Here is a 72,089-nt window from a genome sequence, read left to right as displayed (position 1 = left end):
GCTTTGATCGGAGTTATCAATGGATTGGAATCGGTATTATTGGCTTTCGCTTATGAACATTCATTTGAAATCTTCGTTTTTAATCATATTCATTTAATCGGACGCTAAATTGGAAGAAGATATTAAAGTTTCATTTTTGGTCCTACAACTTCAGCGATTTGATAGTTCTGGTCTCCTCTATTTTTCGTGACTTGGAACTTTTGGTCTATTTCAAGAAATTGTTACAAATGAAGGGGAGTATGATGCATAATTATTAATTTAGTCCCCTGACTTTTAGAAATGTGACAATTTCAACCCATTTTTTGAAAATGTTTACAATTTTAAGGGTTGGTGAACAGTTTTGAATTCTCTAATGCGCATATTTTTTCGTGAACAGAAAAATAAAGATTCCATCAAGTCTTGGCGGTTCGGAAAGTCGTCTTTCGTGATAACGACAAATTTTCACGACTTTTTCGGATTTTATACTTCATTGTATATATCATTTTGTCGCGGGGGAGGACAGTAATTTTTATCCATTCAAGATCATTCTCATGACCATAAGAAGGATTTCTAATCACGTTTTCAATTATAAATCGGGGGAGAATTTTGTATGGCCATTTGAAATTGGATTTGTGACTTTTCAAAGTTGAAGTTTTTTTTGATAAAGCTTGTGGTAGAATTATGAAGGTAGCTTTTATAGTGGAAGTTCTTCATCGAGCTCTGCTAAAGCTTTTACAAAGAAGTATCCTTTACAGCGGAAGTTCTTTATCGAGCTCTGCTAAGGACTTGTTATATCTCCGACTTCTAGTATTTTCTCGATCAAGTGGCATTACGATTCTTAAAGTTTGGGTTGTTACATGATATTTTTTGATGGCTTATATCATTAGCTTATTTGAAGATCATTGTGACTTGGAGGGGGAGCTCTTCAAAGACAAGAAGTGATTCGGTAACTTCGTTATGAAGTGGGGTTTTATGGCGGGTTTGGTTTTCATGAAGATTTTTTTGGGATTACATTCGAAAATGAAGTTTAAAGACATTACTTCGGTGCTTGATTTATATATCCTAGAGCCCGTGTTTGAAGACTATTGGAGAATCAAGATTCGTGGATTGCTTCATATATTCCTCGTTGCAGATCTTTTTATCTGCTAGATGCTTGTTTTGGAAGTTAAAGCATTGTCATCCATTCCATACTTTGAGGGGGAGATTTTAGGGTTTCAAAGCACTCCATGGATGATGACAATGGGCCCCTTTAATGAAATGTAGGTTAAAAGCCCAAGACTTGTCTTTTCCCTATAAATAGTCATGTATTATTCATTATTAGGGTTAAAAGAGAGGCAAAATGTAGCCGCCACGTGAGGTTTCTTATGTACTGTTAGATTCTTTAGTCTATGCTGAAAGTGTAATTTATTCCTCCTGTTTTCAATAAATTGAGTGATCATTTGACCTAATCTTCATATTTGTGATTGTTCTTATTTTCCGCATCTTGTTCATCAAATCTCAATTAGGGTTTTAATCCCAACAAGTGGTATGAGAGCCGGTCTTGGAAGATCTATTGATTTTTGAAGAATCGGTTCTTGATTTGGTGATTTTCTGCACATATATTGAAGAATCGGTTCTTGGTATGCAATCGATTTTTCTGTTCAAGCAACTGTTCGTGAAAACTTATGTTTTTTTTTGTTACTGTTCATCTGGTCTATGTTATTCTCGACCTTCATATTGTTCCGATTTTCTTTCCTGAAGACTTATCTAATTCACGAAGATTGTTTATTCTCAAACTTAAGTCAAAGTGGTTCACACATTTTTGTCGCCTCAGATTTAAACATCGTTTGTTGATTCCGTTCGAGATTTATTCTTCACATGATTTTTTTTGGATCCTGTTCATAATCTTCTCGATCTAAAAAAAAATCTTTTGAAGATTGTTTTTTAATTGGACTATTATGTTTAATTGATGATCAATCACGGATGAAGATGGAGATGATTTAGGATGATATAGGTTTCTGATTTCCGAGATACATTGATATGGTGTTTATGGAAGGTGATCGAAACTGTGAGAAGTTGTTTGGAATTCATTCAGAAAAAAATGGCAATTATGACTCGTATGAATCGGAACTAGAACAGGATTCACAGTGGGTAGATTGTTGATCGGAATGAGCAGATTGCGAGTCAATTCAAAAGTCAAAATTGGCTGTGATACGGTATGAACTATGAACGAACGTCTTACCTGCGAACGTTCATTGACTGTGATTCGCTGCAGACCTATGCTTGGATTCAGTGTTACTGGTGATTCGCATCGGGTCTATGGTCGATTGATTCGGAGCGAAAGGTGAAGGAATCGAGGATTGTGATTCTGGGTTCACACTCACTTCCCATACAAATGTCAAAATCGATTGTGCTCGCAGTTGGTACTGGACTCGGAAATGCTTTGATCGGAGTTATCAATGGATTGGAATCGGTATTATTGGCTTTCGCTTATGAACATTCATTTGAAATCTTCGTTTTTAATCATATTCATTTAATCGGACGCTAAATTGGAAGAAGATATTAAAGTTTCATTTTTGGTCCTACAACTTCAGCGATTTGATAGTTCTGGTCTCCTCTATTTTTCGTGACTTGGAACTTTTGGTCTATTTCAAGAAATTGTTACAAATGAAGGGGAGTATGATGCATAATTATTAATTTAGTCCCCTGACTTTTAGAAATGTGACAATTTCAACCCATTTTTTGAAAATGTTTACAATTTTAAGGGTTGGTGAACAGTTTTGAATTCTCTAATGCGCATATTTTTTCGTGAACAGAAAAATAAAGATTCCATCAAGTCTTGGCGGTTCGGAAAGTCGTCTTTCGTGATAACGACAAATTTTCACGACTTTTTCGGATTTTATACTTCATTGTATATATCATTTTGTCGCGGGGGAGGACAGTAATTTTTATCCATTCAAGATCATTCTCATGACCATAAGAAGGATTTCTAATCACGTTTTCAATTATAAATCGGGGGAGAATTTTGTATGGCCATTTGAAATTGGATTTGTGACTTTTCAAAGTTGAAGTTTTTTTTGATAAAGCTTGTGGTAGAATTATGAAGGTAGCTTTTATAGTGGAAGTTCTTCATCGAGCTCTGCTAAAGCTTTTACAAAGAAGTATCCTTTACAGTGGAAGTTCTTTATCGAGCTCTGCTAAGGACTTGTTATATCTCCGACTTCTAGTATTTTCTCGATCAAGTGGCATTACGATTCTTAAAGTTTGGGTTGTTACATGATATTTTTTGATGGCTTATATCATTAGCTTATTTGAAGATCATTGTGACTTGGAGGGGGAGCTCTTCAAAGACAAGAAGTGATTCGGTAACTTCGTTATGAAGTGGGGTTTTATGGCGGGTTTGGTTTTCATGAAGATTTTTTTGGGATTACATTCGAAAATGAAGTTTAAAGACATTACTTCGGTGCTTGATTTATATATCCTAGAGCCCGTGTTTGAAGACTATTGGAGAATCAAGATTCGTGGATTGCTTCATATATTCCTCGTTGCAGATCTTTTTATCTGCTAGATGCTTGTTTTGGAAGTTAAAGCATTGTCATCCATTCCATACTTTGAGGGGGAGATTTTAGGGTTTCAAAGCACTCCATGGATGATGACAATGGGCCCCTTTAATGAAATGTAGGTTAAAAGCCCAAGACTTGTCTTTTCCCTATAAATAGTCATGTATTATTCATTATTAGGGTTAAAAGAGAGGCAAAATGTAGCCGCCACGTGAGGTTTCTTATGTACTGTTTTTTTCGTTAGTCTATGCTGAAAGTGTAATTTATTCCTCCTGTTTTCTATAAATCGAGTTATCATTTGACCTAATCTTCATATTTGTGATTGTTCTTATTTTCTGCATCTTGTTCATCAAATCTCAATTAGGGTTTTAATCCCAACACACCTATACAAAAGTTAGAAAACAAAGACAATTTAGGACCCACGAGAGATACGTATGACATATGGTTGCGGTACATAGACTGTGGTACCAAAACCATCTATCATATGTAATTCTCAGCTAGAACCGCAACGGAGACCAATGATGGTCTGCGGTAGCTAACTCTTCAGAAAGAATTGCGGTTCTGGATTCATCATTCCCAACATTTGTAAGAATGCATTGAGTTTTGTAGAGTCAAGTGCTTTTGTAAAAACATCAGCAATCTCTTCATGAGTAGGAACAAAGATAAGTTCAATATTACCTTTCAGAATATGATCTTTGATGAAGTGATACCGTAACTCAATATGTTTTGTCTTGGAGTGCTGAATAGGATTATGAGAGATCGCTATAGCACTTTCAGAGTTACAGTAAATTGGTATCCGAAACATTCTGTACGCGTAGTCTAGCAATTGTGTCTTCATCCAAAGAACTTGGGAACAGCAGCGGGTTGCAGCCACATACTCTGCTTCAGCAGTAGATAGAGATAGACACGTTTGTTTTCTTGAAGACCAGCTGACAAGTCTTCCTCCTAGGAATTGGCATCCACCAGATATACTTTTTCGATCGAGCTTGCATCCTGCAAGATCAACATCTGTGAAGGCTTGAAGACTGAAGTCGTTGCCTGCGGGATACCATAAACCCATTGATTTGCTTCCTTTAAAATACCAAAGAAATTGTTTGGCTATGGTCATGTGTGACACTTTTGTATTAGCCTGGTATCTTGCACACACACCCGTTGCGAAGACAATGTCAGGTCTACTTGCGGTGAGGTACATTAGTGAACCAATGATACCTTTATAAGTCTTGTGATCCACAGATTCACCGGAGGGATCAGCAGAGATCTTATAACTGAAGGCCATAGGGACCTTAGCAGAAGAGCAGTTGTCCATTGAATATTTCTTTAGAAGTTCAGTGGTGTATTTTTCTTAATGAATGATAATTCCTTGCTGAATTTGTTTGACTTGAAGACCTAGAAAGAAATTAATCTCTCTATTCATGCTCATTTTGAACTTGTTGGTCATGAGCTTAGCAAATTCATCTACCATCCCTTGATCAGATGACCCAAAGATGATATCATCCACATATATTTGTACCATCATGAGGTGATCACCATTTGCTTTTATGAATAGTCTGGGATCAATCACTCCTCTCTTGTACCCGGATGAAACAAGGAATTCAGAAAGTGTTTCATACCAAGCTCTTGGGGCTTGTTTCAAACCATAAACTGCTTTTTCAAGCTTGTAGCAGTGGTCTGGAAATTCAACATTTTCAAAACCTGGAGGTTGCTGAAGATAAACCTCTTCCTTTAGTTCCCCATTGAGAAAAGCACTCTTAACGTCCATCTGGTGTACCTTGACGTTTTTGTGAGCTGCGTATGCTAGAAAGATCCAGATGGCTTCCATACGGGCTACTGGAGCATACGTTTCATCGTAGTCAATCCCTTCCAGTTGACTATAGCCCTTTGCAACTAGCCTTGCCTTATTCCTGATGACAGCACCATATTCATCTAGCTTGTTCTTGAAAACCCATCTTGTATCAACAATAGTATGACCTTGTGGGAGAGGAACAAGTTGCCATACTTTGTCTCTTTCAAATTCTTCCAGTTCTTCTTGCATTGCAACTATCCAATCCGGTTCAAGCAGTGCTTTTTGTTGGAATAGTGTCTAAGGCTGCAACTATATTAGGGAAGTATTTGACCCAGTTGTGCATGGTCCTTTTGGGTTGCCTTCACCATAGCAACTTGATAGGATGATTTATTAAGAGAGAATAAATATTATTAATATATTATGAGAATAATATAAAGAATAATAATATTGCTATTTGATTAATATAAGTCATAGAATTAATTAGAATTAATTTGGTGACTTAAAGAGATTAATTAAATAAGAGGGTATAAACTGTCAATTGTTTGATAGTTAAACTTTAGACTGTAAATCCATATTGAATAGATGGTGGACGGATTCTAGAAGCTATGGATAGCTTCAAATCGTCAAAGTCTATCTAAGGAATGAATTTGGATTGCTTTAAGAGAAGATTATCCAATTAGGGTTTAAGCTGTAACCCTTAAGGAGTCTACAAGTATAAATAGACCCTATGGCAAAAGGAAATCGGCACTTCATCTAAAGTAGAGAACCCCTGGCTAAATTCCCTCCCCTCTGAGATTCAAAGGTATGATTCTAGATCTGATTCAAAGGTATGATTCTAGATCTGATCCAAGACAACAAGATCAAACAAGAGATTCAAAGGTATGATTCTAGATCTGATTTAGTATTGTTCTTATTCCTAATTAGTCATTAGAAGTCTTGGATTCATAGCATGTTTAATTAGAAAGCTTAGATCCAAGCATTAGGGTTTTTCATGCGCACATAGGAAAGTTCTTATGGCTAAAACCCAACAGTGGTATCAGAGCCTAGCTTGGTTTTCATTAAATTGTTGCTTGTTTGTTTGAAACTTAACTGCAAAATTCGATTTTTGTGTTTCTGAGTCATGGACTCGGCGAGTTGGCCTGACTCGGCGAGTCCCTTGGTGCACTCAGCGAGTCCAAGCGTCAGGAATGGCCAAATTCGGGATTTCTTCATGATTATCTTATGGAAACTTACCTTAATCATATTAGATAAACCCTAATCCGATTTTTTGATATATATGACTATAATCTTGATCTAATTAAAGATATTTATCAACTAATAAAATATTTAATTTCCTTATATGATAATTAATTAATTGTTTTGATTAATTTGGTAATTATCTTGCAAGAAATCTTGAATAAATCAAATATAGATAATTAGGAAATTAATTGTTAATTAAAATTATTTGTTATTTGATCCTCCATGTTTTAAATGTTTAAAACTTGTCCTCAAGTTTTGAAATTTATATTTTGTGATTAAAAGTTTCTAATTTAGACAATTTAAATTTCAAACGCTAGATTTGAAAAGGTTTAAAATACAACCCTATACTAATATAATATTACAAGAATTATATATATATATATATATATATATATATATATATATATATATATATATATATATATATATATATAACTAAAATGCTAGTCTTATCGTTAGTAGGCCTCATTCACGAAGCCGATCTATAAGGTGGGTATAAGGTTGCGGCCTATAAAATGGCGCTTAATGGGTGTACACTCACACCCACCGCTTGGTTGATCGGTGGAGGGTCGTTAGCCGAACGGGTAGGATAGGGAAACCTCATCCTCTCATTAAAAGTATAATAAGTAATATAAAGTAACTACACATTTTTTAAGATTTCCCAATCTTAGTTACTTTAGGAAAAGTGAATTGATGCAATCCCATGAAATTACACTTTGCACCCTTGCTAAGAAGTTAGTGGAGCGTGTGTGGTTTACTGGCACACTAATTGGTTCTAAGAAAAGGTGGCAAAGGGTGATTCATTGTTTATCATAGTTCGATGGAGTGTGTGTGGTTTATCGGCACATCAAATAGGTGATCGTTACGATGAAGGCACCATGTGAATTTGCATGGTAATTCACACCCGCTTTGTGATCCTCGGTATCCCAGTCACAAACCAAAGGGGCATATCAAGATTTAAACATGCCATTGAATAGTTTCAATGAATCTCATCCGAACCTAGGAATTCTCAATACATTTAGGACTTATTGTTAGGTTTTATGGTGGAGAATTAGTGAATCGTCATTCACTTACCTTCAATTTATTTGCATGTTAGATTACGGCATCCCTTTTCTAATATGTAAATGTTGTTGGATCCTAGCCCTAATTTTTCTTATTGGGTGATAATTAGGGATTCATATTCTAATCTATCTTTGTCCTTTCTATTTGTAGATGTCGAACGCAAACAACGCTGTTGCTAGTTCTTTCACATTGATGAGCCTTTGCCAAAAGGTCACTTTCGATGGAACTAACTTTAGCGAATGGATAAGATACATTCGCACCATTGCTCGCTATGAGGATAAGGAGTATGTCCTCGATGAGAAACTCTAGAAAATCAACCCTGAAATCGCTACTCTGGCTGAAATTACTACTTTTGAAACTCATGAGCGCGATGCAACGAAAGTACATTGCATCATGATAGCCACCATGAACTCCGAATTCCAAAAGTCCTACGAGGACATGTACCCGTACGAGATGCATCAAGAATTATTGAAGATATACCACCAAAATGCGAGACAAGAGCGTTATGAGATTTTCACTAACATGATTTCCGCTAAGATGGGTCATGGAGAATCTCTTACCGTGCACCTGCAAAAGATGCAAAGGTATGTCGACCGCCTTCGCAAGTTAAATGTTGACTTTAGGGAAGTCTTGGCGATCGACATGGTGCTTCACTCTTTGGCTCCGATGTACAATCAATTTAGGATGACCTACCACATGAACAAAGAGGAGGTCACCCTAAGCAAACTCCAAGGTCTCTTGAGGGTCGCTGAGAGCAACTTCAAAGACAAGTCTGTTGCACCAACTCCAAATCCAGCCGCTGCTCCTGTCTTGGCTATTGGTCAAGGAAAGGGAAAGAAGAGGAAGGCTTCGTCTAAGACCTATCGCAAGGTTAAAGCCCGAGATGGTGCCTCTTCTAGTGGGACCAAAGTTAATCCCGCTAAGCCCTGCCCTAACCCTAAGGATGCAGAGTGCCACCACTGCCACAAGATAGGACATTGGAAGAGAAGCTGCCCAGAGTACCTGCAAGCCATTAAGGAAGGAAAGATCAAGCCATATTTCGTAGGTATATACACAATTAAATCTAACGATTCTAATCATGCTATTTCTTGGGTTCTTGATACCGGTTGTGGTTACCACATTTGTTCTAATGTGCAGGGACTAAGAAGAAGTAGGGATGTGGAGCAAGGAAGAATCAATCTAATCATGGGGAACAGAAGATCGTCGCCTGTGACCAAGATTGGAGTGTATTCTTTAGTGCTTAGGAATAATTTATGTTTAGATTTGAACAATTGTTGCTATTCGCCAGAAATGGCTAGAAACATCATTTCATTTCATGGTTTGTTTAGACAAGGTTTTAGATTTTCTTTTAATAATGAGAATGGTTCTATTTTGGCTTATCTAAATGGTGTCTTTTACTTTGAAGCTATACCATGTAATGGAATTTATGAAACTGTTATGATTGTTGATAACTTAGGAAATGATGTTTTAAACATAGATTCTTCCACTAGTATGGATAAAGCATCCTGGTGGCATTGTCGTCTTGGACATGTCAACAAGAAACGCATAGCCCAAATCCAAAAGGATGGAGTGTTGGAGTCATTGGATCTTAGGGAAGATGACACGTGCGAGTCTTGTTTGCTTGGAAAGATGACTAAATCACCCTTCACGAGTACGTGTGAAAGGGGTGAGGGTCTATTGGACCTAATACATACCGATGTATGTGGACCGTTTAGATCAACCACGAAGGATGGGAACCGCTTATACGTGACTTTTACCGATGATTATCGTAGATATGGGTATATCTATTTAATCAAGCAAAAGTCAGAAACCTTTGAAAAGTTCAGAGAGTTCAAGAATGAAGTGGAGAATCAATTAGGCAGGAAAATCAAGATGCTTCGATCCGATCGAGGAGGAGAGTACCTAAGTCTTGAATTCCACGATTATCTCAAGGAGTGTGGAATAGTTTCATAATTGACGCCTCCTAGGACACCGCAGTTGAATGGTGTGGCAGAAAGGCATAATAGAACCTTATTGGATATGGTTCGCTCTATGATGAGTCGTGCTTCACTATCTATCTCTTTTTGGGGGTATGCCTTAGAGACTGCCGCCCATATCCTTAACCGAGTCCCTACTAAGAAGGTTGCCAAAACACCTCACGAGATGTGGGCAGGGAAAGCTCCCTCGTTAGCACATATCAATGTTTGGGGTTGCGAGGCTTTCGTAAGACGAGATACTCACGACAAGCTCGAACCTCAAAGTGAGCAATGTATTTTCATCGGCTACCTGCAGAAATCCTTTGGATATCTCTTCTATAGACCGAAGGACAATGTTGTCTTTGTTGTGAGGAGAGGAGTTTTCCGAGAGCGAGAACTCACAGGCCAAGGAGACAGTGGGAGGCAAATCGAGCTTGAAGAGACTCAAGAGTCGATAGATGAAGGAACCTCTACCGCTGGCACTCAATCCGAGGAGGAAACTCCGGTTGAACCGATTGACGAGTCCTTACCTCTTAGACGTTCCGATAGAGTTAGAGTTCATCCCCAGTTTTATGGTTTTCATATTACTACCGAAGGGGACACGTATATTAGTGATGGTACACTAATAAATCTTGACGAACCTAATAGCTATAAGGAAGCTATGGCAGGCCCGGAGTTTGCGAAATGGAAAGAGGCAATGGATAGCGAGATCCAATCCATGTATGATAACCACGTTTGGAATTTGGTTGATAATGTACCCGGACGTAAGACCGTTGGGTGCAAATGGATCTTCAAGAAGAAGATCGATGTGGATGGAAACGTACACACGTATAAAGCGCGATTGGTTGTGAAGGGCTTTACTTAAACTCCCGGAGTTGACTATGATGAGATCTTCTCACCAGTTGCGAAGATAAAATCTATTAGAGTGATGCTAGCAATTGCCGCATTTCATGATTATGAGATTTGGAAAATGGATGTCAAGACCGCTTTCCTTAATGGGAAGCTGGCTGAGGATGTTTACATGGCTCAGCCAGAGGGGTTTGTGGATCCAAAGCATCCGAATAGAGTGTGTAAGCTTGAGAAGTCCATTTATGGACTTAAGCAAGCGTCTCGCAGGTGGAATCTTTGCTACGATGAGAAAGTAAAAGAGTTTGGATTTGTACGAAGCGAAGATGAATCATGTGTATATGTCAAAGCCAGTGGGAGTATAGTTAGCTTCCTCGTTCTATATGTCGATGACATATTACTCATAGGAAACGACATCCCGACTCTGCAGGAAGTTAAGTCCTGGCTCGGGACGTGCTTCGCTATGAAGGACCTCGGAGAGGCTTCTTACATTTTGGGAATAAGGATAGTAAGAGAAAGAAGTAAGAGACGAATAGGACTTAGTCAGAACACTTACTTAGAGAAGGTACTAAAACGTTTTAGTATGGAAAACTCGAAGAAGGGAGAATTACCGATACAAAGTAATTCCAAGTTGAGTAAGACTTAAAGTCCAGGTACCAAAGCTGAAATAGCAGAAATGAGCCGAGTACCATACGCTTCCGCAGTTGGCTCAATCATGTATGCTATGACTTGTACTCGCCCTGATGTAGCCTTCGCTTTGAGCATGGTTAGTAGATATCAAAGGAATCCTGGCAGAGCCCGTTGGATTGCGGTGAAGAATATCCTTAAGTACCTTCGGAGGACAAAGGAATGGTTCTTGGTCCTTGGAGGGAGTGATGACTTGAAGGTGCGAGGGTATAGTGACGCCATTTTTCAGACCGACAGGGACAACTACCGTTCACAGTCGGGCTGGGTCTTTACCCTGAATGGAGGAGCAGTGACATGGAAGAGTTCCAAGCAGGAAACCGTAGCTGATTCAACGTGTGAATCAGAGTACATTGCAGCGAGCGAAGCGTCGAAGGAGGCAATATGGATGAAGAACTTCATCGGTGATCTTGGAGTTGTACCTGCCATAAAGGAGCCCATGGAGATTTTATGTGATAATGAAGGAGTGGTTGCCTTGACCAAGGAACCGAGGGATCATGCTGGATCTAGACATATCGATATAAATTATCACTTTATTAGACATCGTGTAGAAGAAGGACAACTCGTAGTGAAGAGGATATCATCAGAAGATAACCCAGCAGATCCGCTTACGAAGGGATTGAGTAGGGTTAAGCACTTGCAGCATGCTAGGAGTATTGGGCTGAAGGATGATATTAGCATAGATTAGATAGTATTAGAAACGTGTAATAGATAAATGTAATTAACATTTGATGATTAAATAAAGGAATTTTATTTATGAGTAATGTTACTGTCTTATGTTAATTGTTTAACTATTGTTTCACTTTGCATGTTTTGACTTCCAAAATAATTGAGTTTATTAGGAATAATCGAATTATTCAAATTGTCCACAATCTTTCATATGTTGGAAGTAGATATGAATGAAGATTGTCATGAATTGGTGTGTAGATTGTCTAAATGGTGTTAGACATAGCAAAGGGTTGCTGCAACATTCATGAGTGCTTATGAACCAGTTTTGAGCATTGGAACAAACCCGCGCTTGCTGGAATCACCTTATGGAATATGATATAAAAAGGGTGATCGCAAGACGATAATATCATATAGTCTTAAAACCTAGATATATGGTTTGTTATTTGTTAATTGATTTTACATTGATAATGCGAAAACGCATCAGTAACTCAGTGTTATAAAACGCATTGTTATGTATAGTTGGTTAATGAATAAGTAAATGCATATAAGTCGAAGTTTATCTGTAACTTTTATCCCAAGAGGGTAAAAGCGATATCTCGGCTGCTCGATGATTTGATTTGACTTATGTGTCGGGCCTGGTCAGAACTGAATTGATGTGTTCGATTAAGTTCTATGTCAAATAAATCAGAGATCGAGAAACCCAAATGCTTGACTAATCATTCCATAGAATTGTCAGCATGATATCTAACAGAGGACTGTACGATCCCTTATCTAAAGGAAAAGATTGATTAGATCAGAGTTTGACAGCGACTTTGAGAGCTACGATTGCAAATCGAATTGTACTTGTGCATATAGTTACTAGACTTATCCAAGTGGGAGACTGTTGGAATAGTGTCTAAGGCTGCAACTATATTAGGCAAGTATTTGACCCGGTTGTGCATGGTCCTTTTGGGTTGCCTTCACTTTAGCAACTTGATAGGATGATTTATTAAGAGAGAATAAATATTATTAATATATTATGAGAATAATATAAAGAATAATAATATTGTTATTTGATTAATATAAGTCATAGAATTAATTAGAATTAATTTGGTGACTTAAAGAGATTAATTAAATAAGAGGGTATAAACTGTCAATTGTTTGATAGTTAAACTTTAGACTGTAAATCCATATTGAATAGATGGTGGACGGATTCTAGAAGCTATGGATAGCTTCAAATCGTCAAAGTATATCTAAGGAATGGATTTGGATTGCTTTAAGAGAAGATTATCCAATTAAGGTTTAAGCTGTAACCCTTAAGGAGTCTACAAGTATACATAGACCCTATGGCAAAGGGAAATCGCCACTTCATCTAAAGTAGAGAACCCCTGGACGAATTCCCTCCCTTCTCCTCTCTCCCAAATCATCCTCCTTGCTATTTGGTGTTTGTAAGCCATTAGAGGAGTGACAATTGTGACTCTAGAGCTCCAAGACAACAAGATCAAACAAGAGATTCAAAGGTATGATTCTAGATCTAATTTAGTATTGTTCTTATTCCTAATTAGTCATTAGAAGTCTTGGATTCATAGCATGTTTAATTAGAAAGCCTAGATCCAAGCATTAGGGTTTTGCATGCGCACATAGGAAAGTTCTTATGGCTAAAACCCAACACTTTTTTGATCGTTCTGGGTTCTATGGAGGACTTGAAAGCTGCGTAGTGGCAATGACTAGATAAGTCCTTGGAAGATCGGGTCTGGATACCTGCGGATGGGTTACCACTAATTTGACCTGGTGGATGGTCTTTCGTCCATACATGAAGGCCTGGTAGAAGATGATCAGCAGCTGCGGTGGAAGGAATATCTTGGATGTCAGAAGAAGCTTCGGTTGGAGAAGGCAGTTCCCCTTGGATTTGAGAGCATCCTGCTGAATCATCTTGATCTATTGGAACAGAATTTTCTTGAGTAGCCAGGAGAGGTTCCCCCTGGATTGCTGACGGGAGTTCCTTTGGAACCTGAGAAGGTTCCCCCTGGACTGCAGATGGGAAAGAGATAACCCTTGGATCGGTTCTAGTGTCGATATCCTCTACGAGTTCATCATCCGAATCCGAAGATGCGTTTGATGGTAATGCTTCTCTGCAGGCAGGAATTTGAACAACTTCAAGTACTGGAACTTCAATGGTTGCGACTGGATCGGGAGTAGAACTTTCCTCCTCAACCGGAGAAGTGGAAGTATTGAGAGATACGATTTCAGATAGAGATGACCAGATACATCAGCATGTTGTTGTTGAGCTGCAGGTGATTCCAGAACTTCGGATAGTTTCTCCGTTTCAATAGGATCAAAAAGATCATCATAATTGACTTCAACTAGATTTAAAGGTCCTAAAGAAGCTGGAATGTCACATTCCATGATTGTAGTGGTTTCGGTGGACGGAGGTGCGTTGCGGATGTGAGAATCATCAAATTTCACATCAAAGCTTTCAATGATCAACCTTGTTCGTCTGATGAGCACTCGATATGAAACCTTGTTTGTGGAATAACCAAGGAAGATACCTTCGTCAGATTTTGGTGCAAACTTGTTGAGTTGGTCTCTATTGTTGATCATGAAGCATCTATATCCAAAGATATGAAGGATACGAACATTGGGTTTGCGGTTGTTGAGACCCTCATATGGAGTTTTATTGAGGCGTTTACACACGATACTTCGATTTTGAACAAAGCATGCTGTTGCTACTGCTTCAGCCCAGAAGTAAAGAGGAAGTTGGGCGAAGTTAAGCATGGATTTGGCTGCTTCTACTAGTGTGCGGTTCCTTCTTTCTATTACACCATTTTGTTGCGGTGTATATGGTGCGGAGAAGTTGTGAGATATAACTTTGGAAACCTAGAAGCTGTTGAGAAGATGATTAGTGAATTCGGTTCCATTATCACTGCGGATGCGTCTAACTAGAAGCTTGATTTGAAGTTCGATTTCTTTGATGAAGTTGATGAAGATCTGCAGTGTCTCTGATTTGAGTCTAAGAAAGAAGACCCATGTGAAGCGTGTATAGTCATCCACAATAACCAGTATATACTTTTTGTGGTGGAGACTTGCTACGGTTGAGGGACCGCAGAGGTGAATGTGTAATAGCTCCAGTGGTTCAGAAATAGAAAAGTCCATTATCAGAGGGTGACTTGCTTTTGATTGTTTACCACATTCACAAGCTGGACAAAGAGTATCGTTGCTGAATTTGAGAATGGGGAGACCGCGGACTAGTTCTCCAGTGACCAGGTTGTTGATGTACCGAAAGTTGAGATGAACTAGCTTGCGATGCCATTGCCAGCTGACTTTGGATACGGCTTTGAACAGAAAACACAATTGTGGTCTGCCAATGATTAGAGAAACATCCAAAGGATACATGGTACCATCGGATCTAGATTTGATCAGACATGAGCTTCTATCACTTGTCATTATGTAACAAAACTGATCATCGAATTCAACACGGTGTTCTGCTTTACAAAGTTGGCCAACACTGATGAGATTCTGTTTAAGGATTTCTACATAAGCAACCTTCTGAATGGAAAAGATCCCCGTAGTGAGAACACCATAACCTCGGATGACACCGTTTGCATTGTTGCCAAACATAACATTTCCACCATTGCATATAGGCCTGAAATCTCGAAGGTACTCTAACCTTCCGGTCATGTGCAAGGAGCAGACACTGTCAATTAACCATTCTTCTTCTTGTTCCTCCTTGCACAAAGCCTGAGAATTACACAGTTAGTTTAGGCATCCAAACAAGTTTGGAGCCAGGGACAATTTGTGTATTTTGGAATGATGCATAGTCTGAGGTTGCATGTACAGGTCTCTTGTCATCTTTCCGACCCAGTCTTGGGTGTTTGTGTTGATTTGGATTTTTGTGAGTTTTTGAAAAAATACGAGGTTTCTGAATTTGATTTGATTTGACATGAGATAAAACCTTTTGACAACTACATTGACATTTACAAAGAGAAATTTTGTCATTGAATCAGACATTTTGCTTAGTCAATGGTGTATAGGATGAATTGGACTTGGTACTGGTCCGAGATGGGTAACTTCTAAAAAATATGACACGCATGTCGTTTGGTTTCTGAAAAGTTTGTTTTTAATGAGGTTTAGCACGTGTAAAAAATTTGAGTCCCTTTAGGTGGATTTGGTAAGATACCCTTCCATTTGTTAATAGTTTGATGTGATTTTAAGAGTGTTGGAGTGGGTAAAATTCCTTTCCAATTAGGGTGATTTGAGGAATAGACCTGAAAAATGTAGTTTCTTACAGACTTGACACCTTTTTGGGTTGTGTCAGAAGTGGTAGGAATGACTTTTGAAACTGGACTTTCCTTTTTGCTTTTTTCCATGAAAGAAGAGTTTTTTGAAATATAGTTTGAAGGAACAACTTTTTCTGGACTCTTAGATTTTGGAGTTCTGACATGTCTCTTATTTTTCAAAATACCTTGTTTGTTTGTGCCTCGGGATCTATTTCTTCTTTGAAAGCCCTTTTTGCCAAAGATTTTGGTGAACCGCAGTCATTGTTATTCAACTGCGGTTTCCTGAATATTTTTGAATGATTTTGAAAATGTGGACTTGAATCATCAGAACTTGAAAATGCTGGAACTTGAGAGCATTGACCTACTTCAAAATTTTCTATTGGTAACTCATGAAATATGGGCTGAAGAGTTGTGGTTCCTTGAACTGAAGACTTTGGTAGGGATGACTTAACTACCGAAGAGTAGGTCTTAAATGGAACTTCGGTGGGACACTTCTGGGACATTTGACTACAATGAGAGACATTGTGGTCTGAGGACAAGGATGGAAAGTCCTTTGAGACATTGGTGCCTTCAACAACAATCTCTTCATCAAGTATGGATGAAGTTTGAGAACTTGAATGAATGGTGCCATCGATTGGATTTTGATCACATGTGTGACCAGAAGCCTCGGGCACAATTTCCTCAATGACACAATTATTGCTTAAATTGTCCTGTCTACCGAAGTGAGTTTGGATATCTTCGAGAAAATTCTTTTCATTGACAGGGAAATGAAATTCTCTATCAGGAGGGACATACAATCTGTCTTTGTTGAACCGAGGTAAGGAATCCATTGCAGTAGGATATCCATTTAACCAACCCCAATTATATGTATTGTCCACGGTTCCATTATTTACCAAATTTTCAGTAGCCTCACTTTCATTAAACAATTTTTCAATTAAGAGATCTAATCGTACAATTTCTCTCTGAGCTAAATCTCTCTGATTCAAAGCTATCTCTAATTGGATTTCACTTAACATTCTAGCATCTTTTTCTAACTCTAGATCATTCTCTAACATAGCCATCTTAAGTCTCTTGTTATCCAGTCGTCCTCTCACATGGAACATTTCTTGGGACGCAATGTTCTTCTCATCTAAGGCTTTGTTATAGTCTGTAAGGACAGCAGCACAAGTGTCATTAAGATCATCAATGTAGGGTTGACAGTCATGCATATTATAATTTAAAGTTTGGATCATGAGTTTTACCTATTCGACGATGCTTAGAGTCCCTTCCTTTGCCATGTAGCAGTAGTTTTTGTTCGACAATGTTGACCCATTATCATCCGTAGTGGCCAGCATGCAGATTTTCCCTTTTTCTTTAACACTGCTGATGGTCTCTTCTTCATCTCCTGATGACCAAAATTGATTGTCTCTTTTAACATGGGCCGCATATGCCCTTTCCTTTTCTTTTTCTTCCAACTCTTGAGCCATTCTAAGATAGAATGCTCTGTCCTTGACTACATTGGCCTTACAATCTTTTGCGAAGTGATTTTCTTTATTGCATTTGTGACAAATCACAACATCGGTCTTATCTTATGATTGAGTACCAGAGTCAATGGTCTGAGGAGACTGAAGTACCTCCTTTGGTTGGTTGTTCTGAGGTCCTTTAGAAAAACGAGAGTGGTTGTTCTGAGAACCGAAGTTACGGTTGAATGGAGGTTTGTTGAACTGTTGATTCTTGCGTAAAGAAGAAGGTGGTATGCGGTTGAACTGTTGGCTAACCAGAGCAATAGCCTTCTGAAATTCTTCTTCATCATCATACTCAGAATCTGCTTCGTATGACTGCGGTGGGGTGTCATACGATGAAGAGTAGGGTGACTGCGGTGGAGCTTGTGCTATGAGAGCAAGCGGTCCTCCGAAGTCAGCACAGTCTTTGAGTACAATGGATTCTTGTGCTTGGAGCTCTCGATAGAGCTTGTAGAGTGATAAAGAGTGAATCTTCCTGTCGCGTTGGACTATCATCTTAGCCGTAGTCCAATGTCTTCCTAAACCATTAAGGAACTGGAGATTGGTTTCATGGTTGCTGCGGATGGTACCAACATTTGATAACTTTGTGACTATCAGGTTGAACCTCTTGAAGGAGTCTTCCAAACTTTCACCAGTATAAGCTTTGAAGTTGTTGAAGTTGTTGAGTGTGGTAGTGAGCTTCTTGTCTTGTGCTTGTTCTGAGCCTTAGTATAGGTTCTTGAGTACATCACATATCTCTTTTGCTGACTTGCAGTTTATGATAATATCAAAGTAGTCTGGAGCAACACCACAAGAAATTTCATAAAAAGCAACAACATCATTTTCCATTTTATCGAGATCATCCTTGGTGGGATGGCTCTTGGTTGGTTGACCTCCTCCTAGCCTGGTTGCAACGCCGTTAGTTTGGACTGGTGTAAGGACTGGAACGTGTGGTCCTTCTTCCACGGATCGCCACACATCTCTTCCCAGTCTTCTTAAGTACCTCTCCATTCTTTGTGACTAGTGATGATATTCATTTGCTACCAGTATTGGAGCTCGGTTAGAACCACCAACACTATTGGAGACATTCAGAGATAATGATTGTGCCATTTTTTTTTGAGAAATGAGCTTTAGTGGTATAGAAGGCCTTATGAAAAATCGGAGTTCCGACATTCAAAAAGCAACCACTTTGGCTCTGATACCAATTGTTGAGAGAAAAACTTGGATACACACTTGAATAAACGTTAGAACAAGTATACTGCAGAATAGTTAATCTCAAAGGATCTAAAAGCTCAACAATAATATAGTTAGAGAGTTAGATAGTTAGTTGCGGAAAGTAAAGAAATATAAATGACAACAATTGTTATATCAATAATACACTTAAGCTGATTCGTAATAAGGAATGCATTCACTATGAGTCAATAAGGAAGATCAAACTTAGTGATTAAGTCTTAGAGACTTGCTCCGAAGAGAGGTTATAGCTAGATATGTTTCAGTAATAATTTAGAGTAAGAAGAGTAGAAAGATAAAGAAATGAAGAAGATACCTTAGAAATATATTCAAAATAATTCATAAGTCATCAGAGATGAGTAAGTAGTATAGAGGTAGTAGAGAGAATTGCAAGAGTAAAAGAAGTGTTTAATACAAAGGAATGAGTCTCTATTTATAGAGTCTCAGAACTAAACTACAACTCTATAAGCAGCCGTGCAAGGCATGATGGATAATAGAGTATATTACATAAATATAAGAAAAGTAATCTAGTTAAGTAGACTGTAGTGAACAAAGATGGACTGCGGATGCTGAAAAAGAACTAACTCCGGGTGCTGAGATGATAGCGGATGCTGAACTGTTGTGGTAGGTAAATGGTTGCAGTATCTGAGTTCAACAGGGTTACTTTTATGTTTCAACACAACGTCGGATAATCGCCCTTTTTATAGCCAGTCTGATTGCAATGAAAGCAAATCAGATCCCTTTAAGGACAATCCTTGATCATGTGGCCCGACTCGTCACAAATAAAACATCCTGAACTTGGTGATCGGCAAGCCCCACTGTGCGGATTGTTGCACTTGGCATAATGGCCTCGACCTTGCTGGCCTCTGGTGAGGGTATCGGAGGTCTTGGGCCTCTTAGCCTGACCCACAAATGTCTGAACCTGCTCCGACTTCCGCTTCGTCCGAAGCTCCAACTCGATCTCCCGCTCGAGGGCCTGCTCAATCATATCATTCATGGTCTTGCACCGCTAAAAGCTCACGAACTCCCTCATATCATCCTTCAACATACTATAATATCTCGTCTTACTCATATCCTTATCCGTAGCGTACTTCGGGACCAACTATGCTCTTTCTCCCTAAATTCGATGGTAATCTCTGCCACAGTCTCTATAGTCTAGCGAAGGTCCTGGAAATCCCTTGCCAGCTGTTGCACCTCGATAGTTGGTGAAAACTACCTCTAAAACCTCTGAAAAAAGTCCACCCATGTCATTACAGCCACTATTGTCGTTACAATGCTATGTCCCTCTGTTGGCAGGATACGAATCCCACCTTTTCCTCCGAGGGTAAAAAACTCGTTCGCTGAGCATTCTCCATGTTAATGATCCAGCAACGGCTAACAATGGGGTCCTTAAACCCAAAGAACTCAGGAGCTCCACAAGCCTTGAACTCCCGAAATGAAGGAGTTCAAGCTCCCATCTAATCCACATCAATCTCGACTCAAAAAGACTTGAGCCTCTCACCCATCAACTCCATGATCCCCTCTTTGATAGTGCCGAATAGAACAGGGGTAACATCACAACTTCGTAAGTGATCTAAACCGAAATGAGCTCGCACAACCTCTCATCGATTGGCTCAATAACTAACCTGAGCCAGAACCAAAACCCAAACCTCCTCGAGTAGTCATCACCATCCTCAAACTGAAACATACATAAAAATAATTTGTAAACGACTTAAGGGGGCTCCTCTACATAGGTCTCCTTAGAGTTTCCAGATCTGCACTCATTGTAACAACGCAAATTTTCAAACAAATTTTTCATTTTAAAAATAAAGTATTTCCATTCAAAACAAGGCATAAATAATTTAAGTGTCATGTCAAATACAAACTGTCTAAATCCCAAGATCATAAAAACATTCTTCAGTGTGTACCGATCACGCCGACGCCTTCCCACGATTCTCGCTAGTACCTGAAACACATACATAACAACTGTAAGCATAAATGCTTAGTGAGTTCCCCAATATACAACTTACGCACATACGCCTTTCCAGGCCCTGACCTTCCGGTCCTCAACACAATGCCTTCCGGCCCATAACATAATCGCCTTCCGGCCCACAACATATTGCCTTCCGGCCCACATAACATACATAGCACATATAACAAATAACTTACCACATATAGCATACATATCACATATCATATCTGACCTTCCGGTCACACAGTCAAACCCTTCCGGGTACAGTATAGTGAGAAGACTCACCTCGTGAATGCTGAAAGTTAGCAAATCCTGAAATCACTCGTGCACAATCCGTCGAGCTACAACCTCCCTATAACATCACATATTTCTCATTAACACTTATATCTTCTAAGTGTGACTATCCCTAAGAAGTCAAACTTAGATCAACTCTGGTCAACGGTCAACGGTCAACGGTCAACTCGATCGGACTCGGCGAGTGCCATGGCGACTCGGCGAGTCTAGACGTCCTCCAATTCTCTGAGATTCCCTTTCTACTCGTCGAGTATCCTCCTTGACCCGACGAGTTACTCCTGGAAGAATCGCGGGGCCACCCCGACTCAACTCGCCGAGTCTGAAGAACAACTCGACGAGTCCCAGTAAATCTTCAAGCTACTCGCCGAGTCTGTTCGTCGAACTCGGCGAGTCCATGCCATGCAACTGCTCAAACTGCATCCTAAGGTCAGAACCGCTCCGACCATTCCTAGGTCTGGCCTTCCTAGGCTGATCCACCACGTAAGGTCCTCATTTCAGTGCTCATGATACACCCTATGATTCATAATTCACATTTGAACTAAGGCATAAGGATTCCAATCCAAAACCTTCATCAATTCCCGAAATGCACAGACATGGGACATTCTGGACCTCCAAAGGTCCCAATACAGGGTTACAATCAATTAGGGGACTAGGGTAACATTCAATCTATTCACAAAAAGGGTTCCATAAACCCTAATTCCATAATCACATCAACATAGCAGAGTATACTCGAATTCTTACCTGGATGATGTATTCTCTGTGTCCCCAATCCTCAGAATGTGACTCCCTTGCTGTTCCTCTAGCCAATCTCTTCTCTTCCTTGCACAACAACTCTTCTATGATCAACAATGGCCTATAATCCTTGCTCCAGATGCACACAATCGATTTAGGGTTCTTCTCAGAAGGCTAAAATGAACAATGACGGCCAATGAGTCCTTTTTATACGTCCCAAACCTGAACGGTTAGGGTTTTCGCTAAACAGCGTAGACTCGTCGAGTCCATATCTGGACTCGTCGAGTCCAGTCGCGAACTCGCGACCAAGTCTGCGATCCTACTCGGCGAGTCTAGGCTCCAACTCGCCGAGTCCCCTCTTAAATCACCCCAAAAACATAATTTAACAATACCTGAGATCCCGGGCTGTTACAACTCACCCCCACTAGGATTAGACTTCGCCCTCGAAGTCTCACTCTGAAAATAGCTCCGGATGCTGCTCCCGCATCTCACGTTCCGGCTCCCATGTCATTTCCGATCCTTTCCGGTGTTGCCACTGGACCAACACCAGAGGTACCTCCTTGTTCCTCAGAACCTTGATCTTCCGATCCCTGATGGCCACTGGTCTCTCAGCATAATTTAGGCTCGCATCCACCTGAATATCCTCCAATGGAACCACTGCCGACTCATCGGCTATGCACTTCCTCAATTGCGACACATGAAAAGTGTCGTGGATCTGTCCCAACTCTGTTGGCAAATCCAATCGATAGGCTACCCGGCCTATCCTAGCAATCACACGAAATGGCCCAATATACCGGGGCCCCAAATTGCCCCTCTTCCTGAATCAAATCACTCCTTTCCAAGGAGAGACCTTCAGGAGAACGAAGTCGCCGACTTGAAACTCAAGCTCGGATCGGCGCCTGTCTGCATAACTCTTCTGTCGGCTCTGGGCGGTCAATAACCTCTGTCTAACTTGCTGAATATGCTCTGTCGTCTGAAGCACGATCTCCGTGCTGCCCATCACTCTCTGTCCCACCTCTCCCCAGCAAATGGGGGTCCGACATCTCCTACCATACAACAGCTCAAAAGGTGGCATACCAATGCTCGAATGATGGCTGTTGTTGTAGGAAAACTCTTCCAATGGTAAATATGCATCCCAGCTACCCCCGAAGTCTAACACACACGCTCGAAGCATGTCCTCCAGCGTCTGAATCGTCCGCTCGCTCTGACCGTCTGTCTGGGGATGATATGCGGTACTAAAATGCAATTCAGTACCCAGCTCCTCATGAAATTTCTTCTAGAACCTGGAAGTGAAACGCACATCACGGTCTGAAACAATTGAGATCGGTACCCCATGCCGAGATACCACCTCTCTCACATATATCTCCGCCAACTTCTCCGCTGAAGAACTCTCACTGATGGCAAGGAAGTATGCACTCTTCGTCAACCTATCCACAATCACCCAAATTGCATCAACTCCCCTGGCAGTCCTCGGCAATTTGGTGATGAAATCCATAGTGATCTGTTCCCACTTCCACTCGGGAATCTCCAATGGCTGCAACTTGCCATGCGGCCTCTGGTGCTCGGCCTTAACCTTACGGCAGATCAAGCACCTCTCAACGAACCATGCGACGTCCCTCTTCATACAGGGCCACCAATACTCTTTCCTCAAATCCAAATACATCTTCGTAGCTCCGGGATGGATCGAGAATTTCGATCTATGAGCCTCTTCCATCAAAGTAATACGCGTGCCGCCCATGAACGGTACCCAAATCCGACCCTGAAACGTCATAAGCCCTCGTCCATCCTTAACGAACTCTGAAATTAACCCAACAACCCGCTCTTTCTTATGCATCTCTGGTCGTACAGCCTCGGCCTGTGCCCCACGAATAGCATCCAATACTGGAGTCATCACAGTCAATCTCAAACATACATCTCGCAATGGAGTACTCTCCGCCCTGCGGCTCAATGCATCGGCTACCACATTAGCCTTGCCTGGGTGGTATAGGATCTCACAATCATAATCCTTGACCACATCCAACCACCTCCTCTGACGCATATTTAGGTTGGGCTGATCCATTAAATACTTCAAGCTCTTATGGTCCGTGTATATCGTACATCGAACCCCATACAGGTAGTGACGCCAAATCTTGAGAGCGAAAACTACTGCCCCCAACTCTAAATCATGCGTGGGATATCTCGCCTCATGAGGCTTCAGCTGCCTCGACGCATAAGCTATCACATGACCCCTCTGCATCAACACTGCACCCAGTCCTGAAATCGATGCGTCGCAGTATACTACAAAATCTTCCATCCCGTCCGGGAGAGCTAATACCGGGGCTTCGCACAACCTCTGGCAAAGTGTCTCAAAGGAGGTCTGCTGCTCGGGTCCCCATGAGAATGCAACACCCTTCCGGGTCAATCTGGTGAGCGGCACTGCTATCTTGGAGAAATCCTTAATGAATCTCCGATAATACCCTGCCAGCCCAAGGAAACTCCTGATCTCGGAGGGTGACTTCGGCACCTCCTAACTCATCACCGCCTCAACCTTGGCCGGATCGACCAATATTCCTTCCTGATTAACAACGTGTCCTAGAAATTGGACCTCCCGCAACCAGAAGTCACATTTGGAGAACTTTGCATAAAGCTTCTCCGACCTCAATATCTCAAGGACCTACCTCAAATGCTCCTCATGTTGCTCTCTAGATCTCGAATACACCAGAATGTCGTCGATAAATACAATCACTGACCGATCCAACATCGGCCTACATACCCTGTTCATGAGATCCATGAACACCGCTGGGGCATTGGTGAGCCCAAATGGCATCACTATAAACTCATAATGCCCATATCGCGTCCTAAACGCTGTCTTCTGGACGTCCTCATCCCGTACTCTCACCTGATGGTACCCTGACCTCAGATCGATCTTGGAAAACCAAGATGCTCCCTGCAACTGATCGAATAAGTCATCGATCCTCGGTAACGGGTAACGGTTCTTGACCGTCAACTTGTTCAACTCCCGGTAGTCAATGCACATCCGGTGTGAACCATCCTTCTTCTTGACGAACAGAATAGGTGCTCCCCACGGCGAGCTGCTCGGCCGAATGAATCCCTTCCCCATCAACTCCTGGAGCTGCGAGGAAAACTCTTGCATCTCTGGAGGTGCGGCCCCCAGAACCAGGTCGATACCAAACTCTACTTGCCTCACAGGAGGCACTCCCGGCAGCTCATCGGTGAAAACATCTGGGAACTCATGCACCACTGGGACCTCCTCAACTGACCTCGGTCTCTCGGAAACCTTCCGCGTATCCATCACATACGCCACAAAACCCTTACAGCCCTGCTGTAGACACTGCCTCGCCCTAGCGGCCGAACAAAAAGCTGATCCTGAACGAGTACCCTCGCCGTACACCGAAAGGACTCCCCCACTATGGTCTCGTATAGTCACCAGCTGACGCTCACAGTCGATGACAGCGCCGAATCGGCTCAACCAGTCCATGCCCACGATGACACAGACATCACCCATCGCAATAGGAATCAGATCAATAGGGAACTCAACCCCGAAAATCTCTAGCACGCACCCCCGAAGAACCTCCGTGGCACAAATCACTCTCTCGTCAGCTATAGAAACTCTCAAAGGTCGGCTCAACGACTCGCGACTAACGCTGATATGCTGACTAAAGGCTAAAGATACAAAGGACCTACTCGCACCCGAGTCAAATAACACTAGAGCAGGCACAGAGTTCACAAGGAAAGTACCTACGCATATAATAACATAAGCATAACATCTCGACATTAAAATAAATACATGAATTATAGCATACCTGCCACAACATCGGGCGCAGCGCGGACCTCCTCCGCAGTCAGCTGAAAGGCTCTCCCACGAGCCCTCGGGGCCTCGACCTTCACCGGTCGAGTCTCAGTATTCCTGGCAGTAGGTGCAGATCCCTGACGAAGCTGAGGGCACTCGGCCTTCCGGTGGCCGGTCTGGTTGCAATGAAAGCAAACCATAAACCCCTTGGGACACTCCCTAGCAATGTGCCCCTCCTTGCCGCACTTGTAGCAAGCACCAGCTCGACACACCCCATCGTGACCCTTGCCGCACTTTCCGTAAGTGCGGACCTTCAGACCTCCCGTCCTCGAATCGGCGGACTTGGTCCGCTTGGCTGCCGGCTGAGACTGAGCCGGCCGCCGGTCCTCCTGCTGAGACTCGGCCTCCTCCCTGGCCTGGGTCTCCAACTCGATCTCACGCTTCCTGGCATTCGCCTGAAGCTCAGTAAAAGTATGATAGGTGGAGTTCGACACAAACTCCCGGATATCCCTCCTCAAAACTCCCAAGTACCGGCTCATCCGAGCCTGCTCTGTGGACACCAGCTCGGGGCAGAACATCGCCCTCTCATGAAACTTCCGCGTGATTGCCGCAACCGAATCAGTACCCTGCTTGAGGGTTAAGAACTCCTGAACTAATCGTTCCCTCTCCACCGGGGGAACGTACTCATCCCTGAACATGGCAGTAAACCCCTCCCATGTCACTGCTGTAATCTCTGCCAAAGTGAAGTTCGCCGTCACGAACTTCCACCAGACCTTCGCTCCCAGACGGAGCTGGTTCAAAGCGAACCGTACCCTCAGGTGCTCCGGGCATGAACAAGTGTAGAAGCACCCCTCTATATCCGCGATCCACCTCATCGCAACAATCGGATCCTGCGTCCCATCGAACTCAGGTGGCTTCGTGTTGCTGAACTCCCGGAACACCAACGAGTCACCCCCCTATGGCCTGGCAGCGGCCACAGCTGCGGTAGCTGCAGCGGCTGCAGCTTCAGTCAATGCGGCGTACCGCTCCTCAAACGTCTCCATCAGGGTGGTCTTAATAGACCCAAACATCTCTGGGATCTCAGCCCGGATCGCCGCAGCTACCTCCTCGTGAATCATCTGACGAATCTCCTCGTCACTCACACCGCTCGAACTCGCTCCGTGGCATGCTCTAACCATGATGTCTCTGAAATACAACATAAAACTATCAGAGACTCCATCGAGTATAATCGTACTCGATAACACAACCCTACTCAGTCTCCGATATCCAGGGATTCTTACTTGGGTCTCCCACTGACCCGGTGTCTTCGGTAGTACGGGCCCAATACTACCGACCACACCGCATCAGCATTCATCCCAAATCTTCCTCCCCAAACCCCGGATAGTGAGTACTCTACTTCTGTTATGCACTATCTACTCGCACACTAGCAAAGCATCTCATATCGGCAAACTTTCCTAGACTAAGGCATCACAAATCAGGCCACTCTAGTCCTATCATGAATACCTAGTCTTCTAGCATGCATAACAATTCATATCATATAATATTGTAAGGTATTTTGGGGATCTTTACCGTTCGGGCGCTGACTGATCGTACACACTGCTTCTTTCTTGCTTACCACAAAACCATTTACAAAAGTTTATGCCTTTATTTAAAAAGTTTTCCTCAAATCCTCGGTTTGAGTTCAGTTACTCCCGAAGGTGCACCCGAATCCCTCAAACCAAGGCTCTGATACCAATTGTAACAACGTAAATTTTCAAACAAATTTTTCATTTTAAAAATAAAGTATTTCCATTCAAAACAAGGCATAAATAATTTAAGTGTCATGTCAAATACAAAATGTCTAAATCCAAAGATCATAAAAACATTCTTCAGTGTGTACCGATCACGCCGGCGCCTTCCCACGGTTCTCACTAGTACCTGAAACACATACATAACAATTGTAAGCATAAATGCTTAGTGAGTTCCCCAATATACAACTTACGCACATACGCCTTTCCAGGCCCTGACCTTTCGGTCCTCAACACAACGCCTTCCGGCCCATAACATAATCGCCTTCCGGCCCACAACATATTGCCTTCCGGCCCACATAACATACATAGCACATATAACAAATAACTTACCACATATAGCATACATATCACATATCATATCTGACCTTCCGGTCACACAGTCAAACCCTTCCGGGTACAGTATAGTGAGAAGACTCACCTCGTGAATGCTGAAAGTTAGCAAATCCTGAAATCACTCGTGCATAATCCGTCGAGCTACAACCTCCCTATAACATCACATATTTCTCATTAACACTTATATCTTCTAAGTGTGACTATCCCTAAGAATTCAGACTTAGATCAACTCTGGTCAACGGTCAACGGTCAACGGTCAACTCGACCGGACTCGGCGAGTGCCATGGCGACTCGGCGAGTCTAGACGTCCTCCAATTCTCTGAGATTCCCTTTCTACTCGTCGAGTATCCTCCTTGACCCGACGAGTTACTCCTGGAAGAATCGCGGGGCCACCCCGACTCAACTCGCCGAGTCTGAAGAACAACTCGACGAGTCCCAGTAAATCTTCAAGCTACTCGCCGAGTCTGTTCGTCGAACTCGGCGAGTCCATGCCATGCAACTGCTCAAACTGCATCCTAAGGTCAGAACCGCTCCGACCATTCCTAGGTCTGGCCTTCCTAGGCTGATCCACCATGTAAGGTCCTCATTTCAGTGCTCATGATACACCCTATGATTCATAATTCACATTTTGAACTAAGGCATAAGGATTCCAATCCAAAACCTTCATCAATTCCCGAAATGCACAGACATGGGACATTCTGGACCTCCAAAGGTCCTAATACAAGGTTACAATCAATTAGGGGACTAGGGTAACATTCAATCTATTCACAAAAAGGGTTCCATAAACCCTAATTCCATAATCACATCAACATAGCAGAGTATACTCGAATTCTTACCTGGATGATGTATTCTCTGTGTCCCCAATCCTCAGAATGTGACTCCCTTGCTGTTCCTCTAGCCAATCTCTTCTCTTCCTTGCACAACAACTCTTCTATGATCAACAATGGCCTATAATCCTTGCTCCAGATGCACACAATCGATTTAGGGTTCTTCTCAGAAGGCTAAAATGAACAATGACGGCCAATGAGTACTTTTTATACATCCCAAACCTGAACGGTTAGGGTTTTCGCTAAACAGCGTAGACTCGCCGAGTCCATATCTGGACTCGTCGAGTCCAATCGCGAACTCGCGACCAAGTCTGCGATCCTACTCGGCGAGTCTAGGCTCCAACTCGCCGAGTCCCCTCTTAAATCACCCCAAAAACATAATTTAACAATACCTGAGATCCCGGGCTGTTACACGTCTAAGGTACAGGTCTTGTGCTTCCAGTAGTACAACCCCAATACTACCTTCCAAACCTACTTGTACCTTCCGCAAGGTCAATCCTGATTCCTCTAAGTTACCATAATACATCCATAAATAATTCTTATGCTACACCGCTTACATATCCTAGACTCTCCTAGGAACCCTCAACTCTCACCACTCATCATACCAAGAACCTCAATCAACACTGTTGGTTCCATTATGCATGCAAGTTGTACACAAAATAGGATCACATAGAATGTCAAATGAGGCTAAATCGAAAATTCTTGGGCTATACAATCCTAATCATATACAACGTTGAAAGCATACACTTAACAAATAACTAAGCCAATATCAATTCCAAGTAATACATGTATCAAGTTCTATTGAGCTATATGGCATCACACAAATCAAGCAATTCTATCATATGATTCTTGAAGGTATCCTTAGCCCTAATATAGCATGCAATTCACATATCAAGCACTGTTTAACAAGCCTTAGGTTAGTCATGGATAACGTTCATTGTGTTTCTTCCCCCCTCTTTTAGGTTTTGCTCTAAGCCTTGGGTCAAGGGGAGTTGTACTCCGACCCTAGTCATCTAAGCAAGATCGAGGTTGTCACCTCTAGGTCTAAAAGCTTAGGAATTATGTATTTCGAGGGAAAGGCTATGATCCTTTAAGGCCTCTTACTTGTCGTGATCAGGAACTACAACTCTCCTGACCCTGTCGACATGTTTATTAGGGAGAATCGATAAGCCTTTGAGGACTATGATTGTGTTTTGTCTTATTAGTTTTTTGTTGGGTGGCAGGGGTGATCAGTCTGTTATTATTTTCCATTCATACGAAATTATGTCGATACTCGTTCGCTACAAATTTTATTTTCGTTGCATGTTTTTTGGGCCTTGGAGGCATTTACATTGTTAGATAAATGTCGGAAGTCCGATAGTTTTTTCTATTCTAGGTTTAGCTCTTGGGCTAACTAGTTGGGGCGCGATTATCCGTTAGGAGTTTGATCACTTGGCCCCTTCCCTTGATTCCTCTCGAGCCAAGGCTATTGGCTTGGGCTCTGGGGCTCCAAGGTCATTGGGAAAAATTCTTCTTCATGGTCTTCCTTGGATTGTGTCCCTCGGTGGCTTAAATCACCGAGCTTTCCAGTGTTTGTGCTCATGTGCGAGTCATTATTGGCTGTTTCTGGGTAGGTCGTCTTTCAGAACTTGATTTTAATTTTCCTTCATTCTCCAGTTTTGGTCACTTAGTCATCATCTTTGGGCGGTTTTACCTCCTTCTGCGTGAATTTTTCGTTGCCAACTCTGTTTTCTGTGAGGTTGCTGAATTGGTTTCGTCCTGGGGGAAGCCTCTGCCAGCTGTAAACTCTTATGGTTGTAGTGAGTCTCCTGTCTACGTTCTCTTTTTTGAGGTGATTTCATATCCTCTTTGCTCCGGTACTGGCAGCTCCTTGTTTGTGCCTTCCATCGAGCTTCGTGACTTCGCACGTTTGTTCCTTCGTTCCCTTCTTTTCCATGACATGTGCCCTTGCTGCCCTAAGGCGTGTAGGTAAGCTTAATAACGCCTAATCTTGTTTGGTATTAATGAGTAAGATCCTTGATGCTTCTGGAGTGATAATACTGTTGCTATCACGGCCTCCCCCCTCGGGCTGTTTGTTAGGGGTTGGCATCCTTTCCTATTGTCTTGAGTTTGGATATTTAATTTTTTGTGCTTGGCCGTGTGGGTGTTAGTTGTCTTAGTGTGCCACTTTATCGGGATGTGTGCAATAGCCCAAGCGGCGATCGCCCGAAGTGGTTTTTGCCCGTGTGTTTAGAGTTGTCACCATCGCTGAGCCGTTTATCATTTTGAACTTGACTGTACCATGTATTTTTGACGGGATGGCTTGTAGCCAGATGAGAGCAGGTTGCCCTAGGATCATATCGTCTTCTTACTTGTGTTTAATTATCTAGAACTCGATTATCCTTGTTACCCTTTCCTTTCCATCGCGGCTGAGTAGTGTCAACTGGAGGTTTATGGTTCTGAGTGGCCGTAATTTGTGTCCCGTGAAACCAATGAGTGGGGCTTGGGTTTGGTGGTCTTAGGCTTCTCTTCTAGGATGGTGGGTGTTACTCAAGGTAGCGCTCGTAGAGGACGTTGGTGCTGCTACCTCCGTCGACCAGGACTCGCCAGATCTGATGTTGTTGTACGAGGGTAGGGATTATGATTGGATCTGTGGGTTCCCAGTTGGGTGCTCGTGGGTCTTCCGATGAGAAAATTATGTTGATAGTCTCGTTGGGTAAGCTGTCAACGCCATTGGCTGGCAGTTGATGCATGGCTTTGTTCTCAAGGCTTGCAATCGTGAAGATTTCTTCCTTTTTGATTGGTTGTTTGTTCGTCTCCTTCCAATTTCTCTCGTCTTTCCATTTAGTTTCGAAATTTGATCGTAGAGTCTTCGCGATTTCTGTTAAGTCTCCACTCAGTCGCTTGTCTTATACTTCTTTTTTGAGGATCGCACACTCTCCACTGTCGTGGACTTTGCTCTTGTGATATTCATAATATTTGCTTTTCTCTTTTTCTGTCCGTTGAGGGGTTTTTTCCACCACCTTCACTTACATCTTATGGCTCATTGGCTCATCCTCGATGAACGGGTGGAATCTACGAGATGATTGTCTCGAATGACTGTTGATACATGTGAAGTGTACTAGTTATAATCCTAAAAAACTCAAATAAAAACAAACACACGTATGCAATGTACCTATCGATAGCAGTTTAGTTTAAGCAAGTAGCGTATTGAACACTGGGAATGGTAACAATTAAAATAGATACTAGTATTACCTAAATAAAAACTTGTAATAAAAGGGGTTTTTCTTTAGTTTTGCAAGACTAGAAACTTAAGCAAACAACAATCACTTTAAACAAAAGATAATTAACAACTAAAGGAAAACAAAAGACAACTAGATTCAAAGATATAAAAGAGACTTCCGTTTAGATTTCAATTCACTTATTCCTATGGTTGATTTTGTGGCAAGTGCAATGGATTAATATGTCATTGGTTACCAATTTCTAATGTGATTAGGTTCATGTTCACTATTACTAATCCTTTAGCAAATAAGTTAATTCAAATAATGGTTAGTTGATTAAACTAACAAATTTCCTAGTGTTTAGTTCGAATCAAGTAGGACTTGTAATATTGGTTAACTAAATTTGTTAATTCAATTAAATCATATGTGGTTGGTCATCATACATGCTCACATATTAACTTACTTATTTTCTAGTTAACCCTAGGTTCATGATCACTAATACTAGGCATACAATCTTGTTTTCACAAAACTATATGATTCAAGCAATTAAGTAGATATTCATACAACTCACTATACTTGGCTATTAACATAAAATAATTATCATTAACACATAAGGATCTTTTAAAAAGTTGAACAAGATAAATAACCAAATCAAATTAATCCAAGCCACTCAATCAAACCATATTAATAAGATCATCTAGTCTACAAAGAAGTATGAAGCCTTTAGCTCATAAGTACAACAAATAGCATCCTAAAATCAATATCGAATGATTCAAACATGATTCAAAACAACGATTAAGAAAAAAGTGATACTTTTATGCCTTTGATCTCTTCAAACTTGAACTTCTAGTTGAAAATCAAAAACCAGAGCTTCTCAGAACCTCTCAAGCCTCTAAAAGTTTTCAAAAGCCTCCAGCGTAAGTTAGGGTTTGGAATGAAAATGTTATATATATATATATATATATATATATATATATATATATATATATATATATATATATATATATATATATATATTCTGAAAAAAAGAGCAACTCGTCGAGTTTTTGACTTAAATCGCGTGTACGACAAGTCACTAATAAATTGGGAATTTTTGCATCAACCCGTCGAGTTTTTAGACCCAACTTGTCGAGTTCGTTTGGAATCAACATTTCTCAAAACATGAAAGTCGTCCGAAATTATGTCTAGTTTTCAGAACATTTTGAATCTTGTCAATCGGAATTATGAGTAATGAGATATGGCCAAAACACTGACGAGGGGTCATGCTGTCCAAAAACATCCTTCTTTCTTCAAAATCCAAGATCCAAGCTTCCAATCGCTAATTCTGCTTCCTTTTCCTTCCAAGCATCTCTTTGTTGCTTAAATGTGATTTTAAACTAATTAAACATCTTTTGTTCACTAAATGAGATAAAATCAACATAAAGTATTAAGATAATGCATAAATTTTATAACTAAATATGCCCATATCATTTGTGATGCTTATCATGGCTTCAATTATTGTGCTCCTTATGGATATGGCAATAGTGGGAGTTGGCTGATTATTGCTTGAGGTAGGCGTGCACTACAACTGATAGATTGGATTGTTTGCATTCTTTTCCCTCGATCTGTCTGAAGTATTTTTCGACCATGTATTTGAGCTCATCCTTAGATTTTGGCACTGTTCCTTGCATTTTCCTTGACAGGGGGGCTGTCAATAGCCCCTAAGTGAAGGTGCCCATGATTGGAAATTCCTTGTGACGGGGGACGATTGGGGTCGCTAGGGTAAACCGTTCATAGTATGCCCGGATGGATTCTCCCTCTTTTTGCTTTCATGCCATTATAGATTTAGCATCTCCTTTGACTTTCCTCAATTGCATGAAGTTGTGGAGGAAAAGGTACCCCAACTGTTCAAAGCTGGAGATACTTAACAGACGTAGTGCCTTGAACCATTTGCTAGCCTTTCCTGATAGTGTGACTGGGAAGTATGTGCAAGTGAATCTCTTGTCCATCCAAAGGGATATCATGGTCTACACATAGGTGTCTATGTGTTCGTCAGGATCCGTCATGCGTTCATGTATGGTATCATGGCAGAATGCTGTATTTCATACTTTAATAGCTCTTGGCAGAATGCCAAACTGATACTTGTTACGGGGTTGTTCATACGTGTGTAGTTGAGTGCTCCGCCGACCATCGCCTGCTCTACATGGTATGGGTTGTTGTACTGAAACTTCCTAAAAATACGGTTCAAAAATTTCATTTTTAATTTATAATAAAACCATAGTAAACCATATAATTTCATAAAACATAAGTCTTGTATCTCAAAATATCATAAACATGTGTAAAATATATCAGAGTATAAACATCCCAGGCTACATAAATGGTGTGTGCACTGCAATCATCCCGAGCTCTTCCCCTTGCTACCGGAAGTACCTAAAATCAAAGTTGACAACTGTAAGCACGAAGCTTATAGAGTGTCCCCAAACTACCATATACCATACACATAATCATGCAACTAGGAGACACGGCCCCCACCCACTATCATGGAGTTTCGGGCCCCGTCCACACTCTGCTACCTAAGACATTCGGGCCCCGTCCACAATCCTCTAACTAGGAGATAGGGGCCCCACCCACACTCTGCTGTCTAAGAGATACGGACCCTGCCCACACTTCGTTATCTTGAAGATAAGGGCCCCACCCACACTCCTCTGGCTACGAGATACGGGCTCCCCTACACTCGACTACTTTGAGATACATGCCCCGCCCACACCCAACTACTAACATGCATACAAGTATCAGATAGACAACAAGTATATCTAATTCTATCAAGCAGTCACATATCCATACTTAAATAATACTATGAGATACGGGCACCGCCCATACTTAGCTACTATGAGATACGGGCCCCACCCGCACTCAACTACTATGAGATACGGGCCCCACCCACACTCAACTACTAAACATATCACATATACGAGCCGACCTTGTGCCGTAGACCTTTTCCTATTGAAGGAAACTCACCTCAATGTTGTGTGAATAGCTGAAGTGGCTCTGCTCCGCAACCGGCTCTACTCACAGCCTATACATAACAACCACTTAGATATCATTCCATGCTCAAAACCCCTTCACGGGTCAACCTTGGTTAAAGTCAAAGTCAAGGTCAAGTCAACGTCCAGTCAAAGTCAAAGTCAACCCTGAGTTGACCCAACTCGTTAAGTTTACCCTTCAACTCGTTGAGTTCTCTTGAATCATTGAATCGTGAACCTGCGATCTCACTCACCAAGTTTTCTTCCAACTCGCCGAGTTTCTCCTACTCAATAGAAACGGTATTTCCTAACAGAACTTGTCGAGTTCCTTGTCGACTCGCCGAGTTCGAAGAACAGGAACGGGAATTTTCGACCGGACTGGTCGAGTTCCTTTATGAACTTGCCGAGTCCTTTGCATATTTAACCTATACAACCTTTTCCTCAGATTTAAGGCTCCAGAATACAGATCCATATTATTTCCATGACCCATTTCTATAAAGTTGGCAACTTGATGGCTTCGCACGCCTCAAATGGACCCAAACTCAAGTTATAGCAATCTACTTCCATGAACATGGCCTTTTCTTGGACAAGAACGGGTTGAAGACCCTTTTTATGATTCTAGGGGCCAAATATTACTGGAAATGGGAATCCTTGACATATAATCCATGAAGGGCTTCATATTTCCCACAATGGGTTCAAAAAGACCCACAAATCAAAACTAAGCGAAATCTAGGATATTATTCATCAAGATAGTGACTTTTTACCTCAAAAAGCTGCCAAAGGTAGATGAGATCCCATATCTAAAGCTTCTCTTCAATTTGATGGCTTCTAGTTCTTCCAACTCCTTTTCCAAGCACAAAAACACACTCAAAACCTCAAGTTTCTCTCAAAAGGGCTCACAAAGGATTTAGGGTTTCAGGGAGGCTGAGGGAAGGGATTAAGTCCTTTAAATAAGGTGCAAAACCCTGCAAATTATAGTTTCAACTGGCAGTCCTACTCGTCGAGTAAGGGCTCTCAACTCGTTGAGTAGACTACTAATAGCCCGCGCCTCACCTGATCTCTACTCGACAAGTTTGGGGCTCCCAACTCGTCGAGTTGCTCTCTTAAAATGAATAAATTTTAATTTAAATACATACCAGGAACCCGGTGTTACAATTCTCCCCCACTTTTCTCAGAATTTGTCCTCAAAGTCTGTTGCATTGAATAACTCTGGGTGGTGCTCCCTCATCTCCTCATCTGGTGCCCAAGTCCACTCCGATCCCTTTCGGTGCTTCCACTACACCTTCACTAACTGTACCTCCTTTTCTTCACAAGGTCTTCGTCTTCTGGTCTAGAATCACAATGGGTCTCTCAATGTAATTCAGGCGGTCGTCCACCTGAATGTCCTCCAAAGTCACAACTACGGAATCATCCACTAAGCACTTCCGCAGCTAATAGACATGAAATGTGTTGTAGATCTGACTGATCTTGGCTGGCAGATCCAATCGATACGTAACCTGGCCAACCCTGGCCAAAACACTAAATGGACCGATGTACCTAGAGCCCAACTTGCCCCGCTTCCTAAATCGGATAACACCTTTCCAAGGTGACACATTCTGGAGATCCATATCCCCCAACTAGAACTACAGGTCTTACTGATGCTTTTCGACATAGCTCTTTTATCGACATTGAGCAGTATGGGTCCTATTTTGGAGCTTCTGTATCATCTCAGTGGTCTTGAGTACCACTTTAGTACTCCCCATGAATCCTTGACCGACCTCACCCCAATAGATTGGGGTCCTACACTTCCTCCCTGTAACATCCGGATTCCCAGGTATACTAATCTATTCATTTAACTCGGGATTTGTTGAGTGAATCGACGAGTTAGTGCCTCAACTCGTCGAGTAGAGTTGTGACTGATGACGAGGATTAATAAACGGACTCGACGAGTCTATGAGTCGACTCGCCGAGTTAGCGTTGTTGATGGAAACCCTAAATTCTTGGGCCTGTGGCCTATTTAAAGGCACTTATAGCCTCATTTGCGGCTATCCTTCCCTGAGAGTAAACCCTAAACGAACCTTGAGCTATAAGAGGGAGTGCTTAGCTAATTGTGAGCCTTTGGTTCTCTTTGTGAAAAGAAAGGAAGGATTTTAAGCCAAGTAACAAGAAGGTGTTGTTAGATCTGAGGTGGTTTCAATCCAGAATGTCTAAAGCAGGTATTAAGCTTCACCATTCTCATTTCTTCATGTAGATCTTTTGTTTGTGGGAATCTAGGGTTTCTTCTCCCCAAATATGAGGGCCTTGAGTGATTTATACTCATAGAGAGAGATGGACTTCAGATCTGGGTCATGTAAGGTCCCTAGAATCCAGATCTCTCGGCTTTATTCAACCATGTTAAGTGTTATTGAGTGAAAACCCTTGATGATTTGAGATTTGGCATATCAAGCTCTTAATGTTGTGCATGGACGTAAAGCCTGTGACTTTACGTGATAGATGTTGGAACCTGAAAGTGAACCTCTAGCAATCTTAAGTATATATTCCGAAGGGTGTCGATTCCGAAGATTGATGTGATCCGAAACATCTCCAGAGCTGGTGAAAAGAGAGTGAAGAAACTTGAAGAGGAACACATTCCGAAACTGATCCTGAAGTCCGGAATGCTTAACGATCCGGAACGAAACTTTCATCTCCAGAACATCACTTGTCCGGATGGAAGTTATTTTGTCTCTTATGCATTTATTACGTTTGTCTTGTATTTTGATGTAACATTTCATAGGACTTAGTCTAATGTTGATTTAGGACAATCAGAATGTCAGAAATAGTTCTTTTTTCTAGTCCTATGTAAGTTACTTGGTTAATTCATTGTAACACTTTCTCCTATATATAGGAGCATTCAATAGAAGTCAATGACATATCTTTTCTCTCACTTTTGGCATTTATCTTTATCACATCAAAAACATTCTTCTTGTTCATTTAATGATTTTTCCTTGATCATTATTCACTTATTCTTACTTAATGTCTTGATCAATTGTTGAACTAATTATCTAAGACTTGATTGCTCTTTTCCAGTCTTGACTTGAACATCTATTTGCAAGCAGACATTGATCTCAAGCATTCACTCAAGGTTTGAGTTCTCAAACCTTGTCCCTACGCAAAGATCTTGTTCTCTCAATCGGTATCAGAGCTTGAGTGGTTTTCCTTTGAATCCATAAGATTAGATCACAGTTGGTTTGAACTTACCTTTTTATTTCATCCATTTATGTGTTAAGGATATAAGTTCTTCTATATACCACTTACGATTGAAGATATCTTGACTTCAATGACTGCTTTAAATCCTCAACAAATGATTTCAATGCAAATTAAAAATAGCGTGGGTGGCCCTTCATGTGCCCCATTGCTAGTTATGGAAGAATATGATCACTAGAAAGTCAGAATGGAAAGGTTCCTTTTGGCCAAAGATAAAGGTGAAGAGATCTGGAGATCCGTGAAAGAAGGTCCACATGTTCCTGTTAGAACCGTTGTAAGAGATGTTGCTGCTCAACTTATGGGTCAAGATGAAGCTCGTCCAGCCCCTCTAACTTCAGATGATGCTGAAAAGACGAATGCTTATCAAGTTGCCTTCTTAGAAATGGTGTTTGGTGTTCCTCCATCACTCATTAAGCACATCAAGCTATGCAAATTAGCCAAAGAAATTTGAGACACACTTCAGGATCTGATTGAAGGTTCTAAAAATATGAAGGACAAACGCCTCACCTCAACTGTCAATGACTTTGACACTTTCAGTACCACTCCAGGTGAATCCGTAGCCTCAGCCTCCAACCGATATCGAATCGTTGTCAACAACATGACTGCTTATGGGATTGTTCGAACTCCTCTCGAGTACAATCTCAAGTTCATTAATAGTCTTGGTAAAGGATGGGGAAATGTAAACTCTTGTCTTCAAAGTAACGGTTCCTTAAAAAAATTGAAACTCTATCAACTTTTTGATGAGCTTCAGGGACATGAATCCAATGTTGCTTAAACTGTAAGGGAAATTTCCGGAGGACCACTCACTCTAGTTAGTTCTTTTGAATCTACCATTCCGAGCCTACCTGCTCTGGAACCTTACAAACCTGTTGTTCCCCTAACTCAGTCCTCCTTAACCTCCTTATCCACACATATCTATCCTGACGATGATTCCGAAACTTTGGATTCTAAACTCCGTTTCCAACAAGAGTTTGCCTTACTCTCCATGAATTACCAACGACCTTTCAATCCCTCTTAGAAACCATACCAACACAGGTTCATTTCTCCTCACCAAAACCATCCTCAATCATATTCTGCTCCTGAACCAAAACATACCTCTGAAAACCCTCCTGCATACAAGCCTAACCTCAATAAACCAAACTCAGGCCCAGAATCCTCTCAAAATTCCAACTCAGAAAAACCAAAGATTATGTGTCACAAATGTGGTCATGCGAACCACTTTGTCAAAGATTGTTTAGCTGATGCTTCACAAAAACCAAAAATCAAGGACTCAGCTTATTATGTCCGAAAATCACAAGAAATGGCTGAAAGTGAGAAAGCGTTTGTTACTACTGTTTCAAGAGATGTCGAAGGATAGTGGTCACCCAGAGATGATGATGATGTAGTAACTGGAAGAAACATGTGTTTGTTGGCTAGACTAACAGTTGTATGTGATAAAGGTTATTGGTCTTCTGGATCCGAAGATGAAGATGATGTTGTTGAACCTCACTACTGCTACATGGCCACTAATGATCCACCAGGTCAAAGCATTGTTCAACAGGTAAAATCCATGATCTCTGATAATAATTTTGATTTGACTTTATGTGAACCTTATCTGACTCAGATCCAAACATATATGAACACTATCTATAAAGCCTATGAGTTTTCCATAGAAGCCAGTGAGAAGAAAGACTGTGAACTAAATCGTCTTAGATTACGTTTTGAGGATAAGAAATTGAAAATTGAGTCTCTAGAACATGAACTTGTAATGTCAAAAGATGAATGTATCATTTTGAAGGATAAATGTGAAATCACTTATTCTGAACGAAACATTTTGATTTCTGATAACAAACGTCTCAATGCCAAAATAGATGCTTTGCATAACTCTGTAGACATGCTTGAATCTGACATTCGAATGTCTCATAATTTTCGTCATCCATGGTCAAAAGCTCCTGGTCTCGGAAGCGATCTTCTGAAACCAATTAATAGTCCCCTGAAGGAATTGCAAAATTTGCCGTTCATGGGAGAGGTTCCGATCATAAAAAATTCAGACACTCCTGTTTCCCCATTATCACCCCCTCAGGAGGATAAAAGATCTTTTGAGTCCCTAATTCCTGAGTTCCAACCAATAGTTGTCAAGTGTCCTGATTCCACGCCTCTTCCGCCTCTGATAAACCTGGACCTGAATAAGACCACGAAATATCATCATAGTCTTTCAAATTGTGTGGACCATGCTCCTATAAGCAATCACATCAACAACTATGTGATTGAGGAAATTATTCCGGAAACAACTGAAGTCAATGCCTCAGAATTCGTATGGGCATCTCTATATGATAAAATTGAAGTCTCAAGCAATGTGTCCTCTGATTCATGTGAATCGGACTCCGTAGTTCTTTCAAAAATCAAATTGGTTCCCATCACTCCTAAATTTTCAAATCCATCCAAAGGACAATCCTCTGGATCCTCTCCTCAACCTAAGAGAAAACCAATCTTGAATAGAAATGATGTTGTAGATCCCAAGGTCGAAGCTAGAAATGCTTTCAAAATGGAAGTTAAAACTAGACAAGATTCCAGATTCATTACTAATTCTAAACCAAGTTCATTTCGGAATCCTCGTGTCTTCACTCATAGTCAAAACTCCTTTGTTCCTACAAGAATCCTGAAGAGACCTTCTGAACCTCCTGTTCGTTCAGAACCAAAAGAAGTCCTTAACTCCAAATTACCTCAAGCTCATGTTAATGCCAATGTCAAAACCATCCGAAATACCTCACCACCACCTCAAAATGTATCATCTGTTTTTATTGCAAAATCTGATGGCATAATTTTTAAACCAAGAATTTCAAAGAACAATGTGTTACCAAACAAATTCACAATTCCAAAAATCACTGTTTCAATCTTCAAACAAAAATCTTGTGTGGAAAATCAAAACATCCATTAACAAAGCAACTGTCTAGGAGATAACAAAAAGTGGCCATCCGTTGGATACCAAAGTTCAGAGGAAGTCAGTTCCTAACCCACAAATAATTGAATATGACTACTGGATAGATGAAAAAACTTTAGCATTCTGTCTTTTTCCAAAGCACTCAAGAAATCTCACCAAAAAAACAAGTAGTTGTTCCAAAGTCACAATTAAAGTCCAAAGTCCATGCCAATGTCCCAAAATCTAACTCGGAGCCTAAAAGCTCCATTGTTCGCTAAATTTGTAGGAACTTTGTGCTTCGGAGCAAGAAAAAATATGGTATATTGATAGTGCTTGCTCCATGCGCATGACGGGGCAGAAGGACTTTTTGCGTTATTTAAAGGTTTCTCCAAACGCTGGCTATGTGACACATGGCAACGACTCCCATTCTCAAATTCGTGGTTACGGAACACTCACTAATGGAAACTTCTCTAATTCACATGTTGCTTATGTAGCTGACTTGAAACATAAGTTTATAAGTGTTGCTCAGCTCACTGACTCAAACCGACGTGTGGAATTTGGCAAAAAATACAGCTATGTGATCACTGAAGACCAAAAAGAATGTTTGAGAAAGTCTCTTCGCAACACAAACATGTAACCACTTGACATCAACATGATTATTGGCAAACCACAACTCTGCCTTCTCTCCAAAGTTGTTCCTGACGTTAGCTGGTTATGGCACCGAAGGCTTGCACATCTGAACTTTCGGTACACGAATGATCTTGTTTCAGGTGAAATGGTAAAAGGCTTTCCTCTTCTCATGTTTGAAAATGATCATTTATGTGCTGCATGCGAGTGTGGTAAGCAATCAAAGAAGGGTTATCCTGTCATTATTGAAAAATCTATTTCAGATCCATTGGAACTTCTACACATTGATCTTTGTGGACCATCCACCGTAGAAAGTCTTCATCATAAGAAATACATTCTTGTGGTTGTTGATGACTTTACAAGGTTCACCTGGGTCTTCTTCCTACGGCTGAAATCTGAAACAGCCTCTGAGCTCATCGACTTTATCAAAGGAATAAAAGTTCCCATCAAGCTCCCGGTCAGAAGAATCCGAAGTGATAATGATTCGAAATTTGTTAACTCCACCATTGAGAAGTTTCTCACAGAAAAGAGATCAACGAAAACCTCTCAGCTCCCTATACTCAACAACAAAATGGTCTAGTTGAAATACGCAATAGAACACTTGTTGAAGCCGCTCGATCAATGCTAAACTATGCAACCCTGCCACTCTATCTTTGGGCTGAAGCTGTATCCATTGCCTGTTTCACTCAAAATCTAAGCATCATCAATCGACGTCTCAACATGACACCATACGAAGCAATGAATTGTCGAAAGCCAACTATCTCGTTCCTACATGTCTTTAGATGCATATGCTTCATTAAAAACAACCGTGATCAGCTTACAAAGTTCCAACCCAAAGCTGATGAAGCTATCTTTCTTGGGTACTCTTCAAAATCCAAGGCTTACAGAGTTCTTAACTGAAGAACTCGTGTTCTAGAAGAAAGATTTGATGTTACCTTTGATGACAACTTTGTTCGGAATTCTGGCCCCTCTCACATCACTACTCACATTATGGATTCTGATACTCCTCCACTAGGATGTCCGTACCCTCAAACTATTCTCGAAGTTGATTTTGAAACCCTATTTGGTCCTTCCGAAACCGCTCTTGATTCTGAATCTCAATCAAAAGCATCTCTGATTCAAATTCCTCCTTTGGAAGCCCCAGTTTCTCACAACCTATCTGGTCCTCTTCCGAGCCTATCACCATTTGATTCCGAACCGTTTCAACCTTCTCAGGTTGAGGGGGAGAATAATGATAGTTTTGGATAAGGTGTCTAAGTCCATAACTATTTCTGGTACGTACTTGACTCGACCCGACATGGTCCATTTGGGTTGCATGGCACCATGCAATTGGATAGACTAAATGAGAGAAATAACACTTGTGGTTATTAATATATTATAAGTTCTAATATATTAATAATATTATTTAATTAGTTTGATCAAAAATTAATTTTTGAATTAATTAAGTGATCAAAAGATAACTAATTAAATATATGGGTTGATTATGTAAATCATCCATAACTTATATAGTGGGCTAAGAGGCTCCATGGATAATCAAGTTGGGTTAAACCCATTGGATGCTCCATGGAGGCTCCATGGGAGTTACAAACCCATGGGTCATGGAAATGAAGAGTCATGACACATTAGGGTTTACATGGTGTAACCCTAGATGTGTCAACACTATATAAAGCTCATGTGTTCTCTCAAAATCGGCTACACTAGTGACACAAAAGTGAAACAAGAGGGCTTGGCCGATTTTAGTGTGTTATACTTTCTCTCCAAGTTTACTCCATAGCATTTGGTGTTGTGTGAAGCATTTGAGGCATCACACTTGGGGTGCTAGGCTCACAAAGTTTCAATGAACATTTACAACAACAAGGTATGTAGTTCTATCTATTATTTAAGTTAATATTGTTCCCCATGTATGCTAGATAGGATCATAGCCTTGGAAATCAACTTTGCATGATAATTAGACAAACATAGATCCAAGGTTATTAGGGTTGCATGTACACTTAGGAAGTGTTAGAATGCTCAAAACCCATCAGTGGTATCAGAGCCTAGGCTTATTTGTTTGTTATTTGTGTTAAAAAGTTGAAAAAAGTCGAAAAACTTGCTGTCTGCCTGTTGAACTCGCCGAGTCCATGGGGGGACTCGCCGAGTTCATGTGTATCTTCAACCTACTCGCCGAGTAGGTTCATGCACTCGGCGAGTAGGAGCGACAAAGTGCAGATTTTCGACCTTTGCTGCTGGAAATGGACTAGAAACATTACCCTAAACTGTTTTGGTGTTATAAAACTTGTTTTAGATGGTGTAATGTTTGTTCTAATCCATTTACAATGGCAAATATCAATTTTTCATGATTATATGTGTTCATATGGTCTTGAAACTTTGATATGAATATTCATGTTCTTGATCTTATGAATGTAGATGATCATAGGAATTACTTGTAACCTACTTGGTAGTTTAATTCCTTATCATAATGTGTTTTAATGGAGCCCATAACTTGTCCTCAAGTTATGGAAAACCAGGAGTCACACTTGAATTAAAACCATTAAAAGAACACAAGAGTTAGAAAAATGAAGAGTCTTCATTTTTAATACTCTAATTAACTCATAAGTTACTAGAAATGAAAAGTTTTGAAAGTTTACAAAACTTGTCCTCAAGTTTTTGAACAAGTAAAGTCTTGATCAAAACTTTAGTTCCAACCCTTAGTTTTTTAAAAGTTAAAATTCTACCCTTATACTTATAATATTATAAAGTTATTAATATATATATATATATATATATATATATATATATATATATATATGTATGTATAAGATTAAAGTCGTTTTACCGCTAGTAAGCCTCATTCACGAAGCCGGTCTATAAGGTGGGTATAAGGTTGTTGCCTATAAAATGGCAACTTAATGGGTGTCTACTCTCACCCACCGCTTGCTTGACCGGCGGAGGGTCGTTAGCCGAACGGGTAAGATAAGGACTTATAAGTTATCATTAAAAGTATAATGATTATTATAAAGTAACTAAATGTTTTATAAATTCCCAATGTTAGTTACTTTAGGAAAATGTGAATAAGGTGCTAATCCATGAAATTACACTTTGCACCTTGTTTAAGTCGTTGGTGGAGCGTGTGTGGTTTACCGGCACACTAACTTGGACTTAACAAGGAAGGCAAAGGGCGACTTAAGTTTTTTCATGAGGTCGGAAGGAGCGCGTGTGGTTTACCGGCACTACAATTACGTGAAAAAAAAACATTAAGGGTACCAAGTAATTTGCATGGTTACTTCACACCTTGTTTTGTGACCCTCGGTATCCTAGTCACAAAACATGAAGGGCACACTCGAGATTGAAACATGCCATTGAAAAGTTTAATGAATCTCAAAGAATCTAGGAATCTCTAAAAGCCAAATAAAACCTAATAATTATATTTCGTTTTCATGGTGGAAATTGATGAATCGTCATTCACCTACCTTTCAAATATGTTATAACTTGGATTACGGCATCCCTCTTCTAGGTTATAATATATTGTGATTGGATCCTAGCCTTAATATTACATTTGGGTGTGTTATTAAGGACTATCCCAATATCCAAACTAAACCTTTTCCTTCTTTTCAAATGTCTTCCAACAATGGTACTCCTGGCTCAAACCCTACAGGCTCCTTCTCTCTCATGAACCTTTGTGGGAGAGTCATCTTTGATGGATCTAACTTTACTGATTGGATCAGAAACATCAGGATTGTCACTCGTTACGAGAACAAGGAATATGTTCTTGACAAGGAGCTCAAGGTGCCTGAGCCAACTGCTACTCCTGAGGAGTTTTCTGAATATAAGGCACATGAAAGAGATGCTACCAAAGTGGCATGTATCATGATGGCCACCATGACAGTCGAGCTCCAAAAGTCCTATAAGGGCTACTATCCTTTTGAGATGCACCAGGATTTGATGGACCGCTACCATCAAAGTGCTCGTCAAGAGCGATATGAAATCACCTCCTCTATGATCACAACCCGAATGAAAGATGGCGAACCCATCACAAGCCACATGCAGAAAATGCAAAGGTATGTGGATCGATTGCTGGAGTTGAATGTGAACTTCCTGAGGAGTTAGCAATCGATATTATTTTGCACTCCTTACCTTCGTGTTATGATCAATTCCGCATGACATACCACATGAATAAGGAGGAAGTTACACTTAGCAAACTTCAGGGACTCCTAAAGACCGCAGAATCAGGTCTTAAAGGTAAGTCGGTTGTGACCACTCCTGCTACTACTCCAAACTCAACACCTGTCCTAGCAATCAGGAAAGGTAGAGGGAAGAAGAGAAAGAACCCTTAGAAGGGTACCAAGGGTAAGACCCTTGATGGCTCCTCTTCTAGCGGAACCAAGAAAGGTTTTGTTACACCTTCTTCTGATCCCAAAGAGGCTGAATGCTTCTACTGCCACGAAAAGGCGCACTGGAAGCGTAACTGCCCAAAGTATCAGCAAGATTTGAAGGATGGGAAAGTTAAACGCAACCATGTAGGTATTTACACTATCTCATCTAATAATTCACTCTATTCTAACTCTTGGGTCCTTGAAACCGGTTGCGGTATTCATATTTGTTCTGAAATACAGGGACTAAGAAGAAGTGAGAGTGTGGAGCATGGAAAGATAAATTTAATCATGGGGAATAGGAAAGTTTCACCTATCACCAAGATTGGAGTTTATACTTTGTTGCTTAGTAGTGGATTTACTTTAGATTTGAATAAATGTTGTTACTCACCAGAAATGGCAAGAAATGTTATTTCCCTTCATGCTTTGTATAAACAAGGTTTTACCTTTTCTTTTGATAATGAAACTGGTGGAATAAATGCTTTCTTTAATAATGTGTTTTATTTTAAAGCATTACCTTGTGATGGTGTGTATGAAGCTATGTCTGTTGTAGATAACTTAGGAAATAATGTATTGTGTATTGATTCCTCTAATAGTAATAACTTGGATAAAGCATCATTATGGCATTGTCGTCTTGGGCATATAAGCAAGAAACGCATAGGCCAACTCCAAAAGGATGGAGTCTTGGAGTCATTTGACCTAAAGTCAGATGATAGTTGCGAATCATGCTTGCTTGAAAAAATGACAAAGTCACCCTTCATTGGATCGTATGAGAGGGGTGAAGGTTTGTTGGATCTTGTACACACGGATGGGTGTGGACCCTTCAAACGTGCCACAAGGGATGCTAATCGTTATTACGTGACTTTTACGGATGATTATAGTAGATATGGATATGTCTACTTAATCAAGCATAAGTCAGAGACTTTCGAAAAGTTTAAGGAATTTAAACAGGAAGTCGAGATTCAATTGGGCAGGAACATTAAGATGCTTCGATCCGATCGAGGTGGTGAGTATCTTATTACTGAGTTCCTCGATTATCTAAGGGAACGTGGGATTTTCTCACAATTGACACCTCCCAGGACACCACAGTTGAATGGTGTAGCTGAGAGGCGTAATCAAACCTTTTTGGACATGGTTCGTTCCATGATGAGTCGAGCTACGCTAACAATCTCATTTTGGGGGTATGCCTTAGAGACTGCCACCCATATCCTTAATCTGGTCCCTATAAAGAAGGTTGCCAAAACACCTCACGAGATGTGGACTAGAAAAGTTCCTGGTCTAGCCCACATCAAAGTTTGGGGTTGCGAGGCTTTCGTGAGATGTGAGACTCATGACAAGCTCGAACCTCGAAGCGAGAAGTGTATTTTCATCAGCTACCCACAAAAATCCTTTGGTTACCTCTTCTACAGACCTAGTGAGAATGTGGTCTTTGTAGCAAGGAGGGCTGTCTTTTGAGAGAGAGAGTTCATAAGCCAAGGAGACAGTGGGAGGCAAATTAACCTTGAAGAACTTCAAGAGTCAAGTGGTGAAGGAACCTCAAACCCTAGTAGTCAACTTGAGGAGGAACCTCGTGTTGATCCAATTATACCTCCAGTTGTACCTCTAAGGCGTTCCATAAGGGTTAGGAATGTACCTGAGCATTACTATGGTTTCCATATTACTGCGGAGGGTGAGACACTTATTAGTGATGAGACACTAGTAGGTCTGGATGAACCTAACAACTATGCGGAAGCCATGGCAGGCCCTGAGTCTGCTAAATGGAAAGAGGCAATGGATAGCGAGATACAATGCATGTATGAAAATCAGGTCTGGGACTTGGTTGAGAATGTACCAGGTCGTAAGACTGTAGGGTGCAAATGGATCTTCAAGAAGAAGACCGACATAGATGGTAATGTACACACTTATAAGGCACAACTGGTTGCAAAGGGCTTTTCTCAAACTCCAGGAGTTGATTTTGATGAGACTTTTTCACCAGTAGCCAAGATTAAGTCTATTAGGGTATTGCTAGCCATAGCTGCATTTCATGACTATGAAATATGGCAAATGGATGTCAAAACCGCTTTCCTTAACGGAAAGTTGGCTGAGGATGTTTACATGAGTCAGCCATAGGGTTTTGTCAGCACTAAGTACCCTAATAGAGTGTGTAAGCTTGAGAAATTCATTTATGGATTAATGCAAGCACCTCGCAGATGGAATCTTTGCTTTGATGAGAAGGTCAAAGAGTTTGGCATCTCTAGGAGTGAAGATGAATCTTGTGTATATGTCAAGGCTAGTGGGAGTATAGTTAGTTTTTTGGTTTTGTATGTGGATGACATACTACTCATAGGAAATGACATCCCAACTCTGCAGGAAGTTAAGTCCTGGCTTGGGAAGTGTTTTGCTATGAAGGACCTAGGAGAAGCTGCCTATATTCTAGGGATAAGGATCTTGAGAAACCGGAGTAAAAGACTAATTGGACTTAGTCAGAGTAGATACTTGGATAAGGTGCTGAAGAGATTCAACATGCAAGATTCCAAGAAAGGTGAGTTACCCATCCAGAGTAACACTAGACTGAGTAAGACTCAGAGCCCGAGTACTGAGGATGAGATAGCAGAAATGAGTCGGATACCTTATGCTTCGGTAGTAGGCTCGATCATGTATGCTATGACCTGTACTCGTCCTGATGTAGCCTTTACTTTAAGCATGGTTAGCAGGTATCAGGGGAATCCCAGTAAGGCTCACTGGACAGTGGTAAAGAACATTCTCAAGTACCTGCGGAGGACTAAGGACCAGGTCCTTACCCTCGGTGGGAGTGACGACTTGAGAGTTGTAGGGTATAGTGATGCTAGCTTCCAGACTGATAGGGATAATTTCCGCTCTCATTAGGGCTGGGTCTTTAACTTAAACGGAGGAGGAATCTCTTGGAAAAGTTCCAAGCAGGAGACAGTGGCTGATTCAACTTGCGAATCAGAGTATATAGCGGCAAGCGAAGCGGCAAAAGAGGCTATGTGGCTAAAGAACTTCATTGGAGACCTTGGAGTTGTACCAGCTATATCGAAGCCTATAGAGATTTTATGTGATAGTGAAAGTGCAGTTGCCTTAGCAAAGGAACCAAGGGATCATGGGAGATCTAGACACATTGATAGAAAATATCATTTCATCAGACATCGTATAGAAGAAGGACTTCTTGTGGCAAAAAGGGTATCATCGGATGAGAACCCGGCAGATCCCCTCACGAAGGGACTAGGTAGGGTTAAGCATCTCCAGCATGCTAGGAGCATAGGGCTGAAGGATGATATTAGTCTTAGTAGTTAGATAGCTTTGAAATTTGTAAAATGTAATTGACATTTGATGATGAATAAAAGTTGTGTTTATTTATGAGTAAAGTGTTGCTATCTCTTGTTAATCGTTTACTATTATTTCTTTTGCATGTTTTGACTTCCAGAATATTTATGTTGTTTTACATATTATTCAAATTATCCACAGTCAGTCATATGTTGGAAGTAGATATGAAGTAAGACTGTCATGAGTTGGTTGTAGAGGTCTAAGATGTTGGACATGGCCTCAACACTCATGAATGCTCATAAGTTCTGAGTATTGGATTCAACCCACACTCACGGGTATCACTTCATGGAATTTTATCTCGAGTGATCGTGAGACAGTAATATCATATAAGTCTTCAAACCTAGAGATATGACTTGTTAACAATGAGTTAGTTATGCATTGAACGTGCGAAACCGCATTGGTAACTCGATGTTATAAAACATGCGTTTGTGTGTAATTTAACAAATAGTAGAAAAAGCATATGAGTCGAAGTTTATCTGTTCCTTCTTGGATTAGAAGCTGATATCTGGGCCCCTCAATGATTTTGTTTTGACCTATGTACCGAGCCCGGTCAGAACTAAGTTGATGTCTTCAATTAAGTTCTTATTCAAACAAATCGGAAATCGGGAAACAAACTGCTGGGTAATAAGCAAGACTATGTTCCATGTATTTGTCCGGCTGATATCTAGAACAGAGGATTATATGATCCCTTATCTGTAATGGCGTACCATTATCTTCTCAGTTCCGAGAAACCTTGAAAGAGCTACGATTGCCGATCGGTTCCTGAAGTGATACTTGCAGTTATAGTTATTAGACTTATCCAAGTGGGAGACTGTTGGATAAGGTGTCTAAGTCCATAAATATTTCTGGTATGTACTTGACCCGACCCAGGATGGTCCATTTGGGTTGCATGGCACCATGCACTTGGATAGACTAAATGAGAGAAATAACACTTGTGGTTATTAATATATTATAAGTTCTAATATATTAATAATATTATTTAATTAGTTTGATGAAGAATTAATTTTAGAATTAATTAAGTGATCAAAAGATAACTAATTAAATATATGGGTTGATTATGTAAATCATCCATAACTTATATAGTGGGCTAAGAGGCTCCATGGATAATCAAGTTGGGTTAAACCCATTGGATGCTCCATGGAGGCTCCATGGGAGTTACAAACCCATGGGTCATGGAAATGAAGAGTCATGACACATTAGGGTTTACATGGTGTAACCCTAGATGTGTCAACACTATATAAATCTCATGTGTTCTCCCAAAATCGGCTACACTAGTGACACACAAGTGCAACAAGAGGGCTTGGCCGATTTTAGTGTGTTATACTTTCTCTCCAAGTTTACTCCATAGCATTTGGTGTTGTGTGAAGCATTTGAGGCATCACACTTGGGGTGCTAGGCTCACAAGGTTTCAATGAACATTTACAACAACAAGGTATGTAGTTCTATCTATTATTTAAGTTAAAATTGTTCCCCATGTATGCTAGATAGGATCATAGCCTTGGAAATCAACTTTGCATGATAACTAGACAAACATAGATCCAAGGTTATTAGGGTTGCATGTACACTTAGGAAGTGTTAGAATGCTCAAAACCCATCAGATAATCCCTCTCGTGAATCAAATGTGGATGGCTTCCAAGATGCAGCTGCTGAATTCGATGATTCCAATCCAATCAACAATGATGAAAACGAAAATTTCTTTGAGTTTCCTTCTGATGATTATGTAAATAACTCTGGTTCAGAAGTTCAGGGGTAGCATCATCCTCAAATTCAAATCATTCAGGGGGAGCAACTCAATCGTATTCTTGATATTGAATCGACTGCTGCTCAAGAACTTCCCAAATTGCACGTTTGGACTAAGGATCATCCTCCAAACCAAATGATTGGAAATCTCAATGCTGGTGTACAGACTCGCTCTGCTCTAAGTATCTAAAATGAATGTCATTTCTCAGCCTTCATTTCTATGATCGAACCAAAATCCATTAAGGAAGCATTGGAACATGCTGACTGGATCACATCCATGCAAAAACTGGCTGAATTTGACCGAAATGAAGTATGGACTCTTGTTCCTCCTCCCCCAAATCACCCTATTGTTGGCACAAGATGGGTATTTCGCAACAAACTAGACGATGCAGGAGTTATCATCCGTAATAAGGCAAGATTGGTACCTAAATGTTTCACTCAAATTGAAGGTCTTGACTACGACGAAACATTTGCTCCTGTTGCACGACTTGAAGCTATCAGAATCCTTCTTGCATATGCATCCCATAAAGGTTTCAAAGTTTATAAAATGGATGTTAAGGGTTCTTTTCTTAATGGTGATCTTGACACCGAAGTATATCTTCAACAACCTCCCGGTTTTGTGTATCTCTCATTTCCGAACTATTGCTACAAGCTCCGTAAAGCTGTCTATGGCCTCAAGCAAGCTCCTCGTGTCTGGTACGAGACCCTCACCGACTTTCTCAAACGCTCTGCATTTCAAAGAGGAATTCTAGATCCGACTCTATTCAGAAGATCAAATGGAAGACATCTCATGTTGGTTCAACTTTATGTGGACAACATCATTTTTGGGTCTACGGACTCATCCATGGTTGAAGACTTTGCTAACTTAATGATCAAACGATTCCAGATGAGCATGAATAGAGAATTAATTTTTTTTTCTAGGCCTTCAATTTAAACAAACTAACAAAGGCATTTTCATCCACCAAGAGAAGTATATTTCTGAGCTTCTCAAGAAGTACTCTATGGATTCCTGTGCCTCAGCCAAGGTACCCATGGGCTTCGGTCACAAAATCTTTGCAAACCCTTCGGGTGTTTCTGTAGATGAAAAGAAGTATCATGGAATGATTGGATCCTTACTTTATCTCACTACAGGTCGACCGGACATAATGTTCTCAACATGCTTATGTGCCAGATTTCAAGTCAATCCGAAGATATCTCATCTATTGGCTGTGAAGCAAATTTTCCGATACCTCAAAAGTACAAAGGACCTCGGAATCTGGTATCCAGCAAATGAAAATTTCCTTCTGCAAGCCTACTTGGATTCAAATTATGGTGGTCTTCAACTCGATAGGAAAAGTACATCAGGAGGATGTCAAGTCCTAGGTGGTCGTTTAGTCAACTGGTCATCCAAGAAACAAAACTACATTACTCTCCCTACAGTCGAAGCTGAATACATTGTTGCTGCCAGCTGTACCTCTGAAGTTCTCTGGATGAAATCTCAGCTCTTCGATTATGGTTACCGGTTTCAATGCATTCCTATCTACTGTGATTCTCAAAGTGCCATTTCCATCTCTCACAACTCAATTCAGCACTCCATGACGAAGCACATTGACATCCGGTACTATTTTATTAAAGATCATGTTCTAAATGGCAATATTGAACTTATTTTTGTTCCATCTGACGATGAAATTGCTGATGTCTTTACCAAGGCATTAGACGAAACCAAATTTAATTGTTTTTTTGAACAAAATGGGTATGATGATGCCTGATCCTCAATTCTTTCAGGAGACATGTTCTATTTGATAGAAGTATTCAAAAGAACTATATGCTCCGAACTCATTTATTTTGCTTCGGAACTATTTTCCTCTAAATACACAGGATCCTTTTACTTGTCTCTTTTGCTAATTATCCCTCAAGTTTATTAAGCTGAACAGTTTATTCGCTTCCTCACGACGATTGGGATCGACCATCATCAGAATCACCTCTCTAGAATTTTCAAATTGCTCCGAAAATTTTAAAATGTGCTCCGGAATTTTCAAAATGTGCTCTGGAAATTCGAATTGCTTCGGAATTTTTAAAATGTTCTCCGAAAATTCAAATTGCTTCGGAAATTTCAAAATGTGCTCCGGAATTTCAAATTGCTTCGGATTTTCAAAATAAATTTCAAATCCTCTCTGGAACATTTCTCACTCCAGAATTGCCTCAAAGGAATAAATTCAGAACTTGCCCTTGTACCTATTGGATCTTAGTAATCCCTGATTTACTCATCTGGAATACCAAAAGGTTTTACGATGAAACGTTAGCAATGGTTACTTTTCGGAATCCTTATCCCTTTTACCTTGATCCTCGAGCCATGACTGTACCATCTCTAAAAGCAAACATCGTATCGCCAGTTGCCATTCCTATTTTTAACTTCGTACCACTCAATCTTTTACATTCCTGTCACCTGAACCCTCAAAAAGGTATAAACTCATTTAATGCAACCCGTTTAACCTCGGATCCTCATCATTACTTTTTCAACCCGACCCATCTTCCCTTACCTATAAATACCCTCTCAAATCCTCACTTTACCTCTTTACGCTCACTCAACCACAAATCTCCCAAAAACCCTCACTGTTCTTCGTGTTCTTCAAGCACTCATCACTCTTCAACAATGGAGTCTTCACAAAAGCAAATCAAAACCGCTCACACTCCCAACAAATCGATCTCAAGGAAGAAGTCATCCAAAGGTTCTAAAGGTTCATCCTCTTCTGCAGATCAAGAACCGTTCCTAAGAGATACGACCCAACTGTTCTCTTTAAACCCATTAGACTTTGATGAATCAATTAGAGTAATGATCGAGTTCATCGCTAATCACCCCATCTCCATCCCACTTACCAAAATCCTTGATCCATCACTACCACTTCATCATCTCCATCGTGCATTCACAAGTATTAAGTTTGAAGATGGAGTTCCGGAAACCACCATCATTGGAGATCGCCTCGTTCCCATCTACAATTCGACGTTTCTCAAGGATATTGGTGTCAAACTTAATCCCAAAGGTTTCAAAATTGTTAAACCAACGACTGAAGAGTTCCAGACATTTTTGCGATACATTGGCTACACTCAAGACTACCGGGAAAAAGACTTCAAGAAAAGTGTTGTCTCTGGGCTATGGACTGCTTTGATGCACCTCATCATTCGTGGTCTATTTGGCAAGCACGGTGGTACGGACACCTTGAGTAAGGACTGGCTGAATGTCGTCTTTAGCATATACTTTGGACGTGATAACGTTGTTGATCTTCCTGAAGTGTATGAAAAGACTTCTGCAAGTTTTCCATAAAGAGAAAACCAAATGAAATTCCGAGCCTTAGATTTTGGGCTCTGACGATTGAACAAATCTTCAAGGAACTCAATGTCCCCATTCCAGTGAACACCATTCCTCCAGAGGTATGTGTTTCTTTTAAACTCGTTAAGGCTTATAGAATTACGGACCAATCTTCCTTTGGTCCGGTCAAACAACTTCCGGACCACATGTTGGCTATCATCCCTCCCGAATCTCCTTACTTGAAACAACACTTAGAGACTTTGGTTGTGTTCGACCCCACACAACCTTCCCCGGTCTCTGTTGAACCCACTTCAGAAGAGGCCAACCCTGACTTGTCTGGACCCAAACCCAAAAAATCAGGCAAGAGAAAGTCCTCTACCTCCAAACTCAAGGCCAAAAAGAAAACCAAAGTCGGTGCCTCCTCTCAACAGGAAGGCACTCATGACATTCCGGCTGATTCTGGCCATCCGCACACCCCTTTGTCCACTCATCCGAGGTACTCCTCGATGTTTCAACATCACATGCACACACTCACTGGGAGTCTCCACATAATCCACCCTCTCCCTCCCAAAAGGGTGATCTAGGTGTTGAGCAAAGTTCCTTGCAGCCCCATGGAACACACCCACGTGTCACTTTTGATAAGCCTATTATTTCTTCCACACGCACACACTCCGGAACTGTTGTTCCGGCATCTGGAAGAAGGAGTGGTCCCTCCAACTTCCGATGCCCCAACTGGTCTGATACTCGGAAGGCATACAGGATGACGAGGTTCTAATGACCCCTTGTGGGAAGATTATGTGAACAGGGCTGCATCAAGGCATCCAGATCTGAATCGAACTCAAGTGGAATGCACTCTTATTTCCATGAGAAATAGGGCCATTCAGAGCAACTTGCCCTATACTCCTACTAACGCTGAAGCAAATGATGCACTTACTTCCACGCAACCTCCTATCACCGCTCATCAAAGTGCTTTCCACATTGATCCAGAAGAAGAGATTTTTGAAGAGGTTATGTTGGAGGACGACGCTACAAAAATTCTGGATGCCCATCTCATGACATCCATTCATTACCAGTCTAAAGCATCTGTATCCAAGGCTGCTTTTGACTTCGGAACCTCCTCAACATCCACTCTGGACGATGGCTCTAACTGTCACCATCAAGAAGATAATGATGCGATCAAACCAGGTCCTTTCCCCACTTCGGATACTCACCAGCCCCCTCCACAACAATCAGACTCAGATTCCGAATCCTCCATTGGTGATCATGTTGACCCATTCGCCCTACTGGAGATCCGCACCAATGTCTCTGACACTATGGCTAAAGTGTCCTCTGTAGAGACCTCTGTAACCGAGCTAAATTTGAAACTGGATCAAAAAGTCTCCGGAATTGACTCAAAACTTGACACCATCCTTCAGTCTCTTTCAAGGCAATCCGGACCATCCTCAGCCGAGAGAGAAGCCCATCTTGACTAGCACATATCTATCTGGCTGAAACACATAGTTGAGCAGATTGATTGAAGGGGTCAAATTAGTGTTTTGGTCTAGGCTTTGCAATGTAATAGTAGTTTGGTGTAGTTGGAGCATGTTATAGCTAGTTTACGGTTGTAATGAGTTTACGGCCGTAAACACCTTATGGCCGTAAACCCTTGTCGGTCGTGGTCCCTATAATAGAGGGTTAGTCAGATGTTTTGTAGTTGTTGATGCCTTATTGTTCGCGGATTTTCATCGAGTTGTACCAGATGTTTATAGCTATAAAATGTGTGCAAGCTTGGTTTATTTTCTTTTCGCCTCTATTCTTATTTTGTGTGATTGTGTTTTCTATTGATCACTGGTAAGATCTGTTTATAGGACTTTACAATTGGTATCAGAGCAGAACCAGCATCAAAGGCATTCTACAATCGATTTTGGAGCGAGTTCTTATTGGCTTGAGACTAAGTTCGTGTTTTTCTGCAAGAGGGTTTTTGGTTTCATCGAGAAACTGCAAAAATCGTTGTTTACGGCTCGAGCTTACAACCGTAATCTCTATTTACGGCCGCAATCTCATCATAGTTCTTCAACCGTGAATTGCATTCTTGAACCGTAAACCCGGAATCGAAGACTGAGTATTCTTGCACTGTGAACCTTGGACCGTATTCTCTTTTGGAACCGAAAACTTAGTGTTTACGGCCGCAAACTATTTTTGGGCAGTAAACTCTTTTGACAGTAAATCAGATTTTAACTGTGACAAAGAACTCAATTTAAATTTTAATTAATTTGTTTTTTTTACACTTATTAAACAATAAAAATGGAATCTCAAAGTCAAATTCATTTTCAATAACTTGATGCTGTCATGGGCACCGCTACACGAATTCCAAGGTTAATGTCTGCTGATGGTTTTCCTGAGTGGAAGTACAGAATAGAGAAATACATAAAAATGAAAGACTTCAAGATATGGAAATGCATCATCAAGGATCTAGTCAGAATAACCACTACAGTTGCAGGGAAAGTGGTTGACAAAAACATAGAAAATTAGACTGATGAAGACTTTGAGAGTGTGGAAGAGCAGGAGAAGGTGTTGGCCATCTTGACCATGGTCCTATCACAAGATATTGCTCAAGGGTTCAGAGAGTATATGTCTACTAAAGCTTTGTAGGAAGCTCTAATTGATGTTTATGAAGGGAACGAAGACATGCGAGAGAGTCGCCAAGACATGTTGCGACAACGATTCAATATGTTCAATTATGTTCCTGGAGAGACTCTTGAAGCACAGCTGCAACGGTTCACACTCTCAATACAGAAATGATTGTGGCTGGGATTTTCTATACAAAGTCAGAAATAAACAAGAAGCTACTGAATGCTCTCCCAAAATCTTGGGACATGAATGTAGCTGTCATTAAGAAGACTAAGGATCTCAACCGTCTCTCTCTCTCTCGCAGAAGTGATGACAGTCATCAAGGCGTGTGATATTGATGACAAGCAGCGGGAAATCAACCATGTGAACTCATATTCAGCTGCGAACCTTGACATCTCTTCTAACAATGCTCTTTCATCTTTTTCTTTTTCTCTTCCTTCTGAAGGTTAATCATTTAATACTCCACAAGCTCAGATTCAGACTTTCCCCACCCCATCAGCTTCCTCTGCATCAACCATGCCTTTCTCACAGAATCAATCATTTGTGGCTTCTCAAGCTGCTTCATCCTCAACTGGAGCTTCTTCTTCAAAGGGAAAGGAGGGTGATGAGAATCTTGCATTTGCTTCGGGGCTTGTCAATTGCTACAATGCACTTATAACCGGGGATCTTCCACCTCAACTGTCATTTTTCGATCTTGATCAGATTCACCCTGAAGACGTTAAGGAGATGGATATTACATGGCAAATTGCGATGGCAGTCTTAAGGGCGAAACAGTTTGCTAAAAAGATTGGAAAGAAAAACTAGGGGATGAGTGCTGATAAGAAGGTTGGGTTCAGCAAGGGAAAGCTGCGATGTTTGAACTGCCACGAGCCAAGGCATTTCGTTTGTGATTGTCCACAGCCAGATAAAAGATTAAATAGTGACAGAACAATTGTTACAGTCGGAAATAATCGAAGTGGAACTCAGTTGAACAACGAGAAAGCTATAGTCGCTCAGTCATTTGACTGGGAGGATCAGATGCAGGCCCTGAACTTATCTAGACCTGAAACTGCCCACCTGGCACAAGTTTGTGGCGATGCCCCAGCAGAGATTGTAGCAACTGAAGATAAGATGATGGAGCTGCAGTTTGCATTGATGGTATCCTCTTCTCATGAACCTAATTCAACCGAGGTAAGTCTACCATCATACTCTCATGCTTGTATTGATTATGTTAAAACTCTGCATGAGAAAATTGAGACATTAGGCAGTGAAGTAGAAAACCTTAAGATTCTTCGTGAACTTAATGACTCATTAAAAAGGGAAGTAGAAGACCTTAGATATGAAGGGTACCAACTTAGAAAAGGTCAAAAACCACTTAAAGCTCAATTGGAATAAAAACTTAAGGACTTTAGGAGATTTTAGGAAGACTACAGTAATAAATGCGAAAATTATGATTATGTAGTGAAACAAAACGCTGAACTAGTGGTTGAAATTGAATCTTTAAAGGGACAATTTGAAACCGCTGGTTTTGATTTTAGAAAATATGAATTTTCAAGTGAGGTAGTTGCAAATACGATAGACCACTGCATGCAATTAAAGAAAAATCAATCGAAAGGTCTAGGTTATAATCAAGTGCCCCTCCCTTCAATCATTCATATCAGCACAAGCCTTTGTCCAAAGAAGAGATTGCTAATGAACCATTTACGGTTTATGGCAAGCAATCTGGTTTTATTTTGGGAGGATTTATTAATGTTGAAAGTACTAACATTTCTACTTCTCCTGCAGATCAATCCTTGAATCAGTCAAAGCACGAAGTTGAAGGATATGTTTCTGAAAATAAAATCGAGTCTAAACCTGAAGTTTTAGTTTTGAATAAAGACAATATTTTATTATGATGTTTCAAATGACAATGTTTTTTGTGGTGGTGTTTCTATTACTTCGGATACTGTTTTGAATGGTTTGAAAAAGTCTAGTTTGAACAATTTGGCTGACAATTCTGATGTGTGTGATAATGATTTAGAAACCACCAGTTTCACAAACTTCTCCATCTAATTTGCCCTCGCTTGCCTCACAACCTAATTCCTGTTCATGTTTTTGTGAGAGAAGCAAGGGTGATAGTATGGAAAAAAAATATGATCAATGTAGCACAAGTTATAACAATAACAAACATATTTGTTTCAATTGTGGTGTTGGTGGTCATATAGCTAGAAATTGTCAAAATCGTATGTTTGTGCATTTCGAATTTCCAAGTGGAGAGAACGAATCCAAATGATGGTCTTTAACTAGAAAGTACTCTAGAAATCGTTTCTCGGAATGGTGATTGGAAAGATGATTGAAGTAAAAAATGAGCCATTTTTCAAAAGCATAAAAAAGTTTTTTATCATAAAGTCCCAGGCAGTTTGCCAAAACCGAGCATGGCCAAGCCAAGGTCAGTTTCGTCAAGAGGTAGTAGTGAGTCTTCAACCAAATCTGGTAGAAAACCCACATGCCTTAAGCAAACTGATACTCATTCGATCTCAAAAACACTCGGGACAATTAGAAAACCAAATTATAAATGGCTGCCCAAACTAGTCTCCAATTCATCTTCCGTGTCCTCTAAAAATTCAGAAAATTATCAATCTGAAAAGGCCTCGAAGCCATCCAAGAAAGTAATGACTTGGGTTCCCAAATCTAATTAAACCCGCACATTTTGCAAGGACAGTTGCAGTGAAATGTCGTCAGACCCTGGTTCGTCGACAACGGCTGTTCCCGACATATGACAGGAGATATCGCCCAACTGCACAACATTCAATCATTTAATGGGGGATACGTCTCCTTTACGGATGGAGAAGGTGGTAAAATCACTCATTGAGGAACTGTCTCGAATGGGGTTTTAGGTTTCAAGAATGTTAATTTTGCTACCGAGCTAAAGCATAGTTTGTTAAGTGTTTCTCAGATTTGTGACAAGGGCTATTCTACGCATTTCACTGATAAGGAATGCATGATTCTCAAGCCAGACTTTATCATCCTAGAGGAGTGGATTTTTGTAAAATCTAAAAGGGATGGGATTGCCTATATCATTGATATGAATAGCAATCTTCCAGAACAAGTTACGTGCCTTTTCTCCAATATCTCCGAACAAACTGCAATGCTGTGGCACAGAAGACTAGGTGATGCTAATGCCAAGAACTTGAATCATCTTGCGAAGAATGAGATGGTCCGTGGATTGCCTGTCAAGGACTTCGTTACGTTTGAAAAATGTGTCTTATGTGCCCAAGGAAAGCATCATAGAAAACGACACCTACCAAAACAAGTCAACTCAATTAGCCACTTGCTTCAATTGCTTCATATGGATTTGTTTGGACCAGTAAATGTTCTTAGCATCAACAAAAATTCTAATTGCCTGGTTGTGATTGATGATTTCTCTCAGTTTACGTGGGTTTTCTTTCTATCCAACAAAGCTGGAGTTGCTGATTTGATCAAGAAGTTCATTGTATTAGTTGAGAACCAAACTAACAATCAAGTGAAGGCGCTTCGTACCGACAACGAGACAGAGTTCAAGAATTCTGTACTCGATCACTTTCGCGCAGAAAAGGGTATCCTGCATCAATTCAGTTCTGCTCACACACCCCAACAAAATGGTGTTGCTGAAATAAGGAACAAAACTTTAAAGGACGTTGCAAGGACGATGCTGTGTGATTCAAAGTTACCAGTTTTCTTTTGGGCCGAGGCGATAAACGCTGCCTGTTATGTTCAGAATCAAGTGTTGATCAACAAAGCTCAAATACAGACCGCGTATGCGATTCTCTATGGTCACAAGCCATCAATCAGTCATTTCTATGTATTTGGCTGCCCTTGCACTCTTCTTCACATAGATGCCAACCCGAAGTTTAATGCAAAGGCCGATGACTGTTACCTCGTAGGGTATGTTGCTCGTATTGCCTATAGAGTCTACAATAAGAAGACAAAACAGATTGTGGAATCGTATGACGTGCGTTGGTTGGAAGAAAATGAGACGGATGCTAGAGTGGGTTTGGATTGGCTGTTTGATTACACATCGCTATTCAAATCAATAAATGTTTCTGGTTCATCTGGATCTGTTTTTGGTTTGAAGAAGATTTCTGAAGACGAAGACGAAGAAGCTGTCTACAACCTCCATCTGAATCCCCTTCTTCATTCAAAGTGAAGTCTCCGGTTTCATCTGAGGGGGAGTCCTCTGCTATGTCTGTGGGAGAGTCCTCTGCTATGCCTGAGGGGGAGTTCTCTGCTTCACTAGAGGAGTCATCTGTGCAACTTGATAGTCCTAAATCTCCAGTCCAAAATGATACTCCTGATGCTGAAGCTACACTATCTACACCTATGGATAGAGAGTTCATGCCCAATGACGCTTCCACAACCACCTTAACCTTTATGGAACTACTCTTTCCTGAATTTATTTCTAATGAGTTCATGGTAGAGCCTTCTGGAGCGGCTCAATCAGCAAATGAAGGAGGTATCAACATTCACACTCTTCCTGTCTCTCTCAATGATATTAGCCAAGAGATACCTTCAAGAGTTCAACGCGATCATCCGATCGATAACATCATTGGTCAGCTGGGCGACGGTGTTAAAATGAGAAGTCAGAGTGGAGATGTTTATACTTGTCTCTACTCTTGCTTTATTTCTCAAATAGAGCCCAAGAATGTTGAAATGGCTCTGAATGAGCCCAGATGGGTAGATGCAATGCATGAGGAACTTCACCAATTTGATAAACTCGGTGTTTGGAAGTTAGTTGAGTTACCAAAGGGCAAGAAGTCTCTTGACACAAGATGGGTTTATTGCAACAAGCAGGACGATTCAGGGGTTATTGTGCGAAATAAAGTTCGATTAGTGGTTTGTGGATTTGGACAAGTCGAGGGTCTTGATTACACTGAAGTTTATGCTCCAGTAGCTCGCCTGGAGGCTATTCGTATCTTTCTAGCATATGCTTTTTACAAGAACTTTACCGTGTATCAAATGGACGTCAAGACTGCCTTCTTGTATGGCAAGGTGAAGGAAGAAATCTATGTTGATTAACCTCCTGGGTTCGTTGACACAAAATCTCCTAATCATGTCTACAAGTTGGACAAGGCATTGTATGGGTTACATCAAGCTCCTCGAGCGTGGTACGCAACTCTAACAAAGCATTTGCTCGAGTATGGTTATTCTCGTGGCACCATCGATCAGACCTTGTTTATCAATCATGTCGGAAATGATCAAATTCTTGTGCAAATCTATGTTAACGACATCATCTTTGGGTCAACCAGTCCGCAGCTCTGCAAAGAATTCGAAGGTGTAATGAAGAAACGGTTCAAAATGAGTTCGTTGGGAGAAATGACCATGTTTTGGGGGCTTAAGGTTAAACAGAATTCAACCAGAATCCTGCTTCATAAAGCCAAGTATGTGGAGGATATTCTTGAGAAGTTCGAGTTTCACGATGCTAAATCTGCTTCAACACCAATGGCTGAACGACCTTTTCTGACTCCAGATCCTGAAGGCGAATCCATAGATCAGACTCACTATCGATCGATGATCGGATCGCTGATGTATCTTACTGCAAGCCGACCTGACATCATGTTTGCAGTTTGTCAATGCGCACGTGATCAGGAAAATCCTAAACTTTCACATCTTATTGCTGTCAAAAGAATCTTTCGGTATATCAAAGGGAGCCCAAAATTGGGTCTTTGGAATCCGAAGAATTCTAAATTTGATCTTTATGCCTTTACTGACAGTAATTATGGAGGCTGTGAGCTTGACAGGAAATCAACCTAAGAAGGATGTCAATTCCTAGGTGACAGACTAGTTTCGTGGCAATGCAAGAAGCAACACACTGTCTCAACTTCCACAGCGGAGGCAGAATACATTGCTACATTGGCTTGCTGCTCTCAAGTTATCTAGATCCAACATCAGTTGTTGGACTACAGTTTGAATTATTTAGAAACCCCCATTTATTGTGATAATGAAGCTGCTATTCAAATTGCCAAAAACCCAGTCCAACACTCTAAAACCAAGCACATCGACATTAAAATTCATTTCATCAGAGACTGTTATGAACGTTCGCTAATCCGGTTGGAACATGTCCACACTGATAATAATGTGGCGGACTTGTTCACAAAGTCATTTAACAAAGCTCACTTCGATGTGCTTGTAGGTTTTCTGAAAATGATTCGTTTTGAGGATTAAGTTTTTTTTTCTTATTTTTTTTTCTTCTTCAACTCTATTTTCAAATTTATTTTAATTTTAATTTTAATTTTTTTAATTTTTTAATTTTTTAATTTCTTAGGATAGATTAAATTTGTGCATTTCATTTTCTTTTATTTTTATTCTCATCCATGCACAAATTTAAGTGGAGAAATAATCAAAAATCCAAAAACAATAAAAAAATTCCAAAAATCCAAAAACAATAAAAAAAAACTCAAAAAATTAAAAATATTGCTGATAGTTTTGTTTGTAGGTGTTATGACAAGAAATGAAATTAGCAAGTGATAACGGGCAATTTGAATCGGCGTAACGTACCTAAGTTGAATCATCTACTCTCTGTGTTCCATGTGCTGATAGGCGTGAAAGATTTTAAATGGAATTGACTAGGGAAAGTTGAACCTAATGAATTTAAGGACTTAACAAACTTTGACCTAGTTAGATCCGTTTAACCTGATTTCACGACGCTCGGATAGGTTGAGCAGTGAGATATACATGGGAATCTACCGGTCACATTAAATAACATGTATCTAGAACTGTGAATTCACTTTTCCTCGATGTACGGATTCTGTCCTTAATTCCGGTTGGATGGGACGACTGGTAAATTCCGATAAATTAGGTCTGTAGAAAATTGTTTTCTTTCTTTCTGTCTGTTAGTCATATGTTGCCTCCTTTATGTGATCGGGAGATCCGACCTAGACTATAACATATGCAACTCTATTTCTCTGCATATTATATCTATGAAATTCCTCTCATCTGTTAGCCATATGTTGTCTCCTTTGCGTGACTACCAATCTGACCTGGAACACAGCATATACAACCTTCTACTTCTCAATCCCTCTAAAACTATAAGTAATAGCAATCTGAATCTATCCTCTCTCTGAATGATTGTCTGCTCACCCGGTGTAAGGAGTGGGAAACACGTTCTAGTACACTTAAAATTGAACACATACAGATTGTCTGTAGATCTCGATGCTTGATTTAGGTGGACAACAATATCCCTGGTTGTAGTCAGTTAAATGGTCATAAGAAAAAATTATTTAAGAATTAGGGCCAATCATAATAATAAAGTTACAATTAGATATATGCATGTATCATGTCGTTGGTAAATTGTCCAAAATTGTCACAAATTTTTCGTGTTTAAGTGGACCACAATACTGGCGATCAATCAGACGAAGATGTGAAGATAAGGGTACCGATAAGTGGAATAAGACTGTCCAACAACTTTGATCCCAACGTCACAAATTCAGTCACAGTAGTTAAATTTTTGAGATTGTGTTTTAGTTGAAGCTAAATTATTTTATTTTATTGTTATTTTTATTTTTTAATTAATTTTATTTTTATTTCAATTTTTAGCTGTTAAAATTTATAAGTTTTTATTTTTTTTATTTTTTACTTTTATTTTATTATACATAATTAATTTTCTTTTATTTTAATTTTATTTTTAAATTTTAACTTTATCTTTAGTAAAAATCCTCAAAAATAATTATTTTATATTTTTAACTGTGTTGGACCCTGCTCTATTCTGTGTGGTTATCAGGTAAATGGTAAATGGGCATAAAAGGGAGTTTACCGCCAGAATCTCCTTCATTCTCAAGATTCCGGCCACAAACTTCTCTCCCACTCTCTCTCTCCTCAAAAAAAATTCGTCAAATCTTGCAAATCCAATCCGATAGTCTCGAAGGTAATGAGTTCTAGATCAAAAATATGTATTTTATAGTGTGATTAACCGAGTTATCGAAACAGAAATCGAGAAAAAGGATTTGACGTAGTTTACGGCCGCAAGCTTGGGCCGCAAACTCTGTTCTTGGGCCGTAAACTTGTGTTCGACCGCAAATTGCTTGCGACCACAAACTTCGATTGATTATTGTCCCAATTTGCGACCGTACACTCTTAATTAAGTGCAATCCTCATGTTTTGATCGTAAATTGTGTTCATCGATCGTAAACTTAGTTCTACGGCCGCAAACTATGTTCTTGGGCCGCAAACTGTTGTTGACCGAGAATTAATGTTGACTGCAAATTTGGATTTGATTTAAATGAATGTGTTTTTTTAATTTTTGACCCAAAATTTTAAATTAAATAATTAATATTATTTTTGAGATCAAAAGTAAAATTAAATTTTTGTTGCTCGTTTGGCTTGTGTTTTTGTCTTACTTAGTATGGTTGAGTTTAGTATAATGGCGAACCTGAAATTTGCGGATATGCACAATCTTGCTATTGTCTTGGCGGATCCTCCAGTTGTTCACTCAGATCTTCGGTCGGTGATTCACAGACTTCGGGAGTGCTGTCTGGCTTCTGCTCTTACAGTAAATCCTGATGTTTACCAGAACTTAATCAGAGAATTTTGGGCGACTGCCAACATGGACATGAGTGATGCCGGTCATTTTACTGTTAAAGCTATGGTTCAAGGATGTGAAATTGTGATCAATGAAAGCTTTATCAGAGAGACGTTGCTGATTGACGATCAACCTAATTTTCCTACTGAGATTGGGATTGAAGACACTCAAAGAATTCTGAGGAGAATGAGTTATGAAGGCACTTCACCTCCAACTTTAAAGAAGCTCTTACATTCGTATTGGAGATTTTTAGCACACGTGTGTGTTAGCTGCATTTCAGGGAGAATATCGGGAGCAGATGAGATTTCTCAAAGGAATAACGGTGCAATTGTTTCTCTCGCTGCAGAAGTGAAATTCAACTTTTCGAGATTAATCTTGGATGAGTTTGTTGTGAACATTCGAGCTTCAACTCGGGATACTTTCTTATTGTATCCCAGATTCATTCAGCTGTTCATCGATGCTCAATTTCTAGATGTGAGAAAGGAAGGTGATATTTTGGATATGAAATCATTGGGTCCTCATACTGTAGGACTCATCATGCAGAATCGAAGAGGAAAGATTATTTTTCAAGGAAAATACCCGCTTGAAAATTTTGGAAAGTTTACTGAAATTAATGAACCTATAGAATCTTATGGTTCGTTTGGCCAGGCTTCTTTTGAGCCTGCATCTTCTGAGAAGTCATCTCCAAACAACGTTGTTATTGATGTATCTGAGGATGAAAGTACTAAAAAGGATGATACTCTTACTCCTGACGGTCATGTGGCAGAGGAACATGACGAAATGTCTAATCGTGCTCAAGGTGATGATTCAGGAATGAATGTGGAGTTTGAAGAAAATGTTGAAGGTGACAAAAATGATTCCTTTAGTGATCTTGATCTCACTGGTTTTGATCATGATGATTTTACAGCTTCTCTAGCCAGTAGTGCTAACTTGGTGTCGAATGAGAATCTTGACACAATCTTTAACAATGTCGATGATGTTGTCCTTCCAACAATGGAGACAAGGGAGTCTAATGAAGTTTTTTAAACTGCAACCCCTACTTCAAACCTAATGGCAAGTGTTTCCATTCCAATGGAGACGGTTATGGGATGTTTCCCTCCTGTTACTGTTCCTGCTACTTCCGAGCTATTTGTGAGTGATTTTGCAACAACACAATCTGATCAACCTCCGTTGAAAAGACAAAGAAGGGATCCGAGGCAGAGTGAGTTAATTGCAAGTCTCGTTAGCGGCCTCCCAGTACCACCTACTACTACTCCCAGTCTTACCACAACCAAACTTTTTACTGTGGTTCTAGACACTACTTTTGATGTTGGTGGTCGCTCTATTCCACCACGGTTTACTCCTCCTCGATCTGATCATGATGAGACTTCTGTGAGGTTAGCCATGCATTTGTCTGAGGAGCAATTTATGATGCCATCTCCTCGCGGTAAAGGTATTGCTATAGTGGATGGTGGTTCTGGAGGAGACAACCTAACTATCTCAGGGCTACAGAAGGAGATATCAGTGCTGAATTAGAAAAACATTGAGCTTGAAATTCGCGTGTCAGGTCTTCAAGCTGAAAATTCAAAGCTTAATGTTCACGTGTCTGAGCTTCAATCTGATAATTTACAACTTGGTATGCAAGTAGCTGATCTTACTAAGGACAAAGAGCTAAAGTCAAAACAGATTTCCGATCTCCAAGATCACTTCAATTTCTTGACTTCAAGCTATTTTGAGCTAAAGAAGAAACTTAAAGAAGACCTCGGTGATAAATACCAGACGTCTGCTGATGAATACAAGATCAATCTACATGTCCAAGCTTTTCCAGTTTCTTTGCCAACTGGTCAAACATCATGAGCTGTTAATCGTGTTGAAGATGAGCCTCCTCAAGCCCCCATGTTTCAGCAACCATTCGCGATGCACAAGAGGAAGCAGCTAAGAAAGGGCAACTGCTGTTTAAAAGAAACCCTAATCAGAACGCTTCATGGGATGAACCTGCGATTACAATGACTGATCTTGAAGTCGTTCGATTCAGAGATACTTTCGGTGATAGGTTGGGAATTTTTTCGTGGGGATTTCATGATCATCTCAAGATGTGGATAGTGCTAAGGTAAAGTGGTAACTCTAAGCTTTATAGAGATAGTGATGATTTCAGTTCATGGACTAGGGTCGATTTGTCAGAATTGTCTCGAGCTCCTTTCTCAAATCTCACAAACAATCCACAGGCGACTTAGTTCAAGCACTTCCTAGAAGATCACATTAAGAAAGGGTTTCCTGCCATGAAAATTGCTGAGTCTGTCATAGTAGAGCATCCTGACATCATTGATCCCAAAACTGACAAGCCTTTGCAAGTTGTGATGTAGCCCGCAACCAAGCAGGTAAAACAGTTCCATGTGCTTCAAAATTATCAAGATGGATCTCTAAGTTCAATGGAGTGTTGGGTTTTCGATGAAATTACTTCCACTGCGGTCATCAAGCTCAAGAATGGATGCATTTGACTGTATGATCGAAGAGATTTATTACAGTTTCGAAAGTGGGATATTCATCACCTAACCAACTTTCAAATTTTGGTGGCGGAGGATGCTTTTGAAGATGCTGCGAAGGTATATACGACTATGGTTGCTGAGCTTCTTAACAAGCGCATGTGGAATTAGGCAATGGGGCAAGCAGACGTTATGGTGGTCAATAAAGGTTAACTTCAAGCCAGAACCAAACCAAGGGGGAGATTAAAGGGCTCAAGTTAGTGGTTTGGTCTAGGCTTTACAATGTGATAGTAGTTTGGTGTAGTTGGAGCATGTTATAGCTAGTTTACGGTTGTAATGAGTTTACGGCCGTAAACACCTTACGACCGTAAACCCTTCTCGGTCATGGTCCCTATAAATAGAGGGTTAGTCAGATGTTTTGTGGTTGTTGATGCCTTATTGTTCATGGCTTTTCATCGAGTTGTACCAGACGTTTATAGCTATAAAACATGTGCAAGCTTGGTTTATTTCCTTTTCACCTCTATTCTTATTCTGTGTGATTATGTTTGCTATTGATGACTGGTAAGATTCGTTCTTAGGACTTTACATTGATTCCAAATATGATGCTCTAGTCGACAACTACCTCAACACCATCTCTTCTATACTCAAGGTTCATGACGACCTGGTGTCTGCTACCAACGATCTAATCAAGCAGACTCATATTCTTCATGAGAAACAAATTCAATGCTTAGAGAAGGACATCTGGAAGAAGGATGAGATGAATTTGATCATCCAACAAGTCCTCATCAAACTCCTGTGCTTAACTTCGAACATTGTTGATGTTCTGAACAGGAAGTTTGATGAGATGATAGAAATCCTTAGCAGCACCTTCATGCATCTATCAGCACAAGCTCCCACCTCTGACGACTATGACACCCTGACTCTTCAACTTTCCACCGGTCTTCAGAATGTGTTCTCCAAACTTGATGACATCAAGAAGGACTTGTTGCTTGCACCGGTCTCCAGGGTCACCGATGCAAGAGGGGGAGAAGGGCCAAGCAGGCAATGGAAGCCAGCCTCAGAATTCACACTCCGGGACGAGGACCTCGATTCCGAAGAGGACGTCCAACTTGTCTCCGGAATCCTGGGTATTACTGAGGGAAATGATGAAGATGAAGATTACAATGTCTATGTCTCGGATGAAGCCCCCAAAGGGATTCTTGGTCTTGAAGCCCCAAAGAAGACTACTCTAATAATCTTATCAGAAGAACAGAAGAGGATCTGGTCCGCTGTCTCATGCCCATCCTCTCTTCTGAATGCTTTCGAAATGGATGTTAAAATGGCTAAGACAAAATCCATGCTTACTGCTCAAGCCTTCCGAGCCACTCCCTCCTCGATGCCTTATGCTTCCAATCTGGAACCAAAAATAGCCCCAATTGATCAAGGCTCTCCTCTTCGCACTCCAGATGACATTCCGGAAGAACCACTTCCATCTCCTACTCCGCAATTCGTCATTGACGAAAACATGAAGATGGTCATTGACATACTTTAGAGAGACAAAGGGAAGAAACCGATAACTTCGGAAAAACAAGCCCTTCATTCCGGACCTCGACCCCCCCCCCCCCCAAACAAAAATTTGGATGGTTTGAGGAACAAATTAAAAAGGCACTAAAGGATAGCATCTTGATTCAAGCATTGAAAGATCATCCTGATCCGATGCGTGACATTTCTCTTCTATGTCGAAAAGGCACTTTGCAAGACAAGGACATCATCCCCACTCTCTACTATGACCTTCCCTCCCACGACAATGATCAACTGGATCTTCCTCTCTCTCCCTTCGGGAAGTTCTACACAATGTTTGCTCCACTCCACCCAAACGACAATCCGTAAGTGATCATCCGGACTGAAAGTGAAAGGCTCAAAACCTTTTACGCCAAAAATGCTCTACCCCTCAAGGAAGTATGGACAAGAAAGAGGATCACTAAGGTTCATGGATTCGGAAGAAAAATCTTAGTAAAATTTGAGCTGAACTGTCCTCTGTTCCGTTTCCAACTTTTCCGGAACTAACCAACTCCAAAGACTGTTACTGATGCGGATTTCCCTTCTATGAATCCAAATGACATCCTCACTCTTGCTGCATACTTCAGAGAAAACCAAAGGGATGACATCAGTATGGGTTCCAATCACTTTGCTCTTAGCTTTCTCAAATACTATGTTGCTAAGTTTTGCAGATGTGATTACGAACTTGCTCACCTCTACGGAACCAAACAATTTGTAGCAAAAGTTGACTTTGTTCTTCCGGAAGCTGAAATTCTTGCAGACGGTCCGATCGAAGAACCGGTTCTAGGGTTTGTCTACACCACCAGAAGAACAAATAAGAAGGACTTCTTCCGATTCCTTTACAAACAACTGGTTCCTACCAAAGCTTTGGAAAAGTTCATTTCCAAGGTGTCCAAGTCTGGTGCTCTGAAACAGGTTAAAGCGAAGTTTGTAAGTCAACTGACTTGGTACATTGCAGTGCGAGAATGGTTGTTCCGAGTATACACCTTCATCAAGGAAGAAATGAACTAAACCTGATGGATTGCTAAGTTTACTTAGGGGGAGATTGTTGGAACCTGAAAGTGAACCTCTAGCAATCCTAAGTATATATTACGAAGGGTGTCGATTCCGTAGATAGATGTGATCTCGAACATGTCCAGAGCTGGTGAAATGGAGTGAAGAAACTTGAAGAGGAACACATTGCGGAACTGATCCTGAATTCCGGATTGCTTAACGATCCGGAACCAAACTTTCATCTCTAGAACATCACTTGTCTGGAATGACGTTATTTTGTCTCTTATGCATTTATTACATTTGTATTGTATTTTGATGTAACATTTCATAGGACTTAGTCTAGTGTTTATTTAGGACAATCAGAATGTCAGAAATAGTTCTTTTGTCCAGTCCTATGTAAATTACTTGGTTAATTCACCGTAATATTTTCTCCTATATATAGGAGCATTCAATACAAGTCAATGACATATCTTTTCTCTCACTTGTGGCATTTATCTTTATCACATCAAAAACATTCTTCTTGTTCATTTATTGATTTTTCCTTGATCATTATTCACTTATTCTTACTTAATGTCTTGATCAATTGTTGAACTAATTATCTAATACTTGACTGTTCTTTTCCAGTGTTCACTTGTACATCTATTTGCAAGCAGACATTGATCTCAAGCATTCACTCACGGTTTGAGTTCTCAAACCTTGTCCCTGCGCAAATATCTTGTTCTCTCAATAGATGAGCCTTAGGAGTATAGATATAGAGTTTCGGTAGGTTCCCTGCCTTGGAATTATCTGATTAAGGTGAGAGTCTGAATGGACTCGTCGAGTAAAGGGGCTGACTCGACGAGTCAATTGGGGTTTTCTGATTTTACTATTGATGATGTTACTCAGTGAGTTAGGGTTAACTCAGCGAACTGAACCACTTCAAAGAACGAGGAGAATCGACTGGACTTGGCGAGTCATTTGAATGCACTCAGCGAGTAATGTCAATTTGGGACTGATGACCTTAATTAACCACGGTTGACTTGAGAGATTGAACAACATTATTAGTAGAAATTGTGAAGGGGTAAAAATGGACTTTTACGCATTTCAAGAGTTGGAAAAGAGTTAGAGTGACTTGTGATGTAAGAATAAGGTTTTGATTAGAGATGTTTATAAAATGTGTTAGGCGGAGGCAAGTTCGGGATTTACGAGTACATGTTTATTACTTGCTGACTACGAGGTGAGTCTTGTCACTATACTTACCATGAGTTGTATCTTGTGGTTATTGAGCTATTTATGTGCTATCTATGTATTGTAATAATATGCATTATGTCTTGATGATTTAAGTTGTTTATTGTTGCTATGAGTTTACCGAATTGGGACCGGAGGGTCCCACTGAGACACATTGACCGGAGGGTCTTACAGAGTTATAGGCTCGAGTGGTATATTATTTGTGTGTGTGTAATTTTGGGGGACTCACTAAGCTTCGTGCTTACCGTGCTATGTGTTATGTATTTCAGGTACTTGCAAGGATCGCGGGAAGGCTCCAGCTTGATTGTACACACTTGTTCGAGACCATGTTGAGGATTTTGGGATTTGATTGTAATTGGAAATGATGATGATCTTTGAGACACTTATGGTTTTTATTTATATAATAATATAACACGTGAGATTTATGAGTTTTAAAAATTGAAAATTTTGGTTGAAATTTATGGTGTTACAAGTTTGTATCAGAGCCTTGGTTTGAGGGATTCAGATATACTTTCGGGTGTGTCTGGACTCTAGCTGAGGATTTGAGGAAAATTTTCAAAGTAAATGGTTTTCTAAAATATAAGAAAGAGTTTCAAGAGGAAGAGAAATGGACTAATGTGTACAATCAGATAAAGCCCGAACAATGATTTCCTAAAA

The 72,089-nt window shown here is 40.6% G+C and overlaps 1 protein-coding gene across 1 annotated transcript; it reads left to right on the top strand.

The window, feature by feature from the left end:
- The first annotated feature begins 54,295 nt into the window (after positions 1-54,295).
- On the top strand, positions 54,296-55,561 carry LOC111901670 (uncharacterized). Its single transcript, XM_023897554.1, has 2 exons — positions 54,296-54,585; positions 54,895-55,561. The coding sequence occupies exons 1-2, from the start codon at positions 54,296-54,298 to the stop codon at positions 55,559-55,561; spliced, it is 957 nt and encodes a 318-aa protein (XP_023753322.1).
- The last annotated feature ends 16,528 nt before the right edge of the window (positions 55,562-72,089 follow it).

The sequence above is a fragment of the Lactuca sativa genome, chromosome 9 (genome assembly GCF_002870075.4).
Source record: "Lactuca sativa cultivar Salinas chromosome 9, Lsat_Salinas_v11, whole genome shotgun sequence".
In the NCBI taxonomy this organism is placed as follows: Eukaryota; Viridiplantae; Streptophyta; class Magnoliopsida; order Asterales; family Asteraceae; genus Lactuca; species Lactuca sativa.
Note: the sequence above shows the minus strand (reverse complement) of the source record. Positions and strands in the feature narration are given on the sequence as shown.

Excerpts from the sequence above, each read along its gene's own strand:
- LOC111901670 (XM_023897554.1), top strand. The coding sequence starts at position 54,296 with ATGTTGGCTATCATCCCTCCCGAATCTCCTTACTTGAAACAACACTTA. Across the intron at positions 54,586-54,894 it reads CCTTTGTCCACTCATCCGAG|GGCTGCATCAAGGCATCCAG; the intron begins GTACTCCTCGAT and ends TTATGTGAACAG.